Here is a 70,941-nt window from a genome sequence, read left to right on the forward strand (position 1 = left end):
AACTCAAAACTAAAATTTAACATTACAATTTTCAAAACAAAAGTTTTAAATAAAAGAAGACGTTTTGCACTTTTGCTTTCATAAGCTAAAAAACCACTTTTATCTATACTTGGATTAAATATATAAACATGATGCTAGTTATTACTCCCTCCGTCCCATAAAAGTTGATACAAAACTTTTGGGTACGGAGATTAAGAATTTATATTAAATAAATAGGAGAGATAAAAAAAGTAGGAAAGATAAGAGAGGGTAAAGTAAATGATGGAATAAAGGAAGAGTGATTAGATGTTTTGTCTTTTGTTAAAAAAGGAAATGACTCAACTTTGTTGGGACGGACTAAAAAGGAATACGACTCAACTTTTATGGGACGGAGGGAGTACTATTTACTAACTTTTGTTTTGATATCAGATCTTATAATCGGATTAATTTTTTTAAATCTATCTTGGTAATTTATAAATACAAATCATGTTCAATATTCAAAGAAGTGAATATGTATAATGAGTAGTATTCAATGGTACAAATCTAACTTTAAATAGCACCCCTAGGGTAAATTAGTCAAAGTAAGAATTATGCTTATGGCATAGAGACATATATAGGGGTATTATGGCATTGAGACATTATGTCTCTAAATCACTACTCTTCCGTTTAATACAGAATACTGTGGCGAAAGATCTTTTTATGTTAATTTTCTATTAATTGCTATTACAATAAATATAGTTACAAATTAACGAGATATTTGCTACATTAAACAGAATTGATTATATTAATGGTCGATTTTTTTTTCATTGTTTGAGGCGTTTACCCAAAATGTGTGAGTGTTTGCCATTTTGTATTTATCATTTTTCATTTTTTTTTATATAAATTGTCCTGGAAAATTATTTCAATGATCAGTTCAAAATATCAACGCGGCAAGTTTAAATTTACACGTTGATTGAGTAATCGATATATATTTTTGGGTATTTAATCAATGTGTAATTTTGAATACTCGGCGTTTAATTTCGACTACCAATAGATATTTCAATCATCAAAACTTTTACTACGTCTATCTACACAAGTAACACAACTTTTATATTTTAGATAAACGTCACAAATGACGAGACAAAATTGAACCTTTAATCTATACTCCCTCCGTTCCTTCATAGTTGAAGCGAAACTTTTTGGTATGGAGTTTAAGAAAGGGATCTTGAGTGTGTTAAATAAATAGAAAAAAAAAATAAGAAAGTGAAAAAAGAATAAAGTAGAAATTAAATAAAGTAGAGATAATAAAGTAAGAGAGAGTAAAATAAGAAAGGGAAAAAAATTAATATATATGAAAAAACTCAACTATGAGGAAACTTTCCAAAATGAAAAAATGATTCAACTATGAGTTCCATTGACTCAACTACGAGGGAACAGAGGGAGTATATTACATATTGATTCTTAAAAAACCAACCATAACTTTTTTGTCAAACTTATACATGCAAAATAGATAATATTCATACATTAGCAGCATTCTTCTCACTATCAATAAGTTTAATATTTATCAAAACTCTCATAATCAGCCTCCATTGCTCAACAACCCTTCAAAATGGCTCCTCAGACACAGTCAAGTTCCACCAGAGCCGGCTTCCGCAGCCTTCCTCTCGTTGTTTTTCAGCGCGCTCTTGCTCAGTTCTCTGTGATCGACACACGGAGGGAAGGTCCGAATCAAATATAGTTAAAACACTTCAAGCAGAAGAAACATCCGACACACTTACCTGCATACACCAAAACAAATATTGAATGGTAACGAAAACTGACCTAATCACTCTGTGCACCACTTGGCGTCAAATATCTTTGCCATTGCGGGTATAGAGCTACTGAATCGTAAATAAATTTTAGGCACAAAATGATTTTCTTCACACAAAAATTGTTAAGTATAATGCATAAAGCAGACCAGCCCAATTCTAGTCAGCCCAAGTGTGAAGGAAATGAGAAGGCCCAGCTTGAACTGGCCATTGGAATTAGTCAGATAATATCTTCTTCTTGTTTTCTTGTTAGGGTCGATCAGAACATTTATGAAGGAGAGTATATAGTGTAGAATCAAGTAGTTGTTGTAATCGCCTTTTACTTTTCCACCCATTGAATAAGATTCACACAGTTCCTTCGATTTCTCTTCTTCAAGATTCTAGCTCATACACTATCTCTCTTTCTCTTCAATCCTTCAAACCCCTTCAATTCCTAACAAGTGGCGCCATCTGTGGGAAATTTCTTTGAAGTTTGTTCAGATCGTCGAAGTTTGAAAAATGGCAGGGGCAAAATTCGAGATTGAGAAGTTCACTGGTCAGAACGACTTTGGTTTGTGGAAAGTCAAGATGAAGGTCATTTTGATGCAACAAGGAGCATGGAAAATCTTGAAAGATGGCAAGCCGCTGTCGATTGAGAATCTGCAGGAGAGGGAGACGGCGGAGATGGAGGAATTGGAGCAAGAAACCAGGCCATATCAAGAAAGACTGCTATGCATGGAAAAGGAAGCAGGCAGAGGCAGGTAACTCTCATCCTAGCTCTGATTGCATTGAAGATGGTACAACACCAGAAATTCTTAATGTGATGGAGAGTAGTTTGAGTGGGGTTTGGATTATGGATTCTAGTTGTAGCTTCCATATGTGCCCAAATAAATCTTGGTTTCATGAGTTGAGAGAAGCTAGTGGTTCTGTTTTGTTGGAAAATAACTATGTTTGCAATGTGAGGGGAATTGGAATGGTGAAGCTGAGGATGCATGATGGTTCTGTCAAATTGCTGAGTGATGTTAGGTATATTCCTGAGGTGAAAAGGAACCTAGTGTCTCTGGGATTGTTGGAGAAGAAGAGGTTTACTTTTAGTTCATCTGATGGGAGAATGGAGGTTAGAAAAGAGAGTCAAGTTACTATGGTGGCTGAAAGGAAAAATAGTCTCTATTATCTGATGGCAGAGGCTGTTACTGGAGATTCAAATTCAGTGATAACTGATGATCTGAGGCTGTGGCATGAAAGGCTAGGCCATCCAGCTGAAAGGAGTGTTAAGGAGCTGGTGAAGTCAGGTCTGATCCCAAGAGATGTCAGCTCCAAACTTGATTCATGTGAGCAGTGTGTGCTTGGCAAGGCAAAGAGAACACCATTTTCTATAGGTGCTCATTACTCTACCTCACCTCTTGAGTATGCACACTCAGACTTATGGGGCCCAGCACCAGTGAATACCTTTGGTGGTGGGAGGTACTATATGACTATAATAGATGATTATAGCAGGAAGGTGTGGGTCTACATCTTGAAGGAAAAATCAGAGGCATTTCAGAAGTTCAAATATTGGTGCAAAGAAGTTGATCTGAGAAGGGTACCAAGCTGAGATGCTTAAGGACAGATAACGGGCTGGAGTATCTGTCAAAGGAATTTGATGTCTTCTGTAAAGAGAATGGTATCAAGCGGCATAGAACAGTCCCAGGTACTCCACAACAAAATGGAGTAGCAGAGCGTATGAACAAGACACTCATGGAGAGAGTGAGGTGCATGTTGTTTGGCTCTGGTATGAGCAAGAAATTCTGGGGGAAAGCTTTGCTACTGCTCCATATTTGATCAATAAGTGCCCATCTACAAGTTTGAAGGGTGATACTCCAGATTTCAGGACATGGAAATCATGGAGACTACAGAAGTGTTAGGATCTTTGGTTGCAAATGTTTTGCTCACATCAAGCAAGGGAAGTTGGATGCTAGAGCTTTGAAGTGTGTTATGTTGGGCTACCAGAAAGGAGTCAAGGGCTATAGGTTGTGGTGTGTTGAGGAAGGAAACCAGAAAGTTGTGGTCAGTAGAGATGTCACATTCGTTGAGCACATCATGCCTTATTTGGCAAAGTCAGATGAGGGGAAAGGGAAAGAGTCCACTCAGGTTGAGGTGGAGCACCTTGACAACTTTCTGGAGCCTGTTGCAGCCTCTGATAGTCAGTCAGATGTTTTGGCTAAAGAGACTGAGTCTGATGCAGAGGAAGGTGGCACTTAAGATGATAATCTAAGGAACTACCAGTTAACAAGGGACAGGGCTAGAAGAGAAAATAGGAGGCCACCATTCAGAAATGAAACCTGGATTTTGGTGGAAAGAGCTGAGTTCATGAAACTGATCAGTTGTAAATGGCTTTACAAGAAGTAGGTGGAGTCAGTTGGAGTTGAAAGCATCAGATACAAGGCTCGGTTAGTGGCTAGAGGATTTACTCAGGAAGAGGGAGTAGACTACAATGAAATTTTTGCCCCTGTGGTCAAGCATGCTTCCATAAGGATTCTTCTTGCAGTAGTGAATCAGAAAAATTGGGAAATGCAGCAACTTGATGTAAAGACTGCATTCCTACATGGAGATCTTGAAGAATCCATTTATATGCACCAGCCTGAGGGGTATGTGAAGAAAGGAGATGAGAACAAAGTTTGCTTACTCAAAAAGAGTCTCTATGGACTCAAGCAAAGTCCAAGACAGTGGAATAAGAAGTTTAATGCACATATGACTGACAGTGGATTTGCTAGATCAAGGTATGATGATTGTGTGTATATCAAGAGAAGGAATGGAGTCTCTGTGGCTTATCTACTGATCTATGTAGATGACATTCTGATAGCAGACCCTTCTAAAGAGGAAGTGCAGTTGGTGAAAGATGGCTTGTACAGAAGTTTTGAAATGAAAGACCTTTTGAGATGCAAAGAGGATCTTAGGCATGGATATATTCAGAAATAGAAAGGAGAAGACTCTTTGGCTATCTCAAGCAGATTATGTTGACAAGGTGCTGAAGAGGTTCAATTTGAACAATGTGAAGCCTACTGCAACACCAATTGCTCAACACTTCAAGTTGTGCAAGGCTCAGGCTACTAGCAGCCAACAGGAAGCTAAGGAATTGGAAAGCATTCCTTATTCAAATATCATTGGTAGCCTCATGTATGCCATGATATGTACAAGACCAGATATCTCACATGTTGTGAGTATCACTAGCATATACATGTCTGCATTTGGGAAGGAGCATTGGAATGCTCTGAAATGGACACTCAGATATCTGAAAGGGTCAGGGAAGTTTGGGATTCAGTATAAAAGGTGGGATGAGTCTGAAGGTGAAGCAATACAAGGCTTCTGTGATGCTGACTATGCAACCAACCTAGACAACAGGAAGTCTCAAACTGGTTATGTTTTTACCATGTTTGGATCGGCAATTAGTTGGAAGTCTTCTCTGCAAAGTGTAGTAGCTCTCTCAACTACTGAAGCCGAATATATAGCACTAACTTCAGCTGTCAAGGAGAGTTTCTGGATCAGGGGAATGGCAGCTGAGTTTGAGATTCATCAAAAGGCAATATCAGTGCACTGTGACAGCAGCAGTGCATTGTGTCTAGCTCGACACCAAGTGTTTCATGAGCGTAGCAAGCACATCGATGTGCGGCTACACTTTATCAGGGACGAGGTGGAGAAGGGTAATGCAAAGGTTGTGAAGATCAGCACGTTACACAACCCAGCCGACATGCTTACAAAGGCTCTACCTAAAGAAAAGTTTGAGCATTGTAAGGAGCTGATCAATATTTGTAATTGTGACTGAGCTGCTGAATGCAAGGTGGAGAATTGTGAAGTATAATGCATAAAGCAGCCCAGCCCAATTCTAGTCAGCCCAAGTGTAAAGGAAATGAGGAGGCCCAGTTCAAATATCTTGAACTGGCCATTGGAATTAGTTAGATAATATCTTCTTCTTGTTTTCTTGTTAGGGTCGATCAGAACATTTATGAAGGAGAGTATATAGTGTAGAATCAAGTAGTTGTTGTAATCGCCTTTTACTTTTCCACACATTGAATAAGATTCACACAGTTCCTTCGATTTCTCTTCTTCAAGATTCTAGCTCATAAACTATCTCTCTTTCTCTCAATCCTTCAAACCCCTTCAATTCCTAACAAAAATAAAACTTTATAAACAACTGCTCTAACTAGAGGTATCAATTATCAGCAATGTGAAGAAGAAACCAAGGATACATCCGTAAACAGCTACAAATTCTTTCCAGAGGACGACCACTGAACATCGTGTAAGGGCCCTTCTTAACCTGACATAGTAGTACTCCGGATCAATTTCCATTAACATAAGCATCCATTTATCCAATAAAAAATGAAGCATATTTGCCAACTGGTTAAAAACGGAAGATAACACATACGTGGGAATTGAGTTTGTAACATTCGGTTGTGAATTGAGTTTGTAACATTCAACAAGACTAGTCTGTTAGGAGAGAGAGTTCATTTAGTCTATATACTCATACCAATTGTTCTCACAACCGATATTGGAATTGAGATTGTAACATCTCCCCATGATAACTTTGATTTGTTTTATCATCGTCAGACTGCATGACAACCAAGAGTCCCTTGGAACCGAGGTTCCAATGCAATTGCTATTATATTATTTTTTCTATCCTATTAACGATGTTTAATCATTCTTTGTATCTTAACCAATATGTCGTCTTTTTATATTTAGAATAAAATTTGAAAATTGAATCATATTTTTCTCTCTATTTTATTACACATAACGAACTCATCAAAAATATTGTGCCACTGATCATCTTGAATAAAAATATGGGGAATAATATTTTTTGTAAAATACGATAACATCTATATGTAGGAGTTGCATTTATTTATTAGGAGTGTCTGTAACTATTTTTGTCTTGCATATGAGAAAGTTGCTTTTGCTTTTTTTTGAATCAATTTAGTCAACTTTATTAAACTATGCACGTTCCTGTGACTCTCAACGCTAATTAAGTGTGTGTACCACTAAATTCTAAGTCTACTACTAATATACAGTAAATACCGAGCTTGAGGTAATAGTATAATTAAACTCTAATTAATAACCGGCCTAGTAACCGATGACACAGCCAAATTTAAGTTAATATAACGAAGACTTTCCACTTGTGATTGTTTCCTATAAATATGGAAAAATATTCTCATTTAAGCTCATCGAGTAATTAAATAATATTCATATAGGAGCATATGAATTCGAGCATGAATATTATAGTTGCTCTCTTGTTCACATTGCTTGCAACACCAACAACGAATGCTTTTCTTTTTAATATACCATGCATACCCCTTCCTGGATTCTTCCTGCGATCCATCTTCAATGATTTTTCCATATTTTGTCCAATTTCACCACCTGTGCTTCCGCTGACGCCACCGGTGGTACCACTGCCTACACCAGAGGTGCTGCCACTGACGCCACCGGTGGTAACGCTGCCGATACCACCGGTGGTGCCATTGCCGACGCCACCTGTGGTAACAATTCCGACACCACAGGTGCTGCCCCAGACGCCACCTGTGGTGTCGCTGCCGACGCCAGCCGTACCACTAACTTGATGGCGCGTGCACTGGCAGTTTAATTAGTACTGGAATGTTTGATGATCTAATTAAGCAATGTAGTGTTCTACTCTTATAATCTTACTTGTTATGAATAATTAGCCCTATCTAAGTTCAACTATGACCAGGCATCCGGATTTGTAGCTTAATAAAGAAGTTTATCTCTCTTTTTTATTTCTCTCTCTTAGTGCTTATTTATATACTCCACATTTACTTATTTATCTCTCTTATATATACACTTTCTGTTCTAACATTAGATATACAGGCCACACGACGGCAATAATAACATGCTAACTTAATAAAATTAAAAGTATTTTGGAAAGAGGTTAAATTTATTTCAGTTGATATGTTGTTCGTACAATAATGTGATAGTGTTTTTGCTTTCATCTAAACAATACTCTCTTCGTCCCCCATTTATAGTCTCATTTTGACTCGGCACAAGTTTTAAGAAATTATTTGACTCTGTGAAAAAAAAATGGGGAAATGATTTTTTTAGAATGTGAGCTTCACTTATATAGATTTTATAATAGAACGTAAGTGTAAAGATTTAATTGAGTGGTGGGATTCATCTACTTAAAATGGACAAAAAAACACACACAAATTAGACTTTAAATTGCAGATACTCCGAAATGGCAAAATGAGACATTTTTTACGGACGGAGGGAGTACTAATGTCTTCAATGTTAAATCAAGATTTTGATGTTAGGGGTCAAATCATTATTAAATAAATTTTTAATTTAAATTTATCTTATTGTAATTTAATTGAGAAAATTCAAATTGTACATAGGAATTTTAAAATTACTAAACTAAAAATTAGGATAAACATAATAAAGGGGAGTGATCAATTGCTAACTCATCTCTTAATTGCTAACTACAACTAATTTAAGACCATAAGATTTTAAAAATTTTGTGGTCTACAATTTGCCATGTGTAATTTCATTTTTCATTTTTTAATATTAAAAAGATAATAGCAATTATCAAATTTAGGGTTTAGAAATACAATGTCAATACAGTGTATGAAATACATCAACACGAAGACATAATAATGTCAACACAATTTTATATTTAGATTTTACAAGCATAATATTGACATATTATGTAAGGTGTATTGACATAAACCTGTTCGTCAAAAATACGAAAATTTAAAAAAAAAATCAAATTTTTTTCAAATTTTGACGTCGGAACATATGCATGTAGTATATCGTTGGAATCCTTATAAAATTATCTTTAATTTGATATATGTTATATGAATTTAAAGTTTTGGGATTTCTTTTAAAACTTAGTTATAACTAACTTGACATTAATACCCCTATTGATTTTTATTGGAATTATTCCTATAGCCTTATTGACGTTTTTTGTTGATCGTATTGACATTTTGTGGTTGATGATCTAGGCCTTTAATTTGAATATCTAATGGCTATTATTGAGTTGTAGTTAGCAATTAAGCATTGAGTTAGCAATATAACACTCCCCACATAATAAATATATTAGAATTAGAGAAATAATTATACAAAATTTGTCATTTTGACCCTTGTTTAGGGCCTGAGTTTAAATGCTCAATTAGATTCTAGTTCAACCAATGAGTACAGCCCAACACTGATTCATTTATGTTAGTTTGGTCTGGGGCGTGTTGGGCTAGATTGGCCCAGCTAGGAAAGCCCGAAAAGTCCCGAGACCAGAATCATCATATAGTTGCATAGATAAGTCAATACATCTAAATTGTAAATTAATTTGTAAATTTGTAAATATATATAGGGTTTTAATTTATACAAAACCATTCTTAATATAAAAAATGTAGAACCAATCATACGGAGGTCATTTTTAGGTCATCGTAAGCTTATTTTTACGTCATTATAGCAAGGATGACATAAAATGACCTTAACATGACCTCAAACCCGATTTTTATAACATGACCTAGAATTGTTTTATAATGACCCTCTGTGTTTTTGTTTAATTATAGACCATTAGATTGTCAAAACTCATCGTCGGGATTTAGTCGGATTTTATTGAGATCAATTTTTATATTAATCATTTTCCTTTATATACATGTATAATTTTAAATTGCTGGGAGTTCAAGGACCAGGACCCTATGTAAATTCGCTGTTGCATGGCTTTTGATTTAAAAAAAAACAATGTGTTTCGTATTAAACACGGTATTGGGGTGTCACTTATATAGTTATATGTATTATTCATACCAAACATGAAACATGGTTGTGTTAACTGAACCTGATTTATTAGCGAATAGAGAGGAGTAGTTTAGAAGCGAACTTACATTTGTTTTGGTAAGGAACATATATTTTATACGAGTTCAGATTTGAGATTATACTTTTATTGGGTTTCTTTATCATGATATGTGGTTTAATTAGCACAACGTCAATTCATACAAAACATTTATTTGATCAGGTTAAACAAATTATTAAAATAAAGTACTAGTACATTTTTAGCCTAATAAGGATTCACTAACATAAAAAATGAGCAAAATATTCGACTTAATTTGCATTGATCACAATCTCGATATCGATTAGAAAAAGTCACATTTAATCCTTACCTTAAGTTGTAAAATTGGAATGTACACGTAATATAGGCTAATCCATAATTCATTTTTGATAGACTAATTAATTTTGAATGTCCATTAATCGATCAAAAGCAGACACGAATTATACATTTATGTCATCATATATACAAAAGTAAACGGTCAAAAATAATTGAAGCATATATACCCGACGGCCGATGGACACTTGCATAGTTTAGCAGCCTACGTTAATAGGAGAAATAATTGAAGCATATTACAATATATAAACACTCCAAAATTGATGTAATTAGCAACAAGCCAAAGTCTTAAATCCGTGATCAATCAAACCCAAAATGGAATTTAAAATTTGTGTCATAGTAGTTCTTGTGTCGATGTTGGTAACAAGTATTGATGCACAATTCTTTTTTCACAGGAAGCATTGCATCAAATTGCCAATTTATTGGTCACCATTTGAACACCGCGGCCACCATTATCGCTACAAAATATATTGTCCACATAACCATAGATATTCACCACCGCCGCCGTTGCCGTCCTCGCCTCCTCCAACACCAGCTATAGAAGCTCCTCCTCTGGCGCCAATTTTTCCTCCTCTACCTACACTGGCGCCACCAATCGCCACTCCTTCTCCGGCATCAATAGACGCGCCTCCTCCTCCGACTATAGAAGAAGCGCCTACTATGGTACCAATTGAAGCACCATCTCTGTCACCAGCAGCCCTTCCTCCTCCGTTGATCCCTACCGAATCTCCTACTTCTCCGGTCCCCGATAGCGATGGTTCTCCGGCACCAACTCCAGCTTAAATTAATTTGCATGCGTGATTATGCAAGTGCTTCCGCTAGCTACTACTAATATATTATATATATGTACTCTCAATAAAAATATAATTTTGCAATAACTAGCCAATTATATGTATCGTGTTCAATTAATAAAATCAGTTCTATGGGGATTATAGAATTTATATTGTATAACCGCCAGTTACGTTAAATTGTCTGGGGATAGAATGATAATCAAATTTTTTTTATCAATAATAATATACTCTTACTTCGTAAGCTAAGTCACCTTGATGAATGTAAAATATTAGTACTACGTGGTAGGTCCTATTGCATAATAGAATTACACGAATCACAACATATAGATACATAGATGAATTAATGACCTAAAATCATAAGCAACGAATTGTACGTTATTTGTATTAGAGATTAGAGATTACGTATACAACATTTACAAGTGCTTCGGTTTCTTCATCATTTCGTTTGTTTAAAAATCACAATGAAGCTATCTAAAATACTCCGTATTTATTTGCACCTCGTATGCGAGTTTTGAGTTTTGAGAAGCTAAGCTAGATCTTTTTTAATAATCCATCCAATCTTTTTAAATTTATCCCATATTTTACTAATTTAATGCCATTCACTATCCAATCTTTTTTACTCTATCCCATATTTTACTAATTTGATGCCATTCACTAATATCTACTGGAATCAAACCACGCAAGTGTATAGAAAAGAGAGAACGTGGCACATTTTATTAAATTTAAATAAATTTCAATTTGCCATAATCCGAAATTAATATTTTGGTGTGGGAAAGAGTATTATGAAAAGCAAAGGGGCAAATCTCTAATTATATTTGCAGAGAAACCCTAGTCTCTTTCCCAAAATCCCCAGCAATCGCCATCTCACTCTCACTTGGACAAATTTGGGATCGGAGAAGATGAGCGTGTATATGAGCCGCCTTTTCCCCAAATCAAACTCAAGTTTCCTCCTCCAAAGAGAGGTCGCACTCAAAGCCAAAGCCGTCCGCCTCAGAGATGACACTTACCTCATCGACGCCGGCGTCGGCCGCCCCAGGACCGCCTTGGCCAGCGAATTGGCAGATCCGCCCAAATCCGCCGGCCCGGCCACTTTCTCCACCAAGGTCGGCTTCCTCCACGCCGCCAGAGGCGAATCGACCGTCAAAAACTCACTCCTGCAGCGATGCTTCGTGGATCTGGTGACCGGAGATTCGCGGACGAAGCTGAACGCCGCCGCGAGGTTCGAAGACATGGTAGGGCAGACGGACTCCGCCTGCGCCGGCGAGCAGCCGCTCCTCCTGCCGAGGATGTTCAGGAAGCAGCGGGCGTGGCAGGAGTTGCAGCATCGGTGGAAGTTCAATCGGAAGGTGAAGGGTTTCATAGCTGGAAAAGTGAGGGGAGGCTACTCGGTCGGCATCGCCGGTTACCTTGCGTTTCTTCCGGCGAGAAATGTTGTTAATAGAAGGATTGACGGCGATCGGTTTGTGATTGAGAGCTTATCCCCCAGGAATTTTGTGGTTACGAAAGTAGGGTGATTTGTGAATTCAGGTTACGTTTTCATTGAACTCCTCTGCTCTTGGCATTGCCTTTGATATGAGTTATGTTGCATCAATAATTTATGAATATGAATGATATTCGATTGAATTGGTTAGAGAAATTGTTCTTTAATTTTGTTCGATTTAAGTTATAAAAAGTGGATTGGTGAGTTTGGAGATTGGTTTTTTATGTCAATTTGTTTGTTTTGTGATCTTCTGCCTCATTCTTTGAGTTGGGGTGCCTGATTTCTGCAATTTTGGATCTAAAGATGAAATTTTGAAGTTGCCCATCTGATTAAATTGATGATTGTTTAGTTTCTTGTATTGTGATGAGCAATTCAATTAAGAGTGAATTGATTTCAAACACATTGCACACTATCTTTGGAATGATTTCACTCCAACATTAAAGTGATGATTGTTTAGTTTTTTGTATTGTGATGAGCAATTCAATTCAGAGTGGATTGATTTCAAACACATTGCACACTATCTTTGGAATGATTTCACTCCAACACTGTGACACATAATAGGAAGCTATACAAAGATACAAGAACAAAAACATCTGGAAAAATTTCAAGTAGTGAATTAGTAAACCAATCAGCCAAAGCAGGACTGTAACATTTTCCATTTATTCATTTACACTACCCAACCATCAAGGTGATTGCAAAACTAACAAATCTAGTAGTACTAGTAATGTATTTACTCCGGCTACTCTGAAACGATTTGAAGTTAGGTCGTAGCACTGAAGATCCGAGAGCAGGCATAGCGCAGTCGCGAATAAAATCTGACAGTGTGAGCAACGGATTCCTTCAACATACCTTCCAATGTTTCAACGAACGGATTCAAGCTCCTCACCGGTGGGATGTAAATCGTCAACGGTGCTACCGAGAACGCCACCGCAAAGAACAAGTGCATAACCATCTCAACACACGATTCTCTTCGTCTTCGTCTTGTCTAATATTTTTCCCGAGAAGTTTGATGATAGACGCTATAAAAAGATGATGGATTGTCCACATTTAATATTATTAATTCCTATTTTATTAGTGATGGTGATAGTGTGGTGTTGAAATATTGGTGGAGGGTGCCAGAATCCACTTTTGTGAGATGAGAGAGGAATTATTATGAATAAGCTTCCAAAGTCGGCATACATCCAGAATGTTCTCTATTTTTATAGGTGGAATGCATGCTCTCATGATCTTATCATTTAATTTGGATTAGTTATAATTTTTAGTCTTAACAATTTTTTTATGACTCAACTTTGGTCTGTTTTTTAAGTAGTCTCGATTTTGAAATATAATATACTTATATAACCGTAGGTAGGTATGTTTGACTAATATTATCCCGGAACAAAATTTTAAAACTATACTATTTTCATCACAAACAAACATGTATAAAAGATGCATCTAAAAAGAAACATAGATACTAAATTTTAGAAAATTTGAAGTAAATGATACTCCATCCGTCTCACAATATGAGTCATATTTAATGTGGGCTCAGATTTTAAGAAATATAAAAAATAGTAGATTGAAAAAATTAGTGGAATATGATGTCTATTTTTTTATATTATTTTATAATAGAATGTGAGTGAAGTAAGTTAGTAAAATATGAGATCTATTTGCATAAAAGGAAAATGTGGCTATTATTGTGGAATTGACTGAAATAGTAAAATGTGACTCTTATTGTGGAACGAACGGAGTATTATTATTAGTATACAATAAAAGGATAGAACTTTTATATAAATTTTAGTTTAGTTTTAATATATAATTCAATTAGTTTATAAAAAATTATAAAAAGTACTCGTATTTAGCTATACAGGACATGCCATAAACTCTGAAAAGCCCTGGGCTCATTAGGCCTCCGGCAGGTCAATTGGGCTGGCTTTTTAAACGTGTACATGCTGGGCCGGGAACATATTGATGGGGCTCTATCTGTATTGTTCCTAAAAAGTGATTACCTTTTCTGTTTCATTAAAGAGTTATTACTAGCAAAAAAGCAAGTAAAGGATGCAATGAAAACATAAAAAGACTATTAAAGCTTGCTTTTACTGTAAAATAGATCGATAATTTAATAAAGAAGGGGTAAAAGGCGAGATATTAAGGGATGTGAAACAATATATGAAACAATTGGATGATGTTGTGTTGGATGTTGAAACTCAACACATATACAATACAAATACACGTGTATATAGATAGGAAAAATAGAATTCTCAAAATATTGTGAAAATAGAGCATTATTTTCAATATTTCGATTGCAAAGATCTAAGGTGAATGATTTTACTAAATGAATGTTAGCATATGGAGTAATAAAGAGGCTCACACTTAAAATTTGATTTACCGTACCCCGATATAATTTAATTAATAGACAAAGAAATCTAAACATCAAATGTTTATATAAATGTTTTTTAAAAAAATTTGGGATTCCAGTAATCACTTTAATTTTAGTTAGGATTCAATAATTGAGAGTTAAAATTTTTAATTAATAGTTATTGTTTAATCATATCTCTCAGGCGTTCTAAAAAACATCTCAAATACAAAGTAATCTAAGAACAAAATCAGAGTAAATCTAAGAACATAATTATAACAATAAAAAAATGTAACGATAGTATCCAAAAAAGGAAAAAAGAACAACTGCACACTAACTATTTTTGTTTCGAAAATGTCGATCATAACGTTCAATTTAGAGAGGTTAACTCACATGCATTCCTCAAGAACAAAGACAATTAAAATCCTAATAAACACACATCACACAGTACCATAATTAAGACAAGACTTGACCTGTATGTGTTTGCCACAACTTAAAAACTCAATAATGTAACCAGACAGGTTTCGAAGTATGAGAGGCGCAGCCATATTATATATGATGATTTATTTGAATATTTTTGGTTTATAATTATATTGGTGTAACTATTTCACTTTTTTTTGTTATGTTGACGGCAATGTTTTTGGTTTATAATGGTGAATACATTTTGATTTATTAGTATTGCTAAACACGTTTCTTGCTGCAATTAAGAAACGTCGTTTAGAAGGTCTAATCTTGATTCGACTCGTTTACTTAAAGCAAAAATCAGTAGCCATAATTATCCTATTCATAGCCACAATTTTATTGTAAATAGTGTTAGAAATTTGGGTGTACATAATGCAATAATCAATAATGTCGTAAACAATGAAATGAATAAACAGCAAATTAAATTAGTCATTAAATGCAACTCGATTGGGAGTATCACTTTATCCGCAAACTAAAATATGCCATACTGATGCTTTAGGATTGATGTATCATTCCAATAATAAACTGGTTACTTGTAACCTTCAATATTAATTAAGTTGGAGAAAATAATTATCAAGTTGAAACAACTTTAGGTTTTTTGCAAAATAATTATCAAATTCCACCAAACACACAACTCTAGCATATATGAGTTCTCACTTGTCAATAATCAGTTTGGAGAAAAATTTCTTAATTAAACGATTAACTAATCACAAAGCAAAATAATGTGTTTAATTCATGCAGTATCTATGTACAATCAATTATAAGCTCTTTGCAACGAAAACAAGGTCAATTTAACAATGATGAAGCTGATAAGAACATGTGGATCCATATGTTTTTTGGTAAATCTTGGTAGTGGTGTTTAGATGTGATAAATTTGGAAAAGACCCAACAAATACACACCACCAAAGCCTGCACATTTTTTTATACCAAAAATATATCTCAATTTCGTTCATGTCCTAGGAAAATGGACACTATTTTTTATCTTAGTCTGGCACATAAAAATAGTCGACTGGTAGCCATTTTTCTGTTTAATAAGGTAGGTCTCATGTTTTGTAACAATACTTGAACTTTTTTTTATGTCTCTTATACTTTATCAATTGCTCATAAAAGCTGTGTCGTCTTCAAAATATTTATTTTTATAGGACGAAAAAGTGTATTATATGGATTATTTAGTTATTCGATAAAAAAATGTGTAAACAAATCTTCTCTATTCTAGATCAAAAGTGTGCTACTAATCATCTTTTACATAAATATTTCAAATTTCAATCCAAACACCAACAACTCAACCACAAAATGTGTCGCAATTATACCTTTTAAATTTAATTAATACTATTAATCTTATATTTTGTATATGGAGTATATTTAAATTGCAAAATATTTAAAACGAATTATATTTTTGATGGGATTATGTACGGTTTTTCTTATATTTACTGTGCTCAAGCCCAATTCCAAATTAGAATTGGGTCCAACAAATCACCGAGTTTTCATATCTGCCTACTATCATGATAATCAAAGCAACATGTTACTTCTCCCATATCGCAACCCAATTCTTTTGCATCTATAAACCCTAAAAAAAATACAATAAAAAGGGAAAATTATTGTGTGTGTAAGTTGGTCTATTGATATAGTGGTAATGCCTGAAACCAAAGATCTCTGCAGGTTCGAGTTACCGTGACATGACTTGTAAATTTCTTTCATTTGCCAATTAAAACCAAGATGGAAAATTGCGGCCACTCCCACCCCACCCTACCTCTGCAATGCAGCCCAGAATCCGGCACCCCATGTACCTTAACTGCGAAGGCCGCGCTGCGTTGGAGATGCTCTAATAAAATGAAGTACTTTGCAAACAACACCTTTGTGAGTCTAGAGAAAGGAATGAGATTGAATTTTGATCTCTTCCTTAAAAGATACAAGTAACCATATATCATAATTATTGGAAATCAACTGTCACACAATTTAAATTTAATTCTCATTCTTTAGGTATGTGTGCTTGACAAATCGATGGTATATTACAAGTTTTGGATGAACGTGGTTGGTGTGCATGAAAAAGTTCTAAAAACGACAAAAATAGTAAAAAGAATGAGTCATTACAGAATTGAAATTAAATATTTTCAAGTGAGACATGAGTCATGACTTGTTATGATGTGCAAGAGGTGCTTGGCTGGAAAGTGGTATATGTTAATTTGATATCTTATTAAAGTATTCAGATAAAATTTTTAAAGGTAGCATGTCGACACCACCGAGAAAAAATTGTGATTGTTATAACATAAATGCGTTATAAATATAAGTTCACGTATGACATTTTAATATAAAATATGTTAAGTATGAATTGACATATGAAATTTAACCAATTAAGAGGAGGATTGAAAATGGATAACGCTCATTTTGCATGTTTTTCTTGTGTGTTTTTGCTACTATTAGTTTTGTTTCTCTGTCGTCCACATATGTTAGTATTTCTTAGTAGCTAGACTTTTGGGAGTTGGTGCAATTTCTTGAGTTTAGTTGAGATAATAACAATGATACTATGAATTATTCTGTGAATTTAAATTTGATAGTGAGAGATGGTATAATTAGAATAATGATCTATCATCTTGTTTGACTTGAAAATTAGTAACTAGATCAATAGTTTAATTTTGCTTAGGTTTGATAAATTATTTCATTCTCTATGATCAATGCTTTTCATTGTCTTTTTATTTTTTAAAATAATTTAAAATTAAATCACATCAGAGCGGTGAAATAAAGTGCAAATCAGTAAAGACCTATTATAACAAAATGTAAAAAAAGACAACACATCAAAAGCAATATTGATTAGAAAAAAGAAGACATCAAAAGTCTAAATCTAAGAAAAATAAATGAAAAGCTAACCCAAAGAAAACATGTAGCTAGCATATGTCAAGAAACCATCTAAGACTAAGGCAAACAAAAAGCATGAAACTAGATCAGAAAAAAGTAAGCACTCAATCAATAGTTTTTATTTGATCTCTCCTTTGGTTTTAATTAATTACTTGGAGTACCTTTTCTATATTTTTAGAATTTTTCACAAATCCAATTTCATTGCTTGATAATAGAAAAGAATATGGGGATTATTACTCTTTTTGTTTTCGATTTATCATGTTTAGGTGAATGAGCTTGAATTTTCATTATACATGCATATAATCTTTGTTTGAGCTCAAAGTTAGTGATTAATTTATGTTTACATATAAAGGGAACTAAATTTCTTGATAGGAAACTAATTTATAATTAAACACAAGCTATATTTTAGGGGTGTATGAACTGTTAAATTTAATATATGGAGAAATTCATTTTAGTCTTCAAATTCACACAAGCCCATGCACAACAAGAACCAATTTATACAGTGTTTGGCCTTTTGCCATCAGTGCAATTTGATTAATTAAATAAGCTTTTCGTTGCCATCATCATGATCCAGTTGAAAGTCATATTATTTAATCAACTGTTCAATAAATGAATTATGAATTGCGAAAGTCGAATATATATGTTGCATTGGGAGCATATTCCGTGACGGACTTCTATTTCATATATTTTGACGTTAAATTACAGTAGATGACTAATTTCATAAGACTTTTTTACAAAATTAATTAGATAATTGTTAAATTATAAATAATTTATTAAAATAAAATGTTTTAATAGTCTTTTGAGTATTAATTACAATTGATATATAGGGTTCAACCGAATTTTACTAACTTTATTTAAATTAAGAACGGAAGATAATAATATCTTTCAGTAGTGGGTGAAAACATGTATATAGGAAAAAAAATATAATTTTATGTGGGTTGAAACATAATATAGATACTTGAGCTATATATATAAATATAGAGGAATGATATGATGCATACCTTTGGGTTCTTTATGTGAGCACCACTTTCGTTTAATGCACGTTCAACATTGTTCGTTTTAATTTTATATATTTAGTTTGATTCTAATACATCAAAAAACGTTATCGAAAATTTTAACTTCACAAAGTTTATAAAAATCAAAGCTTAATTTGTTATTTTATTAATTTATTTAAAATTATAGGGAAAATAAGCAAATTGAGCTTTGAATTTTATAATTTTGTGAAATTAAAAAATTGAATAACATATTTTAATATATTAGAATCAAATTAAATATATAAATCAAAACAAACAAAACTAAACGTGCTTCAAATAAGAGTGGTGCTCAAATAAAGATCGCATGCTATAAGGCACATCGCATATCATTTCTCGATAAATATAATATATTAAGCTCGAGCTCGAGTAATAAATAACGATTTGTTCCGCTCAATCCATTGATTTTGATGCACACATCAAATTTATAATTTAATGATAAATTAAGCCACATTAATTGACTTGTGGTTGTTGGTGCCAACAAAATTATTGTAACAGTTGATGTTGATTAACTAGGTAAAATAGTAAGATTTAATTCTCACGATACATCACATTCTAGAAAAAAAGATTAAATCCATTACTTGGAAGTTCTTCATGCTCTTCGAAAATACCATATTCTTTAGTGTATATCATAGAATAACTATGACTACTAGACATAAACGATAAAAGTAGTTTAAAATATTCATAGTTAAAAAAAATAATATATCCTACTTTGAATTTCATCAATTCCAATATTTAATTTTGTATCTAACAAAGATGAAATGAAATTCTAAAAAATATGTAAAGTTAAAATTAGAGAAAAAAGTATGAAAAATGAAAATGATACACAAAGTTGGATGTGAGAAAGAAACCACTGAACTCGTAGTCTAATATTTGGGTGAATTATTCATGGTGGTACGAGTGAATACAAATTTAATACCAACAAACTTTATCACATTATTTCTTCCCATTTTTCTCATTGCACTTTAATTTCCTACATCCTAGAATGGGGATCATGCTACACACCATATACAGAATTGAATAAAATCTTAGACTACCTAAAAACACTTTAGAAAAATTTTATCTAAAAATAAAAAGAATAGAATTTTGTACCGTGATTATTACCATATCCTCATCAACCAAGTAAATTTTTTATCAAGCTTGAAAAGAACTAGTACTACATTGATATAACTAAGGTTTTCAAAATTATTATGTTTTCTTACATTTTCTTTTCTTTCTTACATCAATTCTCTCACTGATGCAATTTTTAGATGAATGGTCAACTCTTAGAATTGGAGTACTTTTTCATTGAAAAATATTTTAAAGAGTATAAGATGATAATATATATATATATATATACACTGTTTATTTACACGATAAATCATAAATATGCTGAAAAAATGAACTCAAATCTGATTCGAAAATTACATCATCCATGGTAGATGTTCCAATTTAATTTTTCTGAGTCTAATAAAGTTCATTAAAGACATTAGCCGTCACAGCCTTTATTACGACTATTTTTTTTTCAATTTTTTTATATAGGGAAATTATTTTCAGTAAAATAATTTGACAAACCTACCAGTCTCCATAAGATTAAAGAAAGAAATAAATACAAACTTTGTTCCACTAATAAATGGATGGAGAGGTTAGGTAAAGCATGCATATTTGATCTTTCAATACCGTTAGCAATTAATTGAATCTATTTTTTTTTTTAATCCATTTTTACAATAAGGAAAAGACAGATTCATTGGTTGGCTATTGTGGCATATCTTGTTCTTGTTGACAACGAATATACTAAACTAATGTTGGAAAGCAAACAAAAAATTTGTTCGTGTTCTTTGTGTTTTATTGTTGTCTCAAATTTTATAATTTATTAGGAATTCGATTTTTTTTTATAGGAAGACGACCTAATATATAATTTAAATCGGAACATACAACATAAAGAAGCCAAGACGCAAAATACCATTACAAAACTCTAGGGTGTTTGGATTGTGACATTTGAGGTGATTTTAGATCAACCAAAGATAAAATCCCTCAATTTGTATAACAATTGAATCACAAAATATCTCTACGTATCAGAGATACAATTATGTTTTTACTAATATTTAAATTTAAACAGACTTATGTTTTCATGTATTTATTTATTACCAATTCACTAGCTCGCGAGATTCTATTCATTAAATTACGAAAACAATAGACATAGATTCTCAAATTTCCTATCCACTAAAAAGAATTCCTGATTTAAACTTTGATGTGAGAAAAGATGGAATCCAAATTTCAATAAAATCAAGGCTTTGGAACTTGCAATTGAAAAAAAAAAAGTTTGGTTTGAATAAATGGATCATTACATTATCAAAAGGTCCATATCCATGACTCCAACCTATGCACCAATATACGAAGTTAAATGCCCTCAAATTATAAATTAAATAGTACTACTAATAACTCAATTTTCATTATTTGTATCTTTTATAATTTTATTTATTTTTCTTTGATAATTACCTCAAGACATAAAGAGACAAAATGAAGTTAGTGTAGTTGAAAAGGGTAGTAATGAAATACGTGGAAGAAGCGAGGCAAAAAAGCACTAAAATAGCTCGATTTCGAGTAAGAAATAAGTTGTGGGTGAATGAATAATATTCATACCATTATCATTCGTGACCAAAAAGATTTAAAGTTGCCCTCAAATTTCCAATTTCCAATTTAATTTTTATAATATTGGGTTTCACTTTCATCCATTAAAGATTAAACCCTCTATGTGAAACTCAGATTTGTGTATGACAACAACCCAAAAATGCGCCCTTCTCTTTCACTCATCCTGTCCTTTCGGCTACTTATTTGATTTGAACGTAAATTGGCCAAGAATTTATCAACTATAACTCCTTCTCTCTCCTCTTTCTCTCTCTGCCCGCTTATATATCTGACATTGCTCAAGCCAACATACAACTATATATTCCTTTCTTATTGGATGCTCAAACATTTTGGTATCTCTCTTTTTTCTTGACCTTCACTTTATGCGTTTTCGTGGCGAATCTGGAGGATTTTGAGGTTCTCGGTGTGACCCGTTTCTTAAAGGTACAATCTTTGGTTGTTTTATGCGAACAAATCCTTTTCTTTTTTGTTTTATTGCAGATGGGATTTTGAGGTTGTTCTGAGATCTGTCTCTGCTGCAGTCTTTTTTATGCTATTGTTGCTCTTTCTAATTTGATGATTTGTTTGTATTGAAATGGGGTGTTTGGTATTTTCTCTTTCACTGAACATTGGTTCAATAATGCAAAATTTTCCAAGGTTTGGTGGGAAATTCTTGAAGTGGTTGTTTGCTAAATGAATAGTAAATAATTCAATTTCATTGGTGTGTTTAGTCTGAAGGGCTAAAGGGTCTACAACCCCCCTCCTAATGTCATTTTCCTCTTTTCTTTTCTTTTTTTTTTTTGGTTTTTTTAGAACCAATATTGTTCACCTCTTTATTTTGTGGCAGGTATTCATGTCTGTGTTTATAGCCTATGAAATGCGATATGTTCTTGTTTGCAAGCTTTCTACCCTTGTAATGATGTTGCTCAAATATATGTGGTTGCTTATTGTTAAAAAAAAGCCTATCTTTTATCTCTCTTGTTCCAGATATCATTGTTTAGATCTTCAATTCTGCTGAGGCATCTCTTTAAGTCTTTGCTTAACATGTTTAAAAGCCTATCTTTTTGGAATCTGTAGAAGTAGGAATATGTATGTGTATCCTTCTAGTTAAAAGAACCTTTTCATTTCAATGGTCGATTCAAATTAATTCAAATTTGGTGTCTTGTTAGGGATGTTGGCATAAACTTAGATTTAGTTCCTGTAAATTTCAGTGAACTACATTTACTTGATAGCAAATGTGGATTTTGGTGATCATGTTATTAGTTCTTTAACGGAAGTTATAAAGGTGTATGTTTGCTTATCGAACATTTCTTCCATAGGTTCGTCAATGGAGGAGGAAATCTCATGGGTTAGTCATTGTATTGACAACGTTGATAGCTGCCCTGTGGGATTTGACTCATTCTCGGAGCTTAATGAGGAAGCCGACAGAGGAGTTTCTGCAGTTTCTATGGATGTAGTTCTGCCCGATGATCTTCTGGAACGGATAATATCCTATCTCCCCATCGCTAGCACCTTTAGGGCGGGATGCGTGTGCAAAAGATGGCATGAGATAGTGACATCGAAGAGGTTTCTTTGGAACAATTCTCATGCGTTGTTACAAAAGCCTTGGTACTTCATGTTCACGAGCTCTGATGACCCGATTGGTTATGCGTATGATCCCATTCTCCGTAAGTGGTATGGCATTGACCTTCCTTGCATCGAGAAATCAAACTGGTTCATTGCTTCATCGAGTGGCCTAGTCTGCTTTATGGACAATGATAGCAGGAGTGAGCTGTATGTATGCAATCCGATCACCAAATGTTGCAAAGGACTTGATGAGCCTCCGGGTCCTATATTTCCCGACTACAGTGCTTTAGCGGTCTCAGTCAACAGAGCGACTTGCAGTTACAATGTCTCGATTATCAAATCCAAGCAGGTCCCTGAAAATTTCTTTCAGTGGGATCTCTCCATCCATCTATATGATTCAGAAACGCGGGAATGGCTAACTGATCTGACCGAGGTTTTAACAGGGTGGAGAGCCGGTGATGAGAGTGTGATATGTGATGGGGTATTATACTTCTTGATTTACTCGATCGGAGGTGGTGGCCCTGACAACCGCCACGGCCTTATCATGTATAACCTCAGAAGCCGGTCGCCTTATGGCCTACTGATGAGGAGTTTCGTTCCGGTTCCATGCTCTCTCACATGTGGCCGCCTGATGAACCTGAAGGAAAAACTTGTGATGGTCGGAGGCATTGGCAAACATGATCGACCGGGCATTATAAAGGGCATCGGGATCTGGCTTCTGAAGGGGAGAGAGTGGCAAGAGATTGCCCGAATGCCCCATAAATACTTTCAAGGTTTTGGTGAGTTTGACGACGTCTTTGCCAGCAGTGGGACGGGCGATCTCATATACATTCAAAGTTATGGGGCTCCTATGCTTCTTGTTTTTGACTTTGACCAGAAGCAGTGGAAGTGGTCTCAGAAATGCCCTGTGATCAAGAGGTTCCCCCTTCAGCTATTCACCGGCTTTTGCTTCGAGCCAAGGCTCGAAATCGCACCCTAGCTTTCCTGCTTATTATATATACATAATCCAATTATACATGAAGCAGCCATTGATGCCACCATGTTCTCTGCAATTCCAAAATGCTTAGGTTTTGAACTTGTTTTAGCTTTGTTTACGACGATTCAATTCGTAGTAATGCCTCTATAGGTGAATGCCATCATTGAATTGATGAACTTTGCTGATAATGACCATGTTAAGATCATTATTCTTTACATTCATAGATTCAATTTACAAGTTTATTAGTGGTAAAAATGTAAACTTTATTATCTAATTTTTATTGTGTTTATCTTCAATCTTGGAATGAACAATTATCTGTTCACTTTTTTTGTTCTGTGTTTAACCAATCAATTGGAAGTCATTCTCAGTAGAGAGTTATTCCACCATTTCAGTGTGTTTTTATGTGTTGGAGTGAATGGAGTCCATAATTGGGCTATTTTTATTAAATAAATGGGCCCTCATCTTTTGTTTCTTTAGTAGCCAGCCCAGGAAAGCAAAGAGATTGACCTGTCACACAGCTAGCCCAGGAGTATTTTTTTTTTTTGGTTTGACCACAGGTATATCGAACTCACCTTCGGCGGAATCCGACTAATCCTGCTCGACCGGGTTTGCAGATTAAGGCCGAAAGTCTCCCAGCAGGTGGTGGGGTTTGAACCCGTGACCTCAAGGTCACCACAGCTCCGCGCTGCTAACTGTGCTACAACCCGTTGGTTGCCCAGGAGTATTTAATTACACTTAATATTTTTATAGCGAAATTGAGATCTTTCTAACCAACACAAAATTATCTTAAAAAATAAAAAGTGAAACTGCATTAAAGTTGAATCATCAAAAAATTAAAAAGTGAACTGCGTTAGCGTTAGAGTTGAATCATCGTTGATGCCTGCACTCGGATCGGCTTTCCAAATTTCCCATGACACTTGAATGATTTAGGAATATGTGACATATTTGGTCATCACTTCATTCATCATCATCATGTTAAATACGTATTGCTTTCTTCTCCATAACTTACAACGACTTGATTTGCAACAAATAGTACTTGTGCATTCAATAAACTACTACTCCTACTAATGTTTCAACGGATCATACTATTTATACTTTATCAATTTTTATTATTTAGTTTAAGAAGATCGGACTTAATTATCTCATTCCTATTAACTTATTAATGCATAAAACAAATACTCCTTATACAAATTCTTCGCTTTGAAGATAGTTAATGATTGAGAATTTTCAAACATATAAAACATACTTTCGCTTTGTCTCTCTCTACACGCTTTCTCTCTCCAGTCTTGGCACTCCAAGCTTTTGAAATTATGAGCGGTTGGGGTTTGGGGCTGCCCGTCATGGACCTATCCGACCCCACCACTGCCCGCCAATCCGACTTCGCCTTCGCCTTCAACGACAGCAATTTTTCCGATCGCCTGCTCCGGATCGAAATAGTCGGAGATCCACTCCATGAATCCGTCGGCTGCGGCGCCATAGCTGATTGGGCGGCGCGCCTCTGCGACCTCCGCACCCGAGATATTGTGGAAAACCAGCTCGGTGAGCAAGTCAAACTTAGTGTTGCTGGTGGTTTTGATTTGTTTGTTCGATTGAAGTAATGATTCATGCTGATTTTGATTAGTTATCGAGTTTAAAATTACTATAATTTAATTCGTTTGGATACTTGCGTGTTGCAACATTTGGTTACCGATTGAGCTATTTTTGTGAACATAAATGCATTTCTGGTGCTGTTTTGCGCTTAGTTTCTTAAAAATATAAAAATTCTGTGTATTGTAGTCTGGATTTTGGTCTTGTTAATCAGAAATGTGTTGCTTCGTTTGCAGCTTTGGATGTGAACAGTGGCCAGGAAGAGCGTGATGCATTTGATAGTCAGCAGCCTGATGTTGAAGACGGGATTGGCGATGACAATCATGATGAAGTGGCACTTAAAATGATCGAAGATTCACCATCAGGTATTCTGCGATGTTTACTTTTAATGTGTGGTAGTTTTATGAAGATTCTGGCTGTGAAGAGTAACTTTTCGATACTGTCGTTTCTGCTCTAAGTTGGAGCTTTTATATTGTACCTCAATTAGGAGATGAAGCTGCAAATGATGATTCGGAATTGTTGGAAGATGAATTAAAAGTTGTAAGAGTTAAAACTCTGCATATCAGTTCACCCATCTTAGCTGCAAAGAGCCCGTTTTTCTACAAGGTACTGGTTGTATTTTGCTGATTGTTGATGTGTTCCTTTTTGTGAGATTTCAAGTCATAATTTCTGTATGCTTTTTCTTGTTACAGTTATTCTCAAATGGTATGATGGAATCTGAACAGAGAGACATAACCCTTAGAATTAGCACCACTGGTATGTAATCAGTTGATTCATGAAAAATAACTGAGAGCAGTTAACTCTCATAGAGTTTTTGGTTTTGCATTATTAGGTCATAAAATGTAAAAATGCCTCTCAATCTTTGGTGCAGCTTCTTTTCAATGAGAATATCTTGGAACACATTGTTGGTTTTGAACACATAAATTGTAGTACCTTATATAAGAAGATAGCAATCATGATTTCCAAGAAATATTTACTTTGTTATCAGGTAGCAATGACTGTTGTCAAAGCTAACTAACTCTCTTCTCAATGGAACAGAGGAAGCTGCCTTCATGGAGCTCCTGAATTTCATGTATAGTAATACATTAAGCATCAATACAGCTCCTGCTTTACTTGATGTGCTTATGGCTGCTGATAAGTTTGAGGTCATCTCGTGCATAAGATACTGCAGCCATCAACTAAGAAACCTGCCCATGACTCCCGAATCTGCATTAGTTTTTCTAGACCTTCCTTCTAGCGTCCTTATGGGTGATGCAGTTCAACCATTGACGGATGCAGCGAAACATTTCTTAGCTGCCCGGTATAAAGACGTATCGAAGTAAGTATCAATCCATATTTTAATGATTATTGATAACAAATGTAATGTATTATGGTTTCATTTTGCAGTAATAGTAACATTTTATTAAGGCTTGACCTTTTTGATAGGTATCAAGAAGAGATTATGAATTTACCTCTGGCTGGGATTGAGGCAATCTTGTGTAGTGATGACCTTCAGGTGGCATCAGAGGATGCTGTTTATGACTTGGCGCTGAAGTGGTCCCGGTTTCATTATCAAAAGCTGGAGGAGCGTCGCGACATCCTTTGTTCTCAATTGGGTGGCTATATTCGTTACCCCTACATGACTGGCCGCAAATTGAAGAAGCTTCTAACATGCAATGATTTCGATCGTGATTTTGCAACTAAAGTGGTGATTGATGCCTTATTTTTCAAGGCTGAGGCACCCCATCGCCAACGGAATCATGCCTCAGAGGAATCCACCTCCACTAGCCGACGCTTTGTGGAGCGTTCCTATAAATACAGGCCTGTGAAAGTAATCGAGTTTGAACTGCCACGCCAGCAGTGCGTGGTCTACTTGGATCTCAAGCAGGCAGAATGTGCAAACCTGTTCCCATCAGGACGAGTATATTCCCAAGCGTTCCACTTGGGCGGGCAAGGGTTCTTCCTATCCGCACATTGCAACATGGATCAGCAGAGCTCGTTCCACTGCTTTGGTTTGTTCCTTGGGATGCAAGAGAAGGGTTCAGTTTCATTTGGTGTCGACTACGAATTTGCTGCTAGGTCGAAACCCACAGAAGAGTACCTGAGCAAGTACAAGGGTAACTACACATTCACCGGTGGAAAGGCCGTGGGATACCGGAATCTTTTCAGCATTCCCTGGACTAATTTCATCGCCGAGGACAGTTTGCATTTCATCAACGGCATACTTCATCTTAGGGCTGAGCTCACCATCAAACACTGAGATACGCGACGATGCAGGGAAGCTCAAGGTGCCATCCAATCTTGTAGTAATGTTGTGTTCTAACTTCCATAGATCGATTGCTGGGGTTGTTAGCTTACTGATGATGGATTAACTTTGTATACATGAGCCGTAGTTATATGAATTGTAAATATGGCCGGAAAATGCTAATTCAGTTGTGTTGAAATCTTGGAAATTTAAATTGAATTTGTGAAATTTGAATTTAATTAGGAGCTTCAAATTCACCAGTTTCAACCTTTTTGCAAGAAGAAGATCGATAGTGATTTCTTTTTTATCCTATACTCTATCGCACTTCAATCTATTAATTTTAGAAATTTCATTTATAAATGCATTTTATTTCATATACCTCTCGCTCATTTAACTTTCGTTCTTAATGGTAATGGCTAATACATATACATGAATTTCACAGAAGAATCTGTCATGCCACCTAATATTGCTAATGACTTATGATTGTATTAATTTAGAAAATATCTCTAATATTAAAACTAATTTCTTAACAACATTTATGATCAAATGAGGCACCACTGCATTGATCGCAAAACAAAATTAAATTAAGAAGCATAAACCCACGATAAGCATCAGATTGCCACTGGAAATATTGCTGTTTTTGTGCTTGTTTGTGTTATTCAATTTCTTGATTAAAACAAGGGCAGAACAATACAGGAACACATGCAAAACATTATAATAATGCCATCAATATTCCACATGCCTATTATGTGAAGCACAGTTTTATCCTTATACTTTTGCAATAGAAGGACCTCATTTCATTGACCTTGCTTCATCTGTCCCTCTGACTCTATGTAATCACCTTGGATCTATGATTGCATCTGAAATCTTGTACGTGTTTGAAAATAGGGGAACCTTTTTTTAGCCTCTCGAATTGAGAACACATTAATAATGACTATGGACTTTTGCTATCCTTGTTTTGTGAGAATACTATGTGTCTTAATGAATTGGTTTAGAATGAAAACGAAGAAGTTGGTTACTGTTGATAACTTTCACTATCTTGATTCATACATGTTATCTTCGAACTTCTTGGTATAGGCTACGCTCTTTCATGATTATCAGTCTCTATTTTCACATGAGACAAGTGGCGTTACTTTTAGGAAGCATCTTGCAGTGTGATGCCAGAGTGGAAAAGGGAACTGAATTTATTTATTGTTAATTTATTGAACATATAGCAAGATTGAAAAGGGAACTGAATATTGTTGCTCATGCTGGTCTATGTTTAGTTTTCATGATTATTAGTTAATTATTTTGGCGTGCAGATGGCTCTTCGTTGTACATCTGTGGTTTTGGTAGTTCAAACAATTTTGTTGTCCCACACGGGAAATTTAGAGAGTTTTACATCCTCAAAACTTCCAGAGAGTTGCTTAAAGTACTAGATAAAATTTGGAATTGGATATATTGTTGGTAAGAGCTCTGAAGAGGGAAGGAAAAACTTGATGCAAGGGAAGGAAACGAGATCAAAGTGAAACGATCATTTAATGAAGCAAATGACAAAGTACAAAGTTGCTCAAAAGAGGGATCATCAAAGTATCAAGAATGAAAGTGAAGAGACGAATGAAATTGAAGAGACGTCGCCATCACAAGCCGGCTAAGAAGTCCTCATTCTCTAATGCTTTGAGAAAGCTTGATCGGGAGAGGAATTAATGCTAGAAGACATCATGTGACGAGTTCTCCAAATAAATATTATGAGCGAGAAGATTTGATGAACATGAAATTTACATGAAATTTACTTGTTCTTAATGCCTACGAAAGACTTATATTTAAGGACACAATAATTGAGACGCACTTAATTGCCTTGGAAAATTTAAAACAATAGTAACAATTTAAGACATAAAAGAAAGTATTCCTAAATGAAGGACAAATATTTTGTTTATTAGGATGGTTACTTTTAGTTGGAACACTAACAATAATAACGTTTTTTGAAGCGTTGTTGGTATTTTTAAAAATATAAATCAGCATCTTTAATTGAATTAAAAAATGTCCTTAACGATTTTTTTTTTTTTAGTGTATATATAGTTATACATGACACGAGTTTTAATGGTCAATTCTTAAAATAAGAGATATGTGAAAAAAAGTAAGAGAGGGGAAAAAAGTAGACTATGGGGTCCACATTATTAGTAGTAATATTTAAATGTTTAAACTTTCATATTTAGAAATTGGTTTAATTTTGGTGGATGGCCCAAAACGTTAAAACTGGTCTATTTTTTTTGGACGGAGTTAATATGAATTATGTTATTGCATACTCATAAGGCAAAAATGTAAAACTCTACTCTCTCTTATTTTATCTTCTATCCTACTTTTTCTCACTCCTCTTTTCTCACTCATACTATATTCTCTCTTAATCTAACAACTTAGGGATATCAATTGGATCGGCCCAGCAGGTTTTGGGCCAACCATACTCTGGTTGCGTGTCAATTGGTGCTGGCTAATCGAGTTGTGATTTTTTTTTCAGGTTATAAAAGTTCAACCATAACCCTAAAAGCTCGGGTTTTCGGGGTACCCAATCCATTGATAATTCTGTAATAACTATATTTGTATTGGAATGATCTATTCTTCAAATTATGCTTTCGAATTTAAAGAATTAGTTTTTATTTTTTAATATTAGGGTTTGTGGTAGAATTCTCAAATTCAAAGTTCTCTTTGTGGCGTTGTGATTATGAAATTATCGAGAATAATTTGGCTGATTTGAGGATTTAGAATCACGCGTACCTAGAATGTTTCGGACAAATGAATTGATATTTCGATTCATGGTTGAAGGTTTGCGCATACTTACACCTAAAAAGAATTAATGGTTACTTAATTGCGAATTGAATCGAAACGCATTTTATTGGTTGAATGGTTGGTCCTTTTAATATTTAAATTCATGGTGGAGATGCAAAAATACCGAAAAATGATGATAAGAATTTATTCTAAAGTAATGTAAAGAATTTTTAGTTGGGAATTGAGTTTTATTTTGTGTGCTGTAAAAAATTGATGAATTGATTCATCAATTCAAGGTATTATTCATGAATTGAATTATAATTATAAATTCATGGTTTTATGAACGACTAACTGAGAATTAACTGAATCGAGTTTATTTGGTGAATCACATATGCTAATTAACGTAAAGAAATAGATGACTTTGTTTTGTCAATGAAATTGAGAATTAGGGTTGGCGTTCTTGCTAGTTTTGATGAATCAATAAAAATCTAGAGGGTTTGTGTTTTGTGGATTTAGTTGTGTTTCGTAAAACAAAACAATGAAGGGATTAAATTAAGAAATAAAATAAAAATAATAGTGAATACAGAAGTAGCTAGTCGAGTAGTGTTTTGAGAAGGGGAGCATGACTACTACTACTACCACCCGTTATCACCAGGTATTCTGAGATTAGAGCTTCTTCATACATTCTCACAAGGCTTAATTAATTAGAACAAGACAATAATAATGAGACTATGATTTAAAGCTCCTATTCTATTTATACAGTTATAATAACCCAATCCCGTCAAGGGAAGGTTGATTATATAAGGAAATAATCAAACCATTGAATCTTTCAATGCTATTATATAAGGAAATAATACCAATATTAATTAACTACTATTATGCCTTCTCCGTAATTTTCATATTACTTACCGTAATTTTCTTATTATTTGTAATATTATTATTTCTTTACTTACTTACTTACTTACCCTTTTGTTATATTTGTAAAGTTAAATTACTATTAAATTACATGGACTATATATACAAATTTGAAAATATGGAAGATCATTACAACAAAAAAATATGGAAATAGTATTCCAACAGATGGTTTGCTTACCAATTTTAATTCGTCTCTCCTTGGTGTTCTTATTTACCGCGCGTGGAATTATATGAGGCTGCAATTGTTTCTCAATTTTAGATTGCACTCAAGCAACTCTAAAATGGAATAAATATTAGTACTTCCTACGTCCCAGTCCCATGCTACTCGCACTTTCACTTTGACAGTGTAAATTTAAACATGAGTAATTAGTATAATTAAATTAAAATTAAAATTTTAAGTGAAATAAGGCAACACTTGATAAAGGAAACACGAACTAACTCTAATATCTTAATTAAATACCATCGTTTATCTAAAATAGAAACAATGCGAATAGTTTGGGACAATCCAAAAATCAAATGTGCAAGTAGCATGGGACGGAGGGAGTATTATTTAATAATCTTAAATTAATTTTTACTGAAACTTATGAAAATAACAAAAATAAACAAAAATATTTTATTATAAATTTACGAAAAGAACAAGATATAAAATACAAATTTCCCACTTGTTAACATTAAAGTTTACAAAATTATAAGAATACTACTTATAACAAAAATAAACATATGAAAACAAAAACAAAGATTCTTTATAATTTAAATTAATGTCATATATAAATTTACAGGAAAAAAAATACAAAAGTTAAAAAGGAGAAAATGGGCGCCCCAGCCCCCAGTCCAATGACTGATGGAGGAGGGGTCGCGCGGGGTCGGCCGACCCCGCGCGTGGGTCTATGAATACCGGAAATTTTTAATTGTATTCAGGCGTTCGATCAACCGTCGACCCCATCGTACGACCCTCTGTCCCAAAAAGGACAATCTTTCTCTTTGATATATTTCATACAAATTGTACATTTGATCGTTGTTTTGTGATTTTTGTAAACGAGAGTAGTAATGAATTTATTCACATGTCTCTCAAGAAATCATATATGGTGTATAGGTATGTATGTTACAGTGTGAGAGATTGAGAGAGTATTGGTGGTTTTATCTCCTTTCTTATCCATATCATCAAATGCTCTTAATTTTAGAACTACCGTGCATGTCATCTTTTATGTAATCTTTTATGTATTTGATTTGTACCTTTTTTTAATGTTACTTTGTGAATCATTGAATGGCTAGCAGCAATATAGCATTATATGTTTTGTTTTTAAATAATTTTATTGTGAATCATTTTTTCAAGGAACATTACCTAATGAAGTATACACTATTTTTACAAGTGCAGACGATATAATTTCACAAATGGTCAAACTATACATTCACCGATTTTACAAAAAGTTATCACAAATTATCTAATTTATGCACAAAACAACTTAAAGTATTAATTCTTGTATGAAAAATTGTTAAAATAATCTTGTTTCTTTGACGATTTTACATCGACAACGTCAAGTAGGGAAGAAAGTTGATCTTAGTGATCCGACGTGCCGATTGGAAGGATCGTCGCTCAGCACATAAAATTAATATAGGGTTTATTGCTCATTTGTCCAATCCCATACTAAATATTTTCTGGATCCGTCATTGCCCCAGTCTACAACATGAGTTGTGCGCACGAAACCCATATAATTACGTCAATTCTTAATTATATGAACAATATAGCAAAGACTACAAACGTTGCGAATGACTATGTTTATTGTGTGTGATGTTAGCTTTAAAAAAATTAACTATATATGCATATACTTAATTTTATAACTTAGACTTTTAAGAATTATTTATTAATAAAATAACTGGATGCGAACGACTATGACTATTTAGGTGGCTGATAACACTAAGATTTTAATTATATACACATGTACTCGTTTTTATTATTTAAAAATTTGAAGATGATTTAATAATGAAATAATTGGATGTGAATGACTATTATTAATATTTTGTAATTCATTGGATAATAGCACTAAAAAAAAATTAATTATATGCGCATGTAGTCGTTTTTATAACTTAGAATTGTAAAGATGAGTAATAATAAAATAGTTGGATGCGAATGGCTATTACTCCCTCCGTCCCGCTTTAGGAGTCCCGGTTGATCAATTTTGGGCGTCCCACTTTAGGAGTCCCGGTTGAGATAAATTAATAAAAAATGCCTACAAAGTGTTAAAAGTGGGTCCCAACATCCACTACAACTAATAAAAAAGTGTTAAAAGTGGATCCCAACATCCACTAAAACATTTATTTATTGGACACTCAACTAAAAGTGGGTCCCAACATCCACTACAATATTTATTTATTACACACTAAACACTTTTTTCTTAAAACATGTGCCCGACTCAACCGGGTCTCCTAAAGCGGGACGGAAGGAGTATTATTTTGTATTCCAGTGAAAATAGCACTAAGAAATTAATTATATATGCGTCTAGTTGTTTTTATAGCGTATAGTCATTTTCATAGCATAAGGAATTTCTGGGGAGGTTTAACATTTATTTTCCCTTTATCTCTTGCAATCTGGTATTCTCTGACATTAGTAGCTGGAAGCTCAGTACTGTCTCCACCTTGACTTGAATCACTGATGCACTTTTTATTTGCACTATAAATACCTGCAAGTATATAGAGTAGATATAGTATAGCAAAAGGTCAGTATCGAATATCGAACACGGGGAAGGCAAACACAAAGTGTCTATCCTCTACTAAGACTCAATTACTATTTGGAAAAACAAGTGGGTTTTGAAAAACTTTTGAAAACTAAGAACAATAAAAAGCATATAACAACTAAATGCAAAAAAAACGGAGATAATCGATAGAGATAAGGGAATCCTAGGGATGTGCGTTCACAGTTATGGTTATACAAATTCCAAACTACAATACCCTAGCACAGTTATTACTTTGATAGGACGAGTCACCTAGCTTATGCTCATGCGATACAAACGTTGATTACAAAATTAGGGTTGTCAATCCTAACACGTAACTCCAAAAAGCTCCTAAGACCCTTGAAAAGTCCTCACTCTCAATTAACAGTGCCGTTTTAAAGAAGCTAACTGTAGCGTCTACTAAGTGAATCTAACTCGCTAGAACTCTGTCACGTTATGAAGCGAGTTATATTAAAGCATACAAGATTGTGTCACTCAATCATGCAACATCAAAACTACTTAGGGAAGAAACAAAGTAAAAACAAAACGGATATTAAATAGAAAAAATGAATTGTATAACCAAAGTCGTTACTAACACATCCCTAGAATCCTATGAGTTTAGTTACACATGGTGAAATAAGCTAAACACATAGATTGAAGGGAAGACAATTTGAACATAAAACTAAAGCAAATAAAACCCGTAGGTTGAATCCTTGTCGTTCTTGATGTTCTTGAAATCCTTCTCCAACTTATTTTCATGTGTGGGCTTGGGTTCCTTTTCATGTTTCAATCGTACCCCTCTATTTGTCTCAGGCTAGTGTTACGTTCCAGTTTTGTGGATTTAGATTAGAGGTTGTAGAGTTCAATCCTTCAAATGTTTATGTAGATTCCAATGCAATTAATTGGGGGAATTTGTTCACCTTAGTGGACATGAAGTTCCTTTTCTCCTTATCTTATCCTATCTCCCAACTTTACTTTTTAATGAGTAGTGTTAGATTCTAGTGTTGTGGTTTTACATGGATTGAGTGGTAAAGAGTTGATAAGCAATCAAGACTACATGTAGATGCTTGTTTCTTCATATTTTCCCTTTTCCTCTCTTCTTTATGTGTGTTTCTAGTCTGAATTGGTTTATTCTTTATAAGTTGTGTGAGATTCTATCTTCTGATTGTTTTTTTTTTCTACTAGGATGACAAGGCTGTGTTAGGTTTGGTATACTGAAAAGCATGTTTCGAGCAAGTTTCGCTCGAATAGAATCTTGCTTGTATACGTAAAACTCTATAATCCACTTTTAACCCGATTCAGTATTATTCGAGCAGTTTCGCACGAATAGAATCAGTATATTATTACATTGTGTTTGCTTGTGCATTTAGAAGATGTTTTATAAACGTTTGAATGTATAAGAAGCAAACAAAGTCTAAGTCTTTTGCTTAGTAGACCGGTTGTGGGCGTCGTCCACTTTAAGGTAACACAATCGGTTCTATGCAATGCTTTGCAAAAGAAAAAGAAGAATTTCACAACCCAGATAGGCTTAGACTACCTATCGTGAAAGGTTGCAATGTCAGTCCGATTATTTCTAAGCCTTTACTGAAATAAGATGACGTTGGTGTGGTATAGCACTGAATGGATCTAACAAGCAAGACGTGTCTTTATGCTATCTACTGAAAGACTAGGTCTTGATAAAATACTATTTCTTAATCTACATATGTTAGCATTGAGCATACGGTATTGATTATGCACTACTTTGACTTATCAAATGGTGCGGGTTTTTCGCAACCCAATAATCCCGATATATTGGGTAGTGGTGATTAATATCTAGCGGTGCTAGGATTGCTATTATGTTGAATCGTGCGCGAGGTGAGTCTCGTTTGATAATGTCCTCAAGAGGAGCTTGAACAAGGTTTTATTATTCGGAAACTGGCCAGTTGGAGTTTTATTACTCTATGAATAATAAATAAGTGTTTCTTGCTAAGTCCACTCTTGGAATTAATAAGATGTTAATTAATTAAGTCCATAGCAGACATTAATTAATTAATGGACATTTATATCTTAAGCGCGGGAAATAAATAATATAAATAATGGAAACCCGGATTACTTGTAATTTCGGATTTGGATGGGGAGTGCAATATTACTTCTGTAGTGGCTGCTCGTAATATTCCAATATAAGCTTATATTAAATTGGGGTTCAATTTAATTAGTAAAAAGCTAATTGGGCGAGCCCATATCCAAAACCTTTCATAGATCCCTGTCTGGGCCCATAAAGAACTTAATATAAATAGGAGAATAAAGGTGACAGAAGTATCACAATTTCATTTTTTTTTTTGAAATTTTCGAAAATTTCAGCTCCTCCAGCTGAAGAGAATTTCGAATTCCACTCCTTTTTCCAAAAGGATTTCTTCTGTCTTCTTTATTCGAGTCCTAGTATTTTGATAAGATCAGCCCACCCCGATATCGAGATACAGTTCGGGAACCAGAGAGAAGATCTGTGGTCTAGTACTCAAGATCATCATCGTGGAGAAGGCGCAAGCAATCGTCGATTCTTTGGAGAATCAAATCGGTAACTCTAAACCGTAGAATTCATGTTTTAGGATTTACTTTCTATAAGCATGAATTATTTGCGTTCTAGCATGCAATTATCTGTTTAACATGTGAATTGATTAATCGCATAATCGGTCAAATAGATCCGTATCTGATTTATTTGTTTTGTACAAATCTTCCGCTGTGCAAGGGGCACCAAACCCCAGCAGGCTGATGTGATCCTAAAGTACATGCCCAACGAAGCCAAGTTGTTGAAGGCCTACGGCGAACTGCCTGAGAACACTAGGCTCAATGAGGGTATTGCTGGAGGACTTGATGAGGAGGATGATGGCCCTGGCGATGATTACATTGAATTTGAGGACGAAGACATCGACAAACTCTAAAGAGCTTTTGAGAGCTGTAATCCTATCTATTTTTTTCTTTTTTAAAGTAGCCTTTTGGATTTTTCAATACTAGAGGATTGTTGTCTATTATGTTTGATAAAAATGTGTGTGGATTTCTCTCTACAGTTATTTCGGCTGATACAATAACAGTGAGCTCGAGTTATATTCTCCGTGTTATCTCTCGTTCTGTATCGGAATCTGAGTTGAGCTATTGAAAAAAGGGAGGTATTTATTGAAATATGATGAAACAAAAAATGCATACATATATCGTACTCTAAATTACATCAGATCTCTCTCCTACAAGCATATGTGTTTAATAGGAGACAGGAGTATTATAACATGTTGCAACTCTTACTAAAACTCACCAAAATAGAAATTACATATATTTTTCAAAATTCATTTTCTGTTATTATATATTTTCTATTATCTATATTATTATATAGATAAAATAAACATATTTCAAAAATATTACTACTGCTTTAGAACACCCAAGTTATACATATGAATATTTTAAGATTTTAAGTAAAGAAGACACTCTTGCAAATGTTAATTAAAAAGATTCATAGTTATAATTATCAATTTCATAATTCAAATAAACAATTTAAATGAATCCATTAAAACTGCAAGATTTAATTCTTCCAGCCCAATAAAGATTTACATTATTTAATTAAATTGCCCAGCCCATAGACAGCCCAGATTCAAATATCAACTCTGGTCCAACAAAAAAAAAGAGCTCACACCTCTCCACTTGCCCAGCCAGCACCAACTCGCTGCTGCCGCTGTCCTTGTCCGACCAACACCACTTTGCCGCCGTCTCTGTCGCCGGGTGGGGCCTGCACCGCCATCTCCTCTCTCACCTCTGCCATTTCCACACGCAGCTGATATGTTGCCCTAGCACCAATCTCCCCTTTCCTCGCCTCTTTTCTCCTTCCTCTCTCCTCCTCCCTCTCTCACATAATACATTTTTACAACTGTGCCATTAGATACCTATAGATTACTAAAGTAAAATCGTCTTTTTCATCCTACATTTCCCAAGTTTGAAATTATGTATTCCGGCAGCAGCAGCACTCGGTGGACCGACGCGACCCCACATGGATCCGCCAACTACGGTAAATGCTTCTTTGTATATTTTCTTTAAGAAAGAGAGTTCTTGTGTGTTTTCTTTTAGACTTCGAACTTTTTATTTTTTACCGTATGATGTGAATCCGGGAAGCGCCAAACCAATAGAAGGAATGAAGGCATCCAATGAACCACACCGGAGCTGGGGTCCATTTCAAACGTCAATATTCCTACTGAGACGGTGTCCAAACGCTGATCCAAGACCACCATCGTCTTCATCGTCGAAATACCTTCATGTGGGTACCTCACACGCCCCAAACGGAGTTCGGATGAGAGAGTTATGATCGTTTTAAGAAAGCCGCGCAATGCAGAAAGAAAAACGCGGGCGGGTGTTTTCCAACCCAAAAACACCCGGTCAGGTTTTTTGGCCAAGAAATCAGTTTTTGTCCAGAAACTTCACACGCGCAGGTGAAATGAGCCGTGGGAATCACCCGGTCGGGTGTTTTGTCCGGAATGTGAGTTTTTGATCAAGACTTGTTTTGTTTTGCTTCTTTTTAACTCCTAGTATAAATACTCTTGCTAGGGTTCATTTCAAGCAGACTTTGAACATTGTTGAAGAACAAAGACTCCATTTGTGAGCACCCATTTTCATTTGAAGATTTATCAAAATCCCTTGTGGTTGTATTCCAATCTATTGTCGGGCTTAGGTTGAATGTTAAGGTATGCAATTCTAGTTCTTGTGTTACTAGTTTGGTGGAGCCATTAGATTTTTGCTTTGGTGAAAGTTTTCTTGGGTTGTCTTCATTGTTTTGTAGAAGGTCCATAGGTTCCAAACATCTATCTAAATCATAACACCTTCATCCTCTTCCTTTTCCACCATTTTTATTGTTTCATTTCTTGTTGGGTTTGTTGGGTTGTTGAAATATATACAAGAACAAGTCTGGGGCAAACATATGTGTCTTGAATCTCTAAAATTCACATTACCGTAGCTATGGACGTCGAACATGGAGGGGACGTCGAACATAGAGGTGTCAATTCTAGGCTTTATATACGTGGAGAAGATGAACTTGACCATTTTTTGTCTTTTGGAAAGGGTCTTAGACCTGATTTGGAACGGTTTGACTTAGAAATGCGGAAAAAAGATGATGAATATGACTTAGAAATGCAACCTGAGATGCCGGTGGCGATAACAAGAACGGAAGGACTTGCTATTCTGAAGAGGTTCATTCATTTGATTGAGAGAAGAAGAGATACCGATGTTCTAGGTAATTATCAAAGCAAGCATACCCAACTGTGGGAGAAGTGCTTCGAAATTCGTCGGGAAGTACAATGGGTATTACAATCTTCCGGTGAACAAATAGATTCTAATGGTGATCTTGGTTTAGTCTTAAATTGTCTGCGGTCCCAACTGGATCAGGTAAAAGTTTTGGATAAGGATGTCTCCAAAAGAAAGTGGAAGTGCTATGCCTTGAGGTGGTTGCTGTATTTTATTTGCTTTGGATCAGCAGTAGTGTAGCCTAATGTGATAGTGTTCAAGAATCTGAATTCGATCGATAGCAATATAGCAAGATTGATAATTGGAGGGGTATCAATCTTCCTCGGCACACATGTTATAGATGTGGTGGCAAAGAACACTTTTTAATCTATTGAAGCACTTCAGGCTACCACAAGGCTGATCAAACAGGGATTACAATTTGTTGTGTGGAGATTCAACACAGTGAAGGTTTACAAATTGCTTGATGTTTGTTTTTCATATTTTCTTTCTTTCTTTTTGTGTGCGTCTAACTCCAATGTGAATTGGTTTATTCTTTGTAAGTTGGTTGAGATTCTCTCTTCTGATCTTTGTCTTTCCTACTAGGATGACAAGGCTGATGTGATCCTGAAGTACATGCCTCGTTGAAGGTCTACGGCGAACTGTGAGAACACTAGGCTCAGTGAGGATATTTCTGGAGGAATTGATGAGGAGGAGGATGGCACTGGCGATGATTACATTGAATTTGAGGACGAAGACATCGACAAACTTTAAAGAGCTTTTGAGAGCTGTAATCCTATCTATTATTTTTCTTTTTTAAAGTAGCCTTTCGGATTTTTCAATGCTAGAGGATTGTTGTCTATTATGTTTGATGAAAATGTGTGTGGATTTCTCTCCGGTTATTTCGGCTGATACAATAACAGTGAGCTCAAGTTATACACTATTTGTTATTTCTCTTTCTGTATCGGAATCTGAGTTGAGCTATTGAAAAAATGGAGGTATTTATTGAAATATGATGAAACAAAAAATGCATACATATATCCTACTCTAAATTACATCAGATCTTTCTCATACAAGCATATGTGTTCATATATATTAAGTTACATCAGATCTCTCTCATATAAGCTGAGATGAATGTGGCAAAGGCTGCAAGCATTCACCCAGTTCCAGCAATGTTGCTTTTCAATGCTTCTATGTCTGTTACCTGTTACCAGTTCCTTTCTACTTGACTGCAAAAATCAAACATTCTATATAAGCCACATCAGTTTACTGGTAACACAAATACGCATATAAGATCCTAGATTGCCTCGTGTACCTTGTAGAGCAGGTAACGGTACACAAACCACGATGTGTATGCAACTCCGACCAACTCCAAGATCTTGGGGAACTGATAATGAGGTTGCTTATACAAGTTCACAGACATGCATATCTATGTTTCCCTTCTCATCGTTCCTCTAATGGTGAAATAGGTAATGCACCTTTCAACCAAGTGACAATTTCCCAAAAATTACAACATCAGCATTCTAAGTATCAATTTCCAGCTTCAGCACTATATGAAACCACAGAGCACAGAGGAGCATCCCATTCATCATCACAAACAACTAGAAGATATGGTATCTTGTTTTTTTTCTGTTTCTTCTGTAGGTTATTGTGTGTGCAATGATCTAAGTTTGACTTGAAGCTGTATGTTCCATTTCATATAATTGTTGTATGAATACTGGTGGATTGAGTATACAATTGTATTTTCTTGCTAAAATAGAATGTCCATCAGAGAGGTGTTTATCACTTTCGGAAACCATGGCATGGATTTGCCCTAATTTTCTGTCTATTGGGAAGTATTTAGTATTCCGTGTTTGCAATTACTGATAGGTGAATCAAGTGCCGCATCTTGCTCAGATCCTATAGCGATGATGGAGTGCTACATGAAGAATGATGCAGAAGAAGAGAAGTTGAGGCCTATGAAACACTCAAAGGATGAGATGCCCCCACCTGCATCCTTGCAAGGTTGAGATTCATATGAGAAGGCCATCTTCCCCCAACCACATACTCAGAAACCTCCAGAAAAACTGTCAGCAAAATGAGCATTGTAATTTCTTAGTTTCCCGGTATAAAGATGTTTCAAAGTAAGTACCAATCCATATTCCAATGATCATTGATAACAAATGTTATGTGTTATGATTTCATTTTACAGTAATATATGAAGAAGAGATCATGAATTTTCCGCCAGCTATGATGAACTTCAGGTGGCATCAAAGGATGATGTATGACTTGGCCAGTGTCAGAGTTTAGTTTTGCGGTTTTAGATGGACTGAGTGGCAACGAGTTAATAAGAAATCATGACTACACGTTGATGTTTGTTTTTTCATATTTTCCCTTTTTCTTTTTCTTTTTGTGTGTGTAACTCCAATTGGTTTATTATTGGGGATTCTCACTTCTAATATTTTTCTTTGCTACTTGGATGATAAGGCCGAGTGGAGCTAGTGAAATGAAACATAAGGCTGAAATAAATATAACAAAGGCCGATAAGAATTTGAGTATATATTTAGTTGAATCTCTTACAGAATGCAACTATTGTCGGTGTCTTTCTACTGCTAAAATGTAAAACATAATAATATTAAAGCCAAGGTACTAGATAGAAAAAAAGAAAATCATGTAAGATTCAGTATCTCCTTCAACCTCCGCAACCTCAACAAAACAAATTTTATTCCGTCTTCAATCAGTTGCGATATATTCACAAGATCTTCAATAGAATCATCAAATTTTTTTTACAAAACATCAATGATATGACTAAAGGATTCGCCAATTATGACTCTTGCCAGCTAGCAGTGGCGAATCCGGGATTTTAGATTTGGGGTACGATAAATAGTTATGTTGATTTAGGTTTTAGATTTGGGGTACGATAAATAGTTATGTTAATTTAGAGTTTCAAAATTCATTTGATCTTTTACAAAATTTATATTTGTATTTTAATATACTTTATTGTAAATAAAATTAGAATTTCTTATATATTTATATTTTGTAGATGATTTATTTCAAGTTTTGCAATATATATTATTTTTGAAAAAAATATTTCAATTATTTAAGCAAAGTTTTAGTTGTCTTTTATAAAGTAGAAAAGATACAAATTTTAATTGATTAGAATGAACATACACTTTAAAAATGCATTAAAATGTTTACAAGTGATCAAGAAATAATAAAGGAAAAAATATACTATTATAGAGAATCAAATAATATTTTATAATATTTTAGATGTATAAGAAACGAAAAGATAAATTAATTATATTAGCAAAAATATTATACTACAAGAGATGTGTTATAGTAAATCGAAAGGAGAAAAGAAAACAATTGAATAGATTGGTAGAAAATATAAAAAGAGAAAAATACAACTGCTCAAGGGATTCGATCGTATCTCTTAGATGACAGGTAGTAAGTCTACCACTGTGCCACTACTAATACTTTGTTTTGGGGTACACTCAGTACCCATTTGTTGTAATGTAGATCCGCCCCTTCTAGCTGTTTGTCAACAAGATTTTCTTCAATTTAAACTTTATCATCAATATTGTGAAAAAAAAAATAACTTTCAAGAAAAGTCTTCCTAGCCTCTCTCTTATAGCCTCATTTCAAAAAACATAAATAATATACGTAAGAGGAGTATTTTAGTTTGGAGGAAATATTTGAGATGACAATGGATGAAATATATAAGAAATGGTTTAGGAGATGTGATATGGGAAAAACTAAGACTCTTTATTTCTCAAACTTCTCAAGTTATTCTAAATGATAACTCTCCTCTATTTATAGGCATCCCTTAGTAATTCTAGAATTCTATACCTAAATGTTTCTACTAAAATTATCTAGATAATATAGGAGTACTTAATTCTAGAGAATTCCATATATTATCTAGATAGCAATGTAATCAAATATAAACTCTAAATATTGTACAAACTCCAAACAAATGATGTTGTGTTGAAAATGTGTTGACATTTTATGTTGATGTATTTTAATCATCTGTTGAAATTTTTTAACTGTTCAGATCATAGTTTAGAGTTTATACAATATATAGGTTTGCATTTTATCACTACCTAGATAGATATTTATCATATCTAGATATTCTAGATACAAAAATCAAGTTTAATTATTTTTTATTCCAACACGGAGGAGGAAACTGGGTGGCGGAAATTGTAAAGAACCCGGCGCGATAGGGAGCGGAGGAGGAAGCTAGTCCGGTGTGGTGGTGGTCGGAAATTGAAAAGATCAGCTTTGCGCTGGAATACGGCTCGGTGGGAGCGCAAGAAACTAGTCCGGTGTGGTTGGCGTCGGAAATGGTAGAGATTATCTTTAGTGTTATGAAAGAGTTGGTTAAAACAAATTAGAAGATAAAGGCCATTAATTAAATACTGAGACACGCGACAACGCAGACGGCACGGAATTTTATGTAGCTTTATTTTGTGTGTTGAGTGGAGAGAGTAAAGTAAGACAGATGGAATAGAGTAGAGATAAAAGATGTTTTCATTTTTGGTAATAAGTCATCTTAAGTGGACCAAACTAAAAAGTAAAGTGAGTATCTTTAATGGGGACGGAGGGAGTAGTAATGTTCTGTTCTAAATTTCATAGCTCGATTAACTTGTAAATATGGACTTGTATGTGAATTGTAAATATGGACTTGTGTTGAGATGATGGAGATTTACATTGAATTTGTGAAATTTGAATTTATGAGCTTCAAATCATGAATTCACCGGTGTTCTACTTGTATTTTCCTATTTTACATCGCTAGTAAAAACACTATACGAAATAACTGATTGGGCTAAGCCCATCTAGATAGTTAATTAAAAGCCCAAATTAAGCGTATCTCGTGACTTCAGATAATCTAGTCGTAGGCGTAATAACAAATCCTTTTGTCTCTCACATACACTTTTTATATAATCTGGGAAAAGAGAGTAGAGAGCACACGCCTATTGTTGGATAAGAAGGGAGATAACAAAATCGAAGGGAAAAAAGGGGGAGAAATCATCAGCCGTCGGATCTAGGGTTTTCGGTCCGCCGCTATGCCGAAGAACAAGGGTAAGGGAGGGAAGAATCGGAAGAGAGGGAAGAACGAAGCCGACGACGAGAAGAGAGAATTGGTTTTCAAGGAAGACGGACAGGAATACGCGCAGGTCATGCGCATGCTCGGGAACGGACGCTGCGAGGCCACGTGCATCGACGGCGTCAAGCGCCTCTGTCACATCAGGGGCAAGATGCACAAGAAGGTTTGGATCGCCGCCGGCGATATTATCCTCGTCGGTCTCCGCGATTATCAGGTACAAAAAAATTTAATCTTTTCTATGCCCTTTATCTTCAATTCTAGATCTTGAGATGATTTTATGATGTTTTGATTAAATTAGTTGTCTTTTGGTTATCATCGCTTTGTTTCTGTAGGTATGTTATCTGGATTCTGATAGATTTTTGTTTGAAAATTTTCACGGTAATTGATATTTGTGCTATCAGGTCCTATTTATCTGTGCCAATTTTTATTCCATGCCTAAGCAGTTTGTTGTATCAAATAGAGGGTTGTTTCAATCTTGAATATTTACTTTTCAATTGTAAGTTTTCGCTTTGAAGAATTGTGGTTCTGACAATTTTAGTTGAAGATGGTTTCGTGTGAGAAGTTAGTTTGCATGTTCTTTTTCTTACTCAAAACTGTATTTATTTTTGTACCGATGACTGATGACTTTTCTCAGTGCGTTAATGGCTAATTAGGAGCTTTTTCTTCTGTCTTTCGCGGTTCGCGGTTATTCCCTTTTCTGCTAGTGTTAGATTTTACTTAGTAGTTTTGTGGATTTGGATGAGAGGTGATAAAGAGTTCAAAGATGCTTGCTTTTCATTTATCTTGTTATTCTGGTTGGTATTACTTTCTTTGTGTGTTATGCTGATAATTCTATTATCATGGGGAATTTGTTAGCTTTATTTTCTTGTGTGGGCTTGCGGTTCTGTTTTTGGTCCAATCCTACTCCACGATTTGTCTCAGGCTACTGTTAGATTCCAGTTTTGTGGATTTAGATGGAGAGGTTATAGAGTCGAAGAATAAATATGCAATGATTCTTGTTTTCTTATTCTTTCCTTATTTTAGTGGTCCTTATTCTATGCCTCTGTTTCTACATTGTCTACCTATATTCCAATTCAATAAAAGGGGGGCTTTGTTGACCTTAATTCATTAGTGGGCATGAAGTTCTTGTCACCTTATCTTGTCCAATCTCTCAACTTTATCCGTTATTGGCCAGTGTTAGATTCTAGTTTTGTGGTTTTAGATGGATTGAGTGGTAGCGAGTCGATAAGACATCATGATTACGCGTTGATGTTTGTTTTTCATATTTTTCCCCTCTTTCTTTCTGTGTATCTCTAACTCCAGTCTGAATTGGTTTATTCTTTGTAAGTGGGGTGAGTTTCTCTCTTCTGATCTTTTCCTTTGTTTCTAGGATGACAAGGCTGATGTGATCCTGAAGTACATGCCCGACGAAGCCAGATTGTTGAAGGCCTATGGTGAACTGCCCGAGAACACTAGGCTCAATGAGGGTATTGCTGGAGGACTTGATGAGGAGGATGATGGCCCTGGCGATGATTACATTGAATTCGAGGACGAAGACATCGACAAACTCTAAAGAGCTTTTGAGAGTTGTAATCCTATCTATTTTTTCTTTTTTTAAATTAGCCTGTTGGATTTTTCAATACTAGAGGATTGTTGTCTATTATGTTTGATGAAAATGTGTGTGGATTTCTCTCTACGGTTATTTTGGCTGATACAATAACATAAGCACGAGCTATATACTCCGTGTTATCTCTCGTTCGATATGTATCAGAATCTGAGTTGAGCTAGTGAAACAAGGAATGTATTAATTGAAATAAGATGAAACAAAAAATGCATACATATATCCTACTCTAAATTACAACATCGGATCTCTCTCACACAAGCATATGTGTTCATATATATTAAGTTGTTTCACTGATCTGAGGCTGAGATGAATGTGGCAAAGGCTCGCAAGCATTTACTCAGTTCCAGCAATCTTGCTTTTCAATGCTTCTATGTCTGTTACCAGTTCCTTTCTACTTGACTGCAAAAATCAAACATTCCATATAAGTCACAGCAGTTTCCCGGTAACATAAATACACGTATAAGATCCTAGGTTGCCTCGTGTACCTTGAAGAGCAGGTAACGGTACACAAACCACGCTGTGTATGCAAGCCCGACCAACTCCAAGATCTTGGGGAGCTGATAATGAGGTTTCCATGGAAACAACAAGCCTTGTGTTAGTCAAAAGAGAGTGAAAAAAAATAAGGCTTGACAATGAGAAAAACACTGAGGAGTGGCGCAGCTACACGTTTTTCTTGAAGAACATACCAATGGAATCGAGTTTATTGCACCAACAAATGTGGAAGCAAACCAAATTGCAACAATGGAGCCACCACCATAAATAATCACAGTGGTTTTGTTTTCAACAGCATCCCACTGATCAAGAAATCATCAACCAGTATGGTCAGAAATATCAAGTATTGAAGAATGTAGAATGCAGTTGTTTGATTGGGATAGTGTGTTATCTACCTTTTCTTTGAGGTCATTGAACAATTCATTGGTATCAAGAGAGCTCTCCTCCGACGAAGAGGCTCTCACAAGGAGCTGGGAAGACCTCCTACACTCTGTTTACAATGGCATCAACCCAAAAAAATCATCAAATTTGATTGATTCAAGAAGAGTAATTTGATGAGTGGGAAAAAAAACTGATATTGATCAGTGATTTCCATGAGTACATATTTTCAAGATACTAATATATGCATTTTCAACAAGATATGGATTGGATTTGGAGGGTAAATACAATGATAAAAAGATTGAACCTTTGAGTATCTTGAAGGGAGTGGCTGAAAGGGTTGGACGTTGGGGCAAGGGGCAGAAGACGGCCGCTGGCCTGACGGCAGGGAGGCGGTGGAGCAAGACAGGAGTGGTGGCCGCCATTGAAGTAGAAGCTGCCGCTGCCATTTTTGACTGAAGCTCAAGCAAATGTGATTTGTGCAATGCTGGCTTTTCTCTGTTTTGCTATGCCTATCTTTCTTTATCTGTATTGTTATTGATATGCAATGCATTTTCAATGTTCGGATGCTTCCATTGGCTGACACGTGGATAATTCATGCTTTCTGATTGGTTGATTTCCTATCTTGATAATATAGTAAAATCAAGTGTTTCATTTATTTATCATTTTCTGAATATACTATAAGAAGCTCTATTTGATAGGTCTTATAAGACTCCTAACTCTATATACGAATTAGTATAATTTTTTAAATGTTGAAACACTTAATAAACCATATTCTAGCTAGAAATTTTCTTTAAATTACACAATTAGTAAATAAAATAGAAGTAAGAATACCTAAAAAAAGCTATATATGGGCTTGTTTATAATCTCTTTTACAAAGTAGGCCTAATAAAGCTTTAATAGGATTTTTGTAAGAAATTGACTTATAATCCTCACTCACAATTTATGTGATATAGGCTACACTGCGGCCCGATTAAGACCCACTACCTAAATTAATTAATTAAAAGTTTAATGCCTACCTAAATAAATTGAATAATCAATAAATTGCATATACAAATTTCAAGTAGTTCTTTGATGAATGCAAGAACTCCCCTATACACAAATACAAAGCCTTTTTGCACATATATATGCGTTAGTTGCTTTGTCTCTATTTCTTACACACTATCATTTTAATTTCATACTGTACATATATAAATAGCATGATATCATAATCATACACATCATCTAACCGGTCAATGCGGAATTCAAACACGAAATGAATAAGATGTAATTTCCTACAATTTGAATGGGACACTCTTTGTTCATCTATTCAAAGTTCATAAATGATATACATATGCGTGTACACACAAAATATAGTGAAATATCCAAATTCCAAAGGCCAACTAATCCAACTCACACTATTTGATTAAACTAAGTTTAGCCAACACATAAGAACAACTCAAAAGAGGCTTCAATTCTCTTTCTTTGTTTGTTTAAAGTTGCCACCCCTCCATTCTCTCACTTGTGAGAATATAGTATGCAACAACCAAGCTAGAATAAGCCCTCTCTCTCACATCCACCAAAACTAATTATTCCCTTCTCATTCACTTCTTGCCATCTGCAACCAAAACCCCAATCCCTCCAAAAATCCAACCCCAAATGCCAACAACACATTGACAAAATATTCATTCAACCATTCATTCTCCCAACTTCTTCATTTCATCAACATTAGCCTCCTTAGCTTTCTTCAATTATGCACTTCTACTATTACAACCCTACTTCAACATTATTCCCATGTAACATTTGTTCAATCAGGAAATCCCAAAATCACTCCAAAGGTAGAATCTTTTCCTAGTTTTCTTTCAAGAAAATGCGATAAGGCTCTAACTCATCGCTCAAAGTAAGGATTTTCCAGAGTTTTCTTTCGAGAAAAACGAGATAAGGGCTCTATCTCATCGCTCAAAGTAGGGATTTTTCCGAGTTCTCTTTCAAGAAAACGCGATAAGGGGCTCTAAAAACACTCAAAGAAGGCACGTCTTCGAACTTTTCTTGCAATGTTCATGTGTGAAGACTAGCAATACATATTTTGAGGCATGATCAAGAAGCATTCATTGAAGTTTTGATGGGAGCTACTAAAAGGAGCATCTTGATCATGTTTTGTGCTCTAATATTGTTCAGACATGTTGAAGCATCTTCATCATCACTAGATTCATTCCTCTACAATCACGCCCTCAACTCCATACCGAAACCTCGTACAGGCCAGTTGTACGAGGTTTCGTCTCCCGCCAACTTCTCGGGCGTGGGAGTCTCACTCCTCCGCCTCAGGGCCCACAGCCTGTGGAAGAACGGAGCCAGCCTCGGCTCCATCGGAATCCCACCCAAGGCAGCGCTGCCATTTCCCTTCACAAGAAGAGTTGACTTAGTCTACCAAGACCTCGGCAATTGGTCAACTTCTTACTACAATATTGTCCCAAACTACACGCTAGTGGCTCCTGTCGTAGGCCTGCAGGCCTACGACTCTGACATGGGCCCTACGAGCATGGTGCTCGTGGGGCTCGAAATGCGAGGGGACAGTGTAATCACTGTGTCTTTCCAAAATGTCTCACTTCATCAGTACGACGCGGCGAGCCTGCGCTGCGTCAGGTTCGGCGCGGACGGCACGTTGCAGCTAAGCAACGTGTCAGGTGGCGGCGGCACGTGCGTGTGGCGGAGCGACGGCCACTTCTCGATCGTCGCTCCTCCGTTGGACATGAAGAAGAATAAGAAGGGGAAGGAGTCCGCGGTGAAGTGGTGGATGATCGGAGTCCCCGGCGGCGTCGCTGCGGCGGCGGTGTTGATCGCCGGCGGCGCAATTTTGTGTCGGTGGAGAAGTGTGAGGAAAATGGAGAGAAATGCGGAGAGAAGTGAAGGTTTGAATTCAATTTGGATTGGAAATAGCAGAATGCCAACAGCAACAGGTATCAGAACACAGCCAACTCTTGAAAATAGCTATATTCCATAATTCATCATTTTCCATCTTTTTCTTTTCTTTTCTTTTTTTTTGGTTTCGATACTATTTCAATTCTTTGGGTTCTTTTGTAAGTGAATATATACATGATTTTCTTTGTTTCATTTTTTCTTTTCAAATTGAATTACGTTTTCTTTAGATGTACAGTTTTTATAAGGATTAATTGTGTATAAAATCACAAAGAAGTAATCACTTCTGATCTGATTTATGACTTTTTCAGAATTTGAATGATAAATCATTGTTAAATTTCATGTTTATGTCATCACATTAATATATATTTACTCCATTATTCATTTACATCACCAAAATTTATATGATTTTACAGTTTTAGTCGCATTTGCTTGGAAAAAATCATCGTGAGACAATTTTAAATTTTGAAGCTTTGTGGTTTGAAATTTAAATTTTGAAAAGTAAATAATAAATTTAAATTTGACTAAACTTTGTGATTTTATGTGTAATGAAACCTTTTTCAAATTAGTGGAGCTATTGTAAGAGGGAGAAAGAAAGATACAAAAGTAATGTACATAAATATTAGGACGGACATTTGACTTGGTTGATTGATTATTATTTCGCGCCGGAAGCATATTATTTGATGAGGAACAAGTTGGCTATTTATTTTATTTTTCAAAAAAATATATTGGTGCCTCTTGTAAGAGTGGACCATAAATTGCAATAAACATGAAATTAAAATCTATTTGTATAATTTGATGGAATACAGAAATGAACCACTGAAGATTTGTCTATAGTGTGTGGGAAAATAATTATGAATTTGAAGACAAAGTCATTAGGCCAATTGGTTGTTAGGATATTGCTTTCTCTTGAAATAAAAGTATTGACAGATGTGTGTGAATATATAAATAATACCAGCTCATACAATCATCATAAATGAATAAAAGTATATTGATATGCATACCAAAATATCTTTTTTATTTCTATTTAATCAGTGCTTCCAAATGTTTATACATCGGACAGCCAGAGCCGTCACATCGTCTACCAAAAAAAAGTACAACTACACAAAACTAGTCAAGCTATCGATTTTAAAACGAATGATTGAACAATAGATAGTTTCAATAAGGTCTTATTATGCTTGATCTTTAAAGATTAATGAACGATGGCTTGCGCTTCTTTATGTGTAGATTCTTTTAAAAACTAATATCTTCCGACCTATATCCAACAAAATAATTCCTGATTATTGGATGGAAAATAACTTTTAATGAATTTGGATTGGAATAAATTAAATTGACTAGATTTCTGTATAATAAAATATTTTTCAAATAAATTATGATATTATCAATATGACATCTGAGACAATTTAATGCGTCATAATACCATGACTCAAAATGTCAAAGATTTTGGATTGCAAAAATCTCTCATTGGTTGACAAGTCAAAACAACGTACTCCGTTCATCCCTCATTAATTGTTAATTTTAAAAATATAAAGGAAAGTGGATTGGAAAAATTAGTGAAATATGAGTCTCACTTTTATTTATTAGTTTTATAATAAAATGTGAGTGAACTAAGTTAGTGGAATGTGGGACTACTTACCATTTATGGTAAAAGTGAAAGTGGACAATTAATAGAGAACGGACGAAAATGGCAAAAGTGAACAATTAATAGGGGACAGAGGGAGTAAATTTTAAGAACCGTTCTTATTGTTATATTCAAATATTAAGAAAATACATTCTTGAGACTTTCCTTCAGTAATGAGCAAGAAAAACTTATCTCGTAGTGAATTCTTTCAGTACTATACCATGCCAGTTTCATTGGTCATCCAAATGTTATGTGACTTAAACTTGACACTGCAATCGTTAACTAATACTCCATCCGTCACAAAGAAGATGACTCATTTCTTGGGCAGCACGAGAATTTATACAACTTTATTTTGTGTGTGAAGTGGAGAGAGTAAAGTAAGAGAGAGGGAATAAAGTAGAGAGAAAGGTGTTTCAATTTTTAGTAATGGGTTATCTTGATTGGAACAAACTTAAAAAGAAGAAAGAAGTCATCTTTAATGGGACGGAGGGATAGATAGTATATTCTAAAATAAAAATATTTTAATCATAACCAAATTGGTAGAATCGATATATATATTCAGTTCGTAGATCGACTACAGTTCTAAAGACTGTCGATCCGTTCAATACGAACCAGTGGTTTTGATTTAACCGTGCATGACTAGACACGATTGTTGATTTCGTCTCCAAATATGGAAAGCATTATTTTTATTTTTAGTTTGCGACGAAACCTCTAACATGACAAATCCCGTTAATCATTAATACATCACACATTCAAATGTTCAAAATATTTAAATGTAAAGCAAGTCACATGTTTGATTATCTCTCCCAACATTTGAGTGAGTGAGGGAGTGCAAAAGGTGTTAATCAATTGCTTGAATATCACAAAACTTATGGAGTGAAAATGGTGGACTAAAAATAGAGCCATTGATCATAGCATGAGCAACAATCTTGTTAGCTGCATCAGTAGCATGAATCCCATCCCAGCTCACATAGTTATATGGATCACCACACGCAGTCGCAACCAAGGTCCGGCCGTTGATCACCTTCTCGTTCCCACAATAAACTCTCTTATCAAAATTGTATGCACCACCACCATATCCACAGCATGACTTGGTCCCATACTTCATCCCTGTCCAATATCCCAACATCAGTGTGTGTGTGTTTTCTTGAATTTAGAGAAGCAATATTATTACCATGAGAAGTGGGATGGTGGAAAAGCTCTAGCATAACAGAATGTATGTCTGTATACACAACATTTGCATCTCCAATCTCTCTTCTTGTCTGCTTCAATGCTTCCTCCAACATAGTGTTGTAGTCTACCACAGCATTGTTGTAAGAGATCAAGCATCCGAATGAGTCAATGTCCGAGGCATTGTGAGGCAGCTCTACCAAGAATGCAGGGTAGCAACCTATTGGTGCAAGATTCAGCACCAAGAAATCTCTCCCACCTATGGCATAGATCTCCTAAAATTTGACACAAATTTTCATAGTTTAGTATCATTAGCCCTTTTTTTATGAGAATAAAATAGCTGCACAATCACCTTAATAGTGCCAGCAATTTGTGACACTACTTGAGGGAGATACTGCTTCACCCCATTTATGCCAATGGATGCTAAATTCCCAGTGAAATCATTTTGGCCAATGTAGAATGTGTAGAGAGAATTTCCAAAAACAGAAGGTGGTGGAAGCTTGTCTTCTCCTGCAAAAGACATGATTTTTAGCTACATTAAGGTAATCAAACTATGTGTTGAATGATGTTAGAATATAAACCTGATGAAGAGTGAAGTTGATCAACTTTGGCCTTAAATTGCTTCAGTTGATTGAGCTGAATAGCAAGAGAAAAAGGGCTAACTCCTGTGACAAATAGTGAAGTCTGTGGCAAACGAACCGTCGATGCCAATGTTGCAAAATTGGCACCATGTCTGAAATCTGATCCTATTGACTGCAAATATGGGCTCAAGAATGGTATCCCCAGAGCTTGTGCTGCATTTTTTCCAACACAAATTGTAACAGAAAATCTCCTAAACCAAAATTTTGCATTTCATTTTAACAGTATTGGTGAGAAAATAGAGTCCAGTTTATGTCACTTGGTATCACTGTATCTGTATAAGTTGTTAAAATGTGCAGAAAATGTGCAAATCCACAGTTCTTGGATTTTTCTTGATTATGTCCAAGAAATCTCCACTCTTGCCAGCTATGATGTTTTGTCACTTAACTCAGATTTTTTGTATCATTCCTAAATTTATTGTAGTAAGGGCCTAATCATGGACCAATAATATAGTCACGGGATGCATTCCTTTTAAAGTTTTAACATAACTCAATCATGCAAACTCAGATTTAATATGGAATACTTGAGGAATAAAATGAATACCTAAAAAATCAACAATGACCCTGCCATCTGTGGCTCGACCGGCTGGTTTGTGGAAGTATGTCATGCCGAAGGGCAGCCTCTCTGCCGGAAAAGCAGCGTAGAATCCTCCGGTGTCGGAGTTTGAATCTCCGAAGTTGAAGATGGCCTCAAAACTACATTTTTTACCATGGATTCTTGCAGCTGACATGGCCACAATCACTGCAAAAACCACCATCTTTTTCCTACTAACTTCAAGATTCATTCTTGAATTTCTGACTTACCCTTTCAGAGAGTTTGAGGATAGTACTTATGTATGTGTGCCAAAATGTACAATCTTTAGACCTATATATACATTAGAATACAAGAAGGACTATTAAAGATGTAACTGACCACATGGGACAATCAAAGCAGTGGTTCCATGCTTAGAAAACATGATGGTTGAAGTTGTAGGAGCCACCACCATATCCACATCAAGCAGTGGTTCCATTCTGCAGCCCTGAAATAGACCAAATGTTGTTATTAGGCCTAAACAAATGCATCAAAGACAAACAGAATTAATGATAATCATGAGATTTTGAGGTTGTAACAGAATAAAGATTGCATCTTGGCACTAAAATATACTCATATTGATTAGGCCACTATGAAATGACATGAAATAAACACAAGCATGCAAATCAAGATTCTGACTTCAGCATAAAAAGCTTGTGCCTTGGGACATAAACAATTAGTAATAGGCATATGTAAAGAACATCATATAAACACAGAATGCAAGTCAAGATTGCTTGTTCATGGATACTGAAGTTGTCATCAAAATTGTCCAAAAAACCAATATATTTGTGTTTTGAGTTTGATCCATTTTTTCATTTTTTGTTTGATCAAGCTAAAGTTATTAAATTGGTGATGTATATGAACAAGATATCGACTGTGGATTAGGATTAATTCAATGGTTATCCAATTCAAACTTGTTGGATGAATCTAAATTTGGCTGATGGAGCAAAACAATCCAGGTTTTTTTAATGAAAAGGAAACTGGACTCATGGAAAGGTTGAAGTGTTTCCATTGAATGGGAAGAAAATGTTTCTTGTTGGAGCAAAAATACAATGTCCACCACTAAACTGTTGGCTACAATTTTGCAATTTTGAACAGTATGATACTTTTTCCATACAATTTGTCATATTTTCCACTAAACTGTTGGCTATATTTTATTTTTACATTAAATTAAATAAAAATAAAAATATACACTCAAAATGGAACCTGAGTTCCGATTTGGGCTGCACGAGGTGTAAGCCCATTAATTTCTAAGCTAAAAATATGTTGGGCCTAAGCCATTAAATCTCTTGACATTACTGGCCTGCTACCCAGTTTTCTTCACACAGAGCCATTATGGATCTAGAAGAAGATATCATTAATGGTTGAATAGTAATCTTAAACTGAAATATTAATGAAACTGGCTCTGCTTTGTAAATATTAGTACTATGTACTACTAATGTTTGCTCTTTTAAAATTGATTTGTTCTTTAATAACGAAAATAATTAGTTCCAAACCCAAAGATTTATTTGAAATGGTATTTTCCAATGCGAGACTAATACTAATCAATAGTATCTGTATTGGTAATAACACATGATTTTTCAGTTTGGAAATAATTCTAGGGGTGGAATGGTTTTTTCTATAGTCAAAAGTTTTCAAGTTCTAACATCTTTATAAATTTGAGTATATCATATTGGATTTTTCAAATGTTGATTACTGGAAGAAATAACGGCTACTAAGTGCTGTGATAAAAAAAAAATAATAAGAGGATCTGATCCAAATATGTTAATGAGTGGCCAACCAACAAGAAAATATGATAAATTCCATTCAAATCATATCCCATAAATCACATCATGGATTGAAGTCCACGTCAACCATATACGGCGACACAATCACATGCAATGGTGCGACCATTCCAAGATGCGGGACACGTCACCTCCATCTCCCACGATTCCTTTTCCGCCACGTCCTCTCTCCCTCCACCGCAAATCACGCATCTCTATTTATCTATTCAACTTCATCCAACGGCTATTACTAACAGTCTAACACCCTTGCTTACGTCACCGTGATTCACTAAAATGCAATGGAACCATCTTCTCCTTGACCTACTCTTTAAGGGCATCCACCGCGATTCACAAAACCGTCTCTATCTCATCTTGGAGAGACGAAACGGATAAGATTGTACTTCCTCCGTCCTACTAAAAATAACTCACTTTTCATTTTAATTTATATCATCCAAGATGATTCATTACTAAAACTAAAAATATTTTTATTTCTACTTTATCCACTCTCTTTTTCTTTATTCTCTCTAACTAATACAAAAAGAAAACTGCATAAAATTCTATGTTGCTCATAGAAAGGGTCATCTTCCTTGGGACAGAGAGAGTACATTGCAAGTTAAGGGTCCTCTTCAACTTCGATGCTCATACAATTTAACTTCTCCTTCCTCCCGACTACTTTAGTCCTTTTTGGTCAGAGACGAGATAAAGTTGAGATTTTCTTCCATTGTTGTAGTTATATCGATGGATCTATGCGAGCAGAGTATTGGATGAAAACGGAGACTCTGGTTCTCTGCGCACCGGGGATGCTTCTAGACAACCATAAAACATGGGCTCGGTTCGATATTGAATTCACTAACTTGATTTAGTTAATTACTACTCTGATATCTTATGGTGACTTTAAGATTTACTAAGATGGTCATTGATATATCCTGACCCTCCGTTGGGATAATTTAAGTTGTCGATTAAGATCAATTAAAGCATCATATATTGTAACTCCAAACAAATCTTACCATCTTAGAGCATCTGCAATGGTCGCGATGACCTTTCCGTCACCGCATGAGATGGGGACTGATTTTGGGAAGATGATACTCCCGCTCCAGCCGACGCAGCCGCGCCACAGCGCAAGCACGGTGGCGGGGAGGGCGGCAAGGCGGCGGCGGCAGTCATCGCATCCGCTGGGCCTCCCCGCTCGCAGGAAGTGGGACTATGCAGGATGAGTACGCCCGGTGGCCAAGGGGTGGTTGAGGTGCGCGACGATCTCATTGTCAGCGAACAACCACGTGTCGTCAACATGTGGTCGAAGATCGTAGCCGCCATAGTGAGGCACCGCCCGCACCGGGGAAGCGACTTCAAAGAATAAGTGAGGTCCGGCGGGGCGGGAGCGCACTCAGTGGCCGCGGTGGGCCGCTTGCAATTTGTACGCCAAACACCCTCCGTCACCGCCGGGAATAACGAGGACGACGCCCGGAAGATAGCTATGAGAGTCGGGCTCTGGAGGAAGATAAGGAGTTCACCTTCGTGAGCCGGGGCTTTGTTGCTGGAAGGACCCGAGAAGTTTCGGCGGCGCGACGCCGGGTGGCCGAAGAAGAATGACCGGAACTATAGCGGCGACTACAATCCAGCAGCATCGGCGGATCCCACGACCTCCCCGCGGTGCCGAGGAGTTGGTTGGACACAAGCGGGCGCAGCGGGCGGATCCCCCCTATCGCCCCGCGAGGTCCAGTCCTCCGCCCTCCCACCCGCCCCACTCGAGTACACTCTCCATTCGCGTAACCAAACGCGGGCTCAGATGTACAAGGTCTTCCAAGAGTGGAAGAACGCCACTGACCCCACGGAGAAGATGTTTCTTCACGAGATGCTCGAAAGCATGCGTGTTGATTTGGAGATCGTGAGGGCACGGCTAGGGGGTTCCCACGTGGGCTCAGATACCACGGGTGGCGGCAGCGGCGGCGGCGACGGCGATGAGGAGTAGAGAGTGGCGGGGCTCGTGTGTTGAAGCCCTTTTTTTTTAAAAAAAAACCATGTACTTTTTTTTTCATATACAAAACTAAAAATATTAAATAAAAATTTGAAATGTTAAATTAAAATTTTGATGAGAAGACAATTTAAAAATATAAAAGTACGTGCTCAAATTGGACCTGTGACTAATGCCCTAATACGTAGGCAATAAATAAAAAACGAGTAAAGGGTGGAGTGCGGAGGTCTAGGTGGAAGATACGTGGCTAAGCATCTAGAAAGCCGAGATGTGGTGATCTGGATCACGCGTGCGGGGACCACCTGAAAATAAATCAGAGGTGGTTGTGGGACAGACACGTCATCCGATGTGATGGTGGCGTGGGGCCCACCCGCTCGAGTACGTGCCGCGACTTCCGATTCCTTTTGTCAGCTTGTTTGTTAAACGGTGGAGCCGTCGACCACCATCCTAGATTCATCGCAGCCGTCCGATCACATTTTCATCTGCCGCCATTGGATACGCCATCCAACTCACGGCCACGATGCGCACCAACCTTTTCTTTTTTTCTTTTTTAAATATTTATTTAATCTGGAGAGCTTTGATAAACTAACCTCTCTGCCATGTCATGTTGACCGTGAGATATTTTATGATAGTTTGTTGTTAATTTAAACTTTTAACATTATCTTAAATTTACATTTAAATAGAGTAGCACATGCTACTTTATTGAAAGTTAATTTATAGTTAGTGGTGTGGTTCTCGTTGCAGCATGCAATTGCAACCGTTAATATTTTAGGGCATTATAATTTATGAATAGTTGGATTTGATAAAAGATGTTCAGGTTTAAATGTAAATGAATAGTGCAATTTTTTAGTTATGATTGTCATACATATTTACACTCTACAGTCTACACGTTGGGCTACAAAATGAAACCCTTTGTAATGATAAAAATATTCTAAAAAATGGAATGATTTCTAAGATGAAAAATTAATCTCATAAAACAATAAGTTCCATAGTCAATTTCATGATAATTGTGTCAGGATTTGTTATTTTCTGTACAAACCATTCGAGTAGCATATATCTTCAATTTTATATTTCTATGAAATTCTCTCTTCAACTCCAATAATACAAGCACTTTAACAGCCTATAAGCTATTGAATTATAGAGTTGAAATGTATGAACTCTCTAAGATAAGTTTTTATGAATTCTACGGTCAAATAAATCTCAAACATAACATTTATTTATAATTAGAATGGTATCATTTGTAGTAGTATCATTTGGATGCAATAAAACACCATCTAGTTTTATGTTTAGATGTAAAGATTTGTTGATATTTAATTTCATATATTATTGAAGATGCACACACGTTTGGTACGTCCTACCAAACACAGGTTTAGCAAGAAGTGGGCACGCAAGAATTAATTGATTATGGAGGATGAGCCCCTGTTTTGACACGTGGTCCTCGTCCCCAGAGGCTGCGTTTGGGATTACAAAATGGGATAATAGAAATGGTTGCGCAATCCAAGGTCGTGTGCTTTCAACACGCCCATAAAATCGGCTCATTTATGCACGTAAGAGCACTCCCAATGGCACTCCCTTATTTCTCCCTTATTTCTCCCTAACTCCTGCCACATCAGCGCCATATCAAGCATCACATTTTATCCCCAGTTTTTAGCCAACTGCTACATTGGTTTCTCCCTTATTTCTCCCTTATTTCTCCCTAACTCAACATTTCATTTTTACATCATTATTTTTTATATTATTTAATTTTCGCTACAAATGTATTTAATAAATAGACTAATAATGAACAATTCATCGTTGTATTAATCATTGGAAAATATAATACAACGAGAAAAAAAAAAACTACAAATAAAAAACGCAAATAAACAAAGATTTTAAAAAAAAAAACTAAGACGGAGGGGCCGGAGGGGCGTCGGGATCGAGGCCCATCGTAATCTGCAGGCTTTGGATGCATTTCCAGAGGGCCGCCTTTTCTTCGGGGGTCCCGCCGCCGGTGAAGTACAGGCGTGTACATCTGCGTCAGATTGGCGACATTGCTCGAATAAGTGGCTTTTCTAAGTCGATGTGGGGTTCCGACTCGACTTCCGACGTTGTGCCCTTCCCCTTCCGCCTCCCCTTCGCCTTCTTCGCTCCCTCCGGGCGCTCGTGCGGACCATCCCCACTCAAGTCGATGTGGGTCGCGCTCCCCTCGCTCTCCGAAACGCTAAGTCGCGAGCGCACCGATTTCCCGTGCAGCGCGACGTGCATCCCCGTCCGGAATTTGGGGAGATCCTTCAGCTTATCGTAGATGTTCCAATACTTGAACCCCTTCGACAAGTACTTGCCACAATACCTCTGCATGGCCTCATCTCGGACCATATGCTCGTTCTGGCCACTGGGCATGTTCGCCAACAAGTTAGAATAAATACCGTTGAAGTGGCCGCAGGTCCCTCATGAGGCGCTCCCAATGCCGACGGATCGCCTCGCTGCCATGGTCCTTCACGCGGCCTGAGATTCTTGGTCGCCCGGGGTTGATCCGGGGGTGTCGAACTGGGGCCGATACACATCGTCGGCCGGAGAGGGCATTCTGCCGGCAGAGTTGAAGTACGGAGAAAGTCTCCGCGCCGGAGGAGTCTGCAAAGGAGACGGACCCGCGTATGGAAGTTGGCCGGGAGGAGAACCCATCGCCAACAACGAGTGCATCCACTGCTCGTTTGCTTCATCCGTGTTGGAAATTTGTGAACTCGACTCTTTCCCCTTACCCTTACCCTTACCCGAGCGGGAATTTTTCTTCCAAAAGCTCATAATTTTTGGAAGATTGATGAAGATTGAAGATTGGGAGAAGAGATTGAAAATGGAGAGAATGAAGATTGTGGGTGATGAATGGAGGAAGTGGAGGAAATATTTATAGGGGTGGGATGTAAAAATAGCCGTTGGGCCGAAAAAAAAAAAAAAAAATTAAATATCGCCGATTTATCGCCGAGCGTCGCCCACAGTGGCCGGCGATCGCTCGGCGATAATCCGGCGAAAAAACGCCGCTTGGCGTAAAATCGGTAGGATTTTCGCCGAAAAATCGCCGAAATCCTCCCAATGGCCGGCGATAAGTCGGCGATATCCGGCGATTTTTCGCCGGATTTTCGCCACCCCCATTGGGAGTGCTCTAATGTCATCCTTGCATCACTTAACATAACTTTGATTTTATCCCAACTACTTTGAGGTAAAAATTTTATACTCCTTTCATTCCAATAGTTTGGACGGAGGGAGTACTTTTTATCCCATCTCAATTAAAATATTCATACTTTTAAAAGACGGAAAGTATTTTTTACAAATGGAGAAAGTGTTCATATTTTTTACAAATGGAGAAAAGTGTATAAAGTAAGACTCATATTCCACTAATTTTTTTAATTCATTTTCTATTACGTTTCTTAAAACTCGTGTCGAATCAAAATGAGACATACAAAGACGAAGGGAGTGTGTTAAAAAGCGAGAGAAATAAAATGAGAGATAAAAAAATACTACCTCCGTCCCTCAAATTTTGATACAGTTTACTATTTCGGTCCGTCCCTGAAAATTTAACACACTTTATTTTTTACCATTTTTAGTAATGACCTCATATTCCACTAACTCATTTCTACTCACATTTTATTATAAAACTAATATTTTAAAAGTAGGACCCACATCTCACCAACTTTTTCAACTCACTTTCCATTACATTTCTTAAAACCCGTGCGGATTCAAAGTGTGTCAAAATTTGAGGACGGAGGTAGTAGAAAAGTAGATGATGGAATTAAATAAGAGTGGTTGTATTTTTTATTTTTTTAATCAATAAAGGGGGTGACTTAACATAATTGGGACATCGCAAAAAAATTACTGTTCAACTTAGTTGGGACGGAGGGAGTAAAAATTATAATAATATCATAAAAGTTTGAACTTATAATGAATACTCATTCTGTCCAACAATAAGAGTCATATTTTGTCATTTTAATCGTTCCATAATAAGATTCACATATCACATTTACCTTAAATGGTAAATATATCTCATATTTCACTCATTTCACCCACATTTTTATTGTAAAACTGATATAAAAATGTAGATATCAGATTACACTAACTTTTTCAAATTATTATTGTTTACATTTCTTAAAATCTGTATCCACACCAAATGTGACTCTTATTGTAGGACAAATGGAACAATTGGTAAAATAAGAGAGATAGATATAAAGGGTAGTGTGATAGGCCTATCGGGAAAATTATTTGAGTGAATTTGAAGAGAGAAAAGAGAACAACCCAGTTGAAGTACTAGGGGGCATTTTAGGATGGAAGAGAGAATGAGATTAATAATTTAATTCTTCATTCTACTTAATAATAATAATAAAAGACTCTACATTTATAATATGTGTGGTATAAAAAATTCTCATATAAACTAGGAATATAAATCAAATCTTAACTATTAGGAAAAATAAATCAAATCATTACAATTAAATAACAAAACATAAAATAAACTAAGTAATTATACTGGAAGGTTATCAGCTCCCTAGCTCCCTTCCGAATAAATTAAAAGTCTAAATCCCTATCATAGTGTTAGTGATGAGTGAGTTCCACATCGTTAGTAGTGTAGTGTAATTGTATAATTTGTAGATATAATGATGTATACGAGTAATGTGTTGTTTAATTATTCTCAATTTTTGGATGATACAATTAGAATCAATTAAACTTGCGCAAAAGGAAGAAAAACCAACGATGGAGAATAGAATGCTGAATGCTCACTCACAACACACGACGACACGACTCCACAAAATCACCATGGGCCCATCACTTGTATAAGCAAGGGCAAAACAGTCTTTCCGTAGTGAGACAAGAGAAAAGAAGCAATATCTGTTCCAACCAAACAGGGCATACCAAGGTAAGAGGCGATGGGCCCCACTCCCCCGGATTCCAAAGGCTCCATCAAATCCAGTTAATTTCCCAAGAGTTTTGTTTAAAGGCATTAAATTAATTCGCGACGGAGAAAGGTAGAGTGAACACGTCACCCACATGTGCGTAGATGAATCCTCAGCGAACACGTGTACGGTTGGAGATCCACTCGGAATATATATTTTTTTTCCCAGCCAGCGCAATATTTTTAGCGCCAGCTCACCCCACCCTCCAACTAATTTATACCCATTGCCTTCTATGACAACTCGGTTTCAACTTTACTATATATTTTCACAAATATGTTAAGTAATTTATTAATTGTAATACGTGTGATTTCGCCAGCAAAGCAATCTATAAGCTAATCTAATAATTGCAATTTGCACTCAATTTTAATTTTGTAGAATCCTAAACCTTATTTGGAAATTGAAATCTGGACACTGTCCCTTTAAATAAATCGTTAATTTTTTTTATAAAAATCATTATTATTGACGACCGCTACACTACATATGCTGGTTGGATTCCACATATCCATAACAATCTACAAACTATATTTGGTATTGTTTCAAAAAAAACACTAAAAATAGATTTGAGTTTGATGTATAGTTTGAGAAGATTTCTATACTTATAATTTATAAAACTTATTTTTGAAGTATGATTAGAGATAGTCTTGCTTCTAATAATAAGTAGTACTATGATTTATGGCGATAAGATAATAGATATGTGACTACACTCCGTTTTTTATTTTCAGAATATTAATAAAAGTATAATTTCATATATTTTCAAAATTTCCGTCAAAATTGGAGCCCTGGTATTGGTGTTTTTCATTTTCTTTAATTTCTTTTGTTGGGTTTTATGAATTTGGAGAGCAGTTTTATAGTGAAACATTAAAACACACTTTATTTTGTTTTCTTATGTCATTTATAATCATTATATTAAATTCAAATTCATTTTTTAATACTATATCATATTAAAAAGTAATTTTACTATAATTAGTTAGGCCAAATTTAAATTTTACACAATTTTTTTATAGTATATATCCCATAATTTTTTTACAATAGCACCATATTTGACGTTGTTCCACAAGAAAATTTCAAAAATCAATTTGAGTTTAGCATATGATTGACGAAATTTTTTACACTAAAAATAAGGTTTGGTGAATGATTAGAAATGGTATAATATTGTCCACGAACTGCATTTGGTCGTTGTTTAATATAGGGGCTGTTCAGTTTGCGAGTTTGTATCTCGGGATAAAATATGTAGTGTGTTTGGTTCATGTATTGAATTCCATAACTTAATCCAAGATGAAACATAATATGATAATTAGTCATAACCAACCCACCCTAATAAAAATAATTTCATAACTTAATCCTAAATTATACCTTAGTATTATTTTATCTAACACCGAACACCACGTATATAATCAATTTGATAACTATTTTCATAAATACGAGGATTTGCACGTGACTTTCGTGAAATGAGAACTGATTTTGCATTTAAATTTGGATTAAGAGTAGAAGTTCGATAATAATTATCGTGGAGTATATACTACTGATTGTTTCTGGAAGTACTATTAATAATCTAAAATGATATTAATAGTGTAGTACAACTATTTTTTTTTCTATGTAATGCATCTCCGACTTAAGAACCTTGTATTTTCTCTCCGAATTTCATAAATAGACCATATACTCTTATTAAATTATTGTACTTAGTACTAGTATATTGTCTTATTATAAAATTATTATATAAAACTGAAATTCATACTTAATTAACTTTTTCTATTCGTTTTTCCAGTCAAACAATTTTTTTTACTTCATACTCAGAGTCAATGGATCTTTTGATTAATAGATAGACCGATGAATATAAATTTCCGAAAACGAGCTAATAATAATGAATAATTCTGACCCGAATTTAAATAATTGGAATGACGCATTAAATACAAATTGCATATCTTTTCACATTTAGATGTATTTTTTGAGACCAATATTTTGTAAAAGAGACACGTGTTTCGTGACGTGGATTGTTGGCTTGGCTTTCTCCCTCTTTCTTTGCTCTTTCTTCCTTCTTCCTCTCCCTCTCTCTAAAGCTTCACTGTGCCAAAAACACATCTGTTGAGAGAGAAAAATGAATGCTATCAGTTTTCAAGCATAAACTGGCTGTCCAAATCACAATTTCCCCTCCATCACTCCAAATTCTCATTTCCCCAGGTACGTTCATTTCTGCGTTTACTAAATTTCAGCGTCAGCTGAATTTTTTCTATTTTCGGTTGTATGCTTGCTGATCTCACTGAATTTTCTCACTTGGTTTTCTGATTTATTTTCCTTGTTTTTATGTTCACTTAGAATAATTAAATCTGCTGAATTTTTTGGGTGAAAAACAAAAAAAGCAAACTTTTTCGCATCCAGTTTTGGGCGTTGTTTGCAAATTTAGATGAAATGGAAATCGGAATTCAGAATTGTAAATGATTGAAGCTGTTGAATTTGGTATTTTTGATGATGGTGCTTTAAAATCACGAGAATTCGAGCATTTCAATTTTTGTTTTGCCTGTTATTTTTGAAAATCTCAGGTGGCCAAAATTGGAGTGAATGAGTTTTTCATGGTTTTCAGTTATGGAATTTTAGGTTGTTGGGGAGGGTAGATTTGTCATTTCACACCAGTTTGTGCTTGGACTGCAGTCAGTAGATTATCCTACTTGGTTCTGGATGGGGTGATTAAAAGGACGATAAAGCCCCTGGCTTTTCTTCCTCTTTGGAACTGTGTGGTTTTGTCATACCAAACTGAATCAGTTACAACTTTACACTGACCCTGTTTCATGAATACTTTTTAGGTTTTTTTTTCTTCTATTGATATTGACCTTAAAAAGAGTATACCACAAATTTTGGTTCCTTAATGTAACAATAAATCTTGATTCTTGCACACAATTCCCCAAATGAAGATATGTACAAATTTTCAGAGTTGTGTTATAGTGATTAAAAATGTATTATACCAAGAAATAATCTCATCCCTGTCATATTTGAACTAATCAAAGTCATAAAGTCATTACCCCTTTGCTTTTTTGTAATTTCGTTGCATTAATAGGCACTTGTGTTTTTCCACATTGACTTTTGTTTTATTGCATACTATAGTATATGGAAATTCTTTTCAAGGCTTTACTTTTATTTCTTTCTTTAACTTTCATGACTCAGCATTCTTTATGGTTGTATCTCTGCTGAGTAACTGATCTTTGTGTGTTCTTAGTTCGATATATCTAGCTCAATGTCTTAAATCTTGCATCATAATTTTGGAACAAATCTGCTTTATTTGATCTTCTTACGTTATTGATCATGGTCAAATTTGTAGTCGACCGTGTTGATTTGAAAGATTAGTTAATTTGTCTATTATGGCAGATCACTGAAACTTGTCATATTGCTCGACCTTAAGTAGGCGGAGTATCAAGAGTCGTTCCCGAACACATCATGGGAAACAATGAAGAAGGAAAGTGTACCAAGTTGGAGAAATCACCTCCACCTGCAGTGCCAGCAGTGGTTAGTACATAGAACTGCATTTTTTGTAATTTTCTGATGTTTATTTGTAGCTGTAGCACCTTGTGTAGTGCTTGTATAACGAAGGATCAATGCATTCTATATTTAAATATTCTCGAGCCAGCTAGCTTTATTTGTTGTTCCATTTTGTCCTCAATCATCATTAGATCTTCGTGCCTGTGGAAGTTTTAAATTGCCTTACAATTGGCAGGATCAGAATAACATGCAGATGTATCCTGACTGGGCAGCAATGCAGGTTAGTTACGTCGTTACAAATTTTCGTCTACCTAAAAATTACTTGTGCGGTAGAAAGAATATTCAAGATCTTTTTTTCATGGTTATTGGATGGTTCTCTATCAGGCTTACTATGGTCCCCGATTTGCTGTTCCACCATATATGAATTCGGCTGTTGCTTCTCCGCATGCACCGCCCCCCTATATGTGGGGTCCACCACAGGTATTGCAGTTTTTCTAAGCATTGAAGTGGCCTGGTTTCATATATTAGTGGGATTAGAATATATAGAAAGTTCATAACACCAAACATTAATTTTCTCAGTCAATGATTCCTCCTTATGGAGCTCCGTATGCTGCCTTCTATGCTCACGGAGGAGTTTACGCACACCCGGGAGTTCCTATGGTAAGTTTATAGTGAAGCTTTAAGCAAACAAGAGGTCTACTCCCTTTGCTATGAGCAAAAGCCAAGAATGGTCAATTTTTTAGTTCTTTTCAAGCTTCTACTGAAAATGGAATTTGTCAGCATTAAGATATACTCCATTAACAGATGACCTTGGAGTGTCTGAAAGCCAGATTTAATTACTATTTGTGCTTTTACATGTAGACTGGTACTGCTGCGAGCGGGGAAACACCAGCCAAGTCATCAGGGAACACAGATGGAGGCTTTGTGAAGAAGTTGAAAGAATTTGATGGGCTTGCAATATCTATAGGCAATGGAAATGGTGATGGTACTGAAAATGAAACTGACCGAAGACAGTCAACAGACAGGTTTGTGTAGATTCAGAGACATAGCAATGTACCTTAAATTGCTTAGTACTACTTATAACGTATGCCATAGTTCTGTAGCTGAAATTCAGAAATGAATTGTTATGGTTTTCTTCTTATTTGGTTAACGTATTGGCTAAACGCTCATATTTGGTTATATGAACAGCGACGAGACTGATGGTTCCAGCGATGGAAGTAATGGAGTTGCTCCAGGGGTAACGGATCTATCTTACTAGACGAGAGTTTTCCTGTTCTTTTGTTAGATACTAGTTGTGTGTTGTCTGAAAGTATTGCTTATAATTCTATTCTGATTCGTTTATAGGCTAATCAGAATGGCAAGAAGAGAAATGGAGAAGGATCTCCTGAGAGAGGTAATGCTTTTTTATTCACTGTGGTAAATGTGCAGACCTAGTCGCGCATACATATCTTTTGAGCCTAGGCAACTTTCTATCACAAAATGCTTAAGCATGTGTTCTCAAATTATTTTGATCTGATTTGTTGTGTCTGATGCTTTTAATTAGAAGATGGAAAAGCTCCTAAAAAAGGCAGTTTAACTCCTGTTGAAGTTGGCCAAGCTGCTGAGAAGACGATGGACGTGATTCCTCCTGCTAATAAGCCAGTGAAAACTATGGACAACATGAACGTTGCGTTGGAAGTGAAGGAACCTTCCCTGAGTGCAATTTCCAGCCCGACTAGTGTTCCACTCCACTCTATTCCTAATGAAAGCTGGATGCAGGTGTGTGTACTCATCAAGACATCTTTAATTGGATTGGGAATTCTTACATTTGTGTTTGTTTCTCAATGTGATACTGTTTGAGTGCAGAATGAACGAGAACTGAAAAGAGAGAGGAGGAAACAGTCAAACCGGGAATCAGCAAGACGATCACGACTGAGGAAACAGGTATGACTCACCACAAAGATTACAATCCAATGGAGAAGTCCTCGTAAGCAATTGAGTTTCTTATAGCCTTTCTGTTACGTGTTCATCTTCCTTCACACAGGCTGAGACTGAAGAACTAGCTGTCAAAGTTCAAGCACTAACTTCTGAGAACATGAGCCTCAAATCTGAAATAAATGCACTAATGGAAAGCTCTGGAAAACTAAAGCTTGAAAACGCTGCACTAATGGTACTTTGCCACGCCTGATTTCTCTAGTAGCTTGTCGCTGATTTTAATTTTTTTTCCGTCTCATAAATGATTGGAATTTGTAGGAGAAACTGAAAGAGGCTCAATTAGGACACAGAGAAGAGGTAAATATGCACAAGATTGATGATCAGAGGAGGCTGAAACCTGTAGGCACAGCAAACTTACTTGCCAGAGTCAACAACTCGGATTCATCCGACGTTAGAAACGAGGACAGTAGCGACTCGTACGACAACAGTAGTCGTCCTGGAGCTAAACTCCATCAGCTTCTTGACAGTAGTCCTAGGACTGACGCTGTTGCTGCCGGTTGACACTCCCAACTGAGCTTTCATCCCTCCTTGACTTTATTTGATCCGGCAACTTTTCGCATAAATACGTCGAGAGTTACCTCTAACAACAGTAATAGAGTGTGGTAAGTAATGGTCAAGTCTAATTTCATTGCAACTGATTATCTCAGCAAAGCTGGAATGTGTTTTAAATGTTCAGATTGCTGAGATAGTACTACATAATATTAGTCGATGCGCTTTTGCTTCGCAAAGTCATCGAAATTCTAGAAGGAAAACAAAGTGTATTTGAAAAGGGTGTGTAGCATGTACTGTGAGTTTTCAAACTTTAGATGAGGTTCAGATAGTTAATAGTGGATAATGGATTTGGTTTTTCAGAGATGATTGTGATAATTTGAGGTTCTTCGACTGAGTCAAGGAGACGATGTATATTGTTGTTGCCAAGAAATACAACATATATTTAACTACTTGATTTTTTTTAGGATTAATTGCTTGTTAATTCTGGTTTTGCCCGTATCTTTCAAAATTTGCATGTTAAAATCAGAGTATCAAAAATTTGCAACTAAAGTTCACTTGCCACTAGTAAAGCGAAACGACATTATTTTTCGTTTCAATTAACATTTCATAGTAATCTCATTTATAAGAAAAAGTTTCCTTTTTTTAATTTAGTTTTCTATAAAATTAATCAACTTCTATTTTTAGCTAGCTTTAGCTTTTCTCTCGTATGAGTTGGACTTATTATTCCTCACCTTAATATTCCAATCAAGTTTTCGTTTCATCTCTTTCAAACCTAATCAATTTTATATTTATCTTTCGTAAATTTTTATTTTTACTTTTTTTATCCACACTCTCCATTTACTCTCTTGCCGAAATGTGATGTCGTTAAGCAAAAAACTTGTCTCGATGGCCATCGTCCATCGACACATTGGAAAGGAGTGCTAGCAGCGAATCAACAACCATGATGAATCACATCTTTTCTGGTTTTGGCCGATTGATTTCGTGGAGATCGGCAGAACCTTGAAGCCACAAAGACAGCGGTCGAGGATGACTTTGAGAGTTTCTTACAATAATTGCTTGATAGTATGAGCCTATGAGGCATTACGTCAACTTCCAATATGTTGTCTCACTGCACAATCAGACTAGAATGATTCTCCAAAAGATGGTTCTGGACATTTTGAGATCATGCGACATTGTTATTTTGTTAAAGTTGTTGACATATTGATTTTGTAATTTATTTGTAGATTTTTCTATATTTTGGAGATGACGTGGATTTTGGTTGTTTTTGTTGTTGTATAAGATGATGGACATGATAAACATGTTTTCTCTCTCTCTATGTATATATATTTTATTCTTTTTAATTTCTAGTGTTATTACATTTTATGTCCACTTATCCGCATAATTTACTATTCTCTCCACCATGCACTCTTTCATTTTTAGTCCATGCCACAAGAATATGCACTTTTCAATTTTGAAAATTCTTTTCTCTCTAATGAGATGAGACTCATTCCCCACTAACAATACCGTAATTACTTTTTTTCCATACATCTCTCTTACTTTACCAATTGTGCATTAAAAACCGTGTTGAATTCAAATTGCATATATTTTGGGGACGGAGGGAGTATGTGTCAATTCATTTTTTGCATTTGCACAACAATTAATCATTTGGACAATTGGGAATTTTTTAATTTTCGTGATTTGCCATTCAAAATTTGGAAGGTACGAGATTGACCACAAAAGTCATGATTTTATAAGCAATTTTCTCTATGCTTATTGTTTCGAGTTTTTTTTTCTTGTTTCTTGTCATGTTCTTCATCTCTGGCATTTTTTGTCACAGTAAAAATACCTATAGGTTGCACGAGCAAATGCGGAATTAACACGAGGGTAGACATCTATAATAGTTACTACCATTTTAAATTAAAAATGTAACTAATATAAATAATGAGTTAATTAGAAATTGTTACACACGACTAAAGTGGAAGTTAATTACTCTTAATTGTGATATGAATAAACCTTAATTAAAATCCAAAAGAAACAAACAAAATAATATATAAAATGAAAATCTTGAGGGCTTGTCAACTTAGAAACATATACTTAGTAAAATGTTATAGAATTGGGGTCTTGAGATCTTGATATTGTGAAACAACGTAGGCTTCTTTTCACCTAGTCATTGTAAAACAAGCAAAAGAGTAGACTACTATAATAGAATATTGTCTTCATGAAGATTCCAATCTAGATTTGCATTTCCGCAGCTATTAATTTAATTTTTTAAATAGTGTAAATTATATTTGAGTTTTACTACCTCTGCATCCATAAAAAATAGTCTTGTTTTATTCATTTCTGGCCGTACACTGAAATTAGTCTTGATCCATTTTTCGATTATGAACTGATACCACATGAAGTTTGAAGGAGAATAGAAGAAAAGTTGTTCGAGGGGCAGCACAGTTCATTCCGGATGATAGAAATTCGAAGAGAACAGTAAAAAGAGATTTTTGATTGGGGAGCTAAGTCAAAGGTGTTGTTGAAGATGATGCAAAAGCCCAA

At 35.5% G+C, this 70,941-nt stretch overlaps 8 protein-coding genes across 12 annotated transcripts; 6 read left to right on the forward strand and 2 right to left on the reverse strand.

Annotated features, from left to right (window-relative positions):
- The first annotated feature begins 11,569 nt into the window (after window positions 1-11,569).
- On the forward strand, window positions 11,570-12,184 carry LOC125186016 (ribosomal protein S1, mitochondrial-like). The gene has a single exon (XM_048082319.1). The coding sequence runs from the start codon at window positions 11,570-11,572 to the stop codon at window positions 12,182-12,184; it is 615 nt and encodes a 204-aa protein (XP_047938276.1).
- A 9,390-nt stretch (window positions 12,185-21,574) lies between these two features.
- Window positions 21,575-24,304, forward strand: LOC125201257 (F-box/kelch-repeat protein At3g61590-like). 2 transcript variants are annotated; one of them, XM_048099299.1, is made up of 2 exons: window positions 21,575-21,879; window positions 22,755-24,304. In XM_048099299.1, exon 2 carries the CDS (start codon window positions 22,763-22,765, stop codon window positions 23,978-23,980), a length of 1,218 nt encoding a protein of 405 aa, XP_047955256.1. In that variant the 5' UTR covers window positions 21,575-21,879; window positions 22,755-22,762; the 3' UTR covers window positions 23,981-24,304. The 2 variants fall into 2 exon arrangements, with proteins under 2 accessions (XP_047955256.1, XP_047955264.1); XM_048099307.1 differs by lacking the exon at window positions 21,575-21,879 and adding an exon at window positions 22,333-22,348.
- A 900-nt stretch (window positions 24,305-25,204) lies between these two features.
- LOC125201620 (BTB/POZ domain-containing protein At2g46260-like) lies at window positions 25,205-28,100 on the forward strand. 2 transcript variants are annotated; one of them, XM_048099808.1, is made up of 6 exons: window positions 25,205-25,516; window positions 25,801-25,929; window positions 26,052-26,170; window positions 26,257-26,320; window positions 26,603-26,882; window positions 26,972-28,100. In XM_048099808.1, exons 1-6 carry the CDS (start codon window positions 25,288-25,290, stop codon window positions 27,801-27,803), a joined length of 1,653 nt encoding a protein of 550 aa, XP_047955765.1. In that variant the 5' UTR covers window positions 25,205-25,287; the 3' UTR covers window positions 27,804-28,100. The 2 variants fall into 2 exon arrangements, with proteins under 2 accessions (XP_047955765.1, XP_047955766.1); XM_048099809.1 differs by having other exon boundaries at window positions 26,990-28,100.
- Window positions 28,101-44,290: 16,190 nt separating this feature from the next.
- LOC125201623 (eukaryotic translation initiation factor 1A) lies at window positions 44,291-46,198 on the forward strand. The gene is made up of 2 exons (XM_048099811.1): window positions 44,291-44,679; window positions 45,835-46,198. Exons 1-2 carry the CDS (start codon window positions 44,425-44,427, stop codon window positions 46,015-46,017), a joined length of 438 nt encoding a protein of 145 aa, XP_047955768.1. The 5' UTR covers window positions 44,291-44,424; the 3' UTR covers window positions 46,018-46,198.
- A 25-nt stretch (window positions 46,199-46,223) lies between these two features.
- On the reverse strand, window positions 46,224-47,451 carry LOC125201622 (protein CURVATURE THYLAKOID 1A, chloroplastic-like). Its single transcript, XM_048099810.1, has 5 exons — window positions 47,246-47,451; window positions 46,956-47,050; window positions 46,755-46,862; window positions 46,554-46,625; window positions 46,224-46,467 (listed from the first exon to the last, which is right to left on the reverse strand). Exons 1-5 carry the CDS (start codon window positions 47,385-47,387, stop codon window positions 46,402-46,404), a joined length of 483 nt encoding a protein of 160 aa, XP_047955767.1. The 5' UTR covers window positions 47,388-47,451; the 3' UTR covers window positions 46,224-46,401.
- Window positions 47,452-49,039: 1,588 nt separating this feature from the next.
- LOC125186026 lies at window positions 49,040-49,918 on the forward strand. Its single transcript, XM_048082332.1, has one exon. The coding sequence runs from the start codon at window positions 49,040-49,042 to the stop codon at window positions 49,916-49,918; it is 879 nt and encodes a 292-aa protein (XP_047938289.1).
- A 2,248-nt stretch (window positions 49,919-52,166) lies between these two features.
- LOC125216528 (GDSL esterase/lipase At4g01130) lies at window positions 52,167-54,217 on the reverse strand. The gene is made up of 5 exons (XM_048118271.1): window positions 53,807-54,217; window positions 53,206-53,418; window positions 52,977-53,134; window positions 52,629-52,899; window positions 52,167-52,564 (listed from the first exon to the last, which is right to left on the reverse strand). The coding sequence occupies exons 1-5, from the start codon at window positions 54,045-54,047 to the stop codon at window positions 52,296-52,298; spliced, it is 1,152 nt and encodes a 383-aa protein (XP_047974228.1). The 5' UTR covers window positions 54,048-54,217; the 3' UTR covers window positions 52,167-52,295.
- Window positions 54,218-64,519: 10,302 nt separating this feature from the next.
- LOC125201030 (common plant regulatory factor 1-like) lies at window positions 64,520-68,867 on the forward strand. Of its 3 annotated transcripts, none has more exons than XM_048098903.1 (12): window positions 64,520-64,662; window positions 65,876-65,979; window positions 66,188-66,232; window positions 66,337-66,432; window positions 66,532-66,612; window positions 66,814-66,977; window positions 67,141-67,189; window positions 67,297-67,345; window positions 67,496-67,710; window positions 67,798-67,875; window positions 67,976-68,101; window positions 68,185-68,867. In XM_048098903.1, exons 1-12 carry the CDS (start codon window positions 64,584-64,586, stop codon window positions 68,425-68,427), a joined length of 1,329 nt encoding a protein of 442 aa, XP_047954860.1. In that variant the 5' UTR covers window positions 64,520-64,583; the 3' UTR covers window positions 68,428-68,867. The 3 variants fall into 3 exon arrangements, with proteins under 3 accessions (XP_047954860.1, XP_047954861.1, XP_047954862.1); XM_048098904.1 differs by having other exon boundaries at window positions 67,499-67,710; XM_048098905.1 differs by having other exon boundaries at window positions 64,526-64,662; window positions 65,842-65,979.
- Window positions 68,868-70,941: the final 2,074 nt, after the last annotated feature.

Source organism: Salvia hispanica, chromosome 1, assembly GCF_023119035.1.
Source record: "Salvia hispanica cultivar TCC Black 2014 chromosome 1, UniMelb_Shisp_WGS_1.0, whole genome shotgun sequence".
NCBI lineage: Eukaryota > Viridiplantae > Streptophyta > Magnoliopsida > Lamiales > Lamiaceae > Salvia > Salvia hispanica.

Bases quoted from the DNA above. Each gene is read 5' to 3' on its own strand.
- LOC125186016 (XM_048082319.1), top strand. From the start codon at position 11,570: ATGAGCGTGTATATGAGCCGCCTTTTCCCCAAATCAAACTCAAGTTTC.
- LOC125201257 (XM_048099299.1), top strand. From the start codon at position 22,763: ATGGAGGAGGAAATCTCATGGGTTAGTCATTGTATTGACAACGTTGAT.
- LOC125201620 (XM_048099808.1), top strand. From the start codon at position 25,288: ATGAGCGGTTGGGGTTTGGGGCTGCCCGTCATGGACCTATCCGACCCC. The intron at 25,517-25,800 runs GTGAGCAAGTCA...CTTCGTTTGCAG, and splicing joins TATTGTGGAAAACCAGCTCG to CTTTGGATGTGAACAGTGGC. The intron at 25,930-26,051 runs GTATTCTGCGAT...TACCTCAATTAG, and splicing joins GATCGAAGATTCACCATCAG to GAGATGAAGCTGCAAATGAT.
- LOC125201623 (XM_048099811.1), top strand. From the start codon at position 44,425: ATGCCGAAGAACAAGGGTAAGGGAGGGAAGAATCGGAAGAGAGGGAAG. The intron at 44,680-45,834 runs GTACAAAAAAAT...CTTTGTTTCTAG, and splicing joins TCGGTCTCCGCGATTATCAG to GATGACAAGGCTGATGTGAT.
- LOC125201622 (XM_048099810.1), bottom strand. From the start codon at position 47,387: ATGGCAGCGGCAGCTTCTACTTCAATGGCGGCCACCACTCCTGTCTTG. The intron at 47,051-47,245 runs GTTCAATCTTTT...CATTGTAAACAG, and splicing joins TCCCTTCAAGATACTCAAAG to AGTGTAGGAGGTCTTCCCAG. The intron at 46,626-46,754 runs GTATGTTCTTCA...CCTCATTATCAG, and splicing joins CAATAAACTCGATTCCATTG to CTCCCCAAGATCTTGGAGTT.
- LOC125186026 (XM_048082332.1), top strand. From the start codon at position 49,040: ATGGGAGCTACTAAAAGGAGCATCTTGATCATGTTTTGTGCTCTAATA.
- LOC125216528 (XM_048118271.1), bottom strand. From the start codon at position 54,047: ATGAATCTTGAAGTTAGTAGGAAAAAGATGGTGGTTTTTGCAGTGATT. The intron at 53,135-53,205 runs GTTTATATTCTA...TGTCTTTTGCAG, and splicing joins TCAACTTCACTCTTCATCAG to GAGAAGACAAGCTTCCACCA. The intron at 52,565-52,628 runs GTAATAATATTG...GATATTGGACAG, and splicing joins CCACCATCCCACTTCTCATG to GGATGAAGTATGGGACCAAG.
- LOC125201030 (XM_048098903.1), top strand. From the start codon at position 64,584: ATGCTATCAGTTTTCAAGCATAAACTGGCTGTCCAAATCACAATTTCC. The intron at 66,978-67,140 runs GTTTGTGTAGAT...TTATATGAACAG, and splicing joins CGAAGACAGTCAACAGACAG to CGACGAGACTGATGGTTCCA. The intron at 68,102-68,184 runs GTACTTTGCCAC...TGGAATTTGTAG, and splicing joins TTGAAAACGCTGCACTAATG to GAGAAACTGAAAGAGGCTCA.